General features: G+C 34.0%; 2 protein-coding genes across 2 annotated transcripts; one reads left to right on the forward strand and one right to left on the reverse strand.

Annotated features, from left to right (window-relative positions):
- The first annotated feature begins 3,924 nt into the window (after positions 1 to 3,924).
- LOC143244906 (uncharacterized) lies at positions 3,925 to 24,170 on the forward strand. Its single transcript, XM_076490414.1, has 3 exons — positions 3,925 to 4,075; positions 14,274 to 14,435; positions 22,702 to 24,170. The coding sequence occupies exons 1-3, from the start codon at positions 3,973 to 3,975 to the stop codon at positions 22,896 to 22,898; spliced, it is 462 nt and encodes a 153-aa protein (XP_076346529.1). The 5' UTR covers positions 3,925 to 3,972; the 3' UTR covers positions 22,899 to 24,170.
- Positions 23,955 to 51,751, reverse strand: LOC143244905 (uncharacterized). The gene is made up of 6 exons (XM_076490413.1): positions 51,608 to 51,751; positions 42,312 to 42,754; positions 38,022 to 38,169; positions 36,796 to 36,856; positions 29,304 to 29,425; positions 23,955 to 26,285 (listed from the first exon to the last, which is right to left on the reverse strand). The coding sequence occupies exons 2-6, from the start codon at positions 42,471 to 42,473 to the stop codon at positions 26,233 to 26,235; spliced, it is 546 nt and encodes a 181-aa protein (XP_076346528.1). The 5' UTR covers positions 42,474 to 42,754; positions 51,608 to 51,751; the 3' UTR covers positions 23,955 to 26,232.
- Between the last annotated feature and the right edge of the window lie 8,151 nt (positions 51,752 to 59,902).

The following is a 59,902-nucleotide window of genomic DNA, read 5'->3' on the forward strand; positions in this document are numbered from 1 at the left end:
ATTATCTCGAACAGAATATAAAGCAAATATAAAAAATATCCAGTATTTAATTTAATTTTTAAAAACATTAAAGTTTATTTTTTACATTTTTTATTCTAATAATGCACTTTCGATAAGACTTACCTAGTTAATATGTTAATCTTAAAAATTAAGTAAGACTTTGATCATCATATTAAAATTATGATTATTTGTCTGTTAAGTTGAAGGCAAAAAGCTAAACAATGAACTATCTGCATTGTTACCACCGTAGATACTAGATTACAGTTTTTAGCGTTATAAGCCCTCAAACATACAGTTCAGTCACATACGATAATAATAATACGGTATTATCAGACTAAAATAACTTTCGTAAAGAGCATTATGTAGGTCTGCTTTATAACGGAACAATTATCAACATAAGTCAAGAAGCAATACGGAATTTAAACGAACTGACTGGGTTTAAGCATAGAAGAAACAAACATACTGATTACGGTTTATATAGTACAGTATGAATATCTATTTCAGTTGTTTTAAGTTGTTTATAGAATTAATATCCTTTTGTGTGAGGTTGTTTTTTAAATTTCTTTTCTGAGAAATTATGTTGATAATTTTGTGTGAAACGTCTTTGAAACAGTTATTTAAGATACTGTTCTAAGGTGTTTCAGGGAAATAGATGTTTTCAGTTCTACCTGGAAAGATAGGTTGTTGCTTAATCGGTGGAATTGTCGAAGTTGTCTTTGTAAGTGGGTTTCTCGTCATGTGAAAACAGTGAATGACAGTATTGATAGGAAAGATGAAATAATTAGATATATTAAAACATATACAATTGGTATGATTATGTATTAAAACAATTTACAATACATCAAAATGAAATGGATTGCCATTCGAATCCACTTTTGTCATTTGACACCAGATTTCGATACGAACTCTTCAGTGTCATCTTGGTATAAGATAAATTTGATTTTCATTGATAGAATATTTATAGAAATCACCTAAGATCACCTGTAAATATGAAAGTACAAAGTTTAAGGAGCATTTGCATACAAGTGTATGAGATATGTACGGTGAGGAAGTTGTGCTTTTATCATAGGCCATTAAAACTTTGAAACCTATAATTTTATCTGATCTTTCGACTTATTCGGGGTTTAATTCATACCTTTCCCTAAGAGAGCATGAAGCTGGGGGGGGGATTAGAATTCAAATTTGACAAAAATAGAAAATATTGTACTTCAGGGAGGGAAGGTTTGGCACAGGGGAAACCTCCTTCCTCCTGTACACCCACTGAATTCAATACTGATACATTTGTTAAGTTTCATGTATAGAAAAACCAATTCTGTCATTGTAGCAACCTTGTATAATGGTTTAGTTACATAATTTCTAGTGATAATTCCCTTGTTGTTTTATGAACTCTTTCTTAAAAAATGTAACCAGAAAACTATTTTGGTTCTGTGTTATATGTTCACTTGTTACTCTGTTAGTGAACTGAGTTAGAAATACTTGGAGGAGGCATCCTCTTATTTTTGCTTATGGGATTATCTAGTGACATGAAGCACATAAATTTTTTATCTTATCCATTCGAGTATCCAGTGTATAATAAACCTTAAATAAACTTAGATTGATTTCTGCATGGTGTCATATATTGTGTCTAGACTCCTTTCTCCAACCCAGATTAGCAGTTTACATTAGCTCTGCAATACATTTTATGTTGTATCTCCAATTATTGAGGTACTTGTACTACTTTCGTCTATAGGAAATCAGTGCACGTGATAATGCTGCAAACGCACACTTAAAAAAGCTATTTTTGATGTTTCATTATTGAGATATATATGGAAGAAATTTTTCTAAGTTGAAGATGGTTGGAAAAAAACTATTCATTTTTTTGGAATATCTTGCAGAAAGTAACGCTTTTCATCTTCTTCAATTGAAACAATTTGTTTGGGAAAAAAAAGTAAATCTGAAGTTGACCAATAATTTATTCATACAAAAACACCAAGTCTTCATTATTTAGATTATTACACATAAAACAGTAGTTTTGATATTCATTATCTTGCTAACCTGTTTGTGAGGATATGGACAAACGTGAATAATCTAATTTAAACAATAAAACAAATAAATGCTTCACTGAATATTATCTTAGGAAGGAACCCCCAATACTTATTAAATTAATTATTCTCTCAAGTAAAGGGGAACAAATGTTCTATTTAAAAACAGTCATGGTAGAGTTTTGTACACAAGTTTTGTTGATTCAGTTTGTTTTGACAATAAATGTTATCTTCATTTATTGTAAACCGTTGTATTTCAGTCAGATCATAACACTGAATTTAAGGGGTGGCTGAGATGGTACCTTATTTTCACTATTATGTAGCATTTTATGCATAAAGTATTATAAACACAAAATAAATGATTGAAGTAAAATTAAAATAAAATAACGATATTGTTTAAAATAATAATTTGATTGTTCTTTCTTTTTTGATATATGGCGACTAATTGCAGTGGCGCCACTGGACATGAGCAAGCTAAACAATTGTTTAAAACTTTTGTCTATTTCTGTACTGTATTCATCTAAAAAAGAAAAGACAAACAAAGAAATGTTTTCAATGAAAGCCATCCAAAACCCCATCACTTTGTAACGATAAGATGTTTGGAAATTAGTCATATGGCACTTCTCAGTCAGGCACAGTTGTGATGCATGCGCCCGATTGGTTTCAAAGTGCATTACGAACACAATGAGCAAAGGTTGAGAAAAATATCCGCATAGTAGTGTTAGTGTGTAAGTAGAAATTACATTTTATCAAGTGTAGTATGTATTACGTTGGTGTATTTTTGGTTTATGTAAATATTACAATTAGTAATTAAAAGTTTGGTGAGGGGATCCAAAAGTATTTCTACTTAGAGTTCCCCAGTAAGTTAGTATTACCCATACACTTAAATGTGTATCAGAGGCACCGATGGAGTTTTGAAAGGCGTTTTAAGTACTTCCTTCTCTGATCCACTTGTAGTGTATTAATTCTCTATCAGTTTTGTGTCAAACCTCTAGTTACGGCAGTTACTTTTACTGGAACGTTAAAGAAATACCAGTTTTTATGAAGAGGGTAATAATTATTGTAAGGCAAACGAGTAGTATTGTATACATATTCGTATAAATATAGATAAAAACAATGATAGCGCATCAGCATAATATTTTGTAAATTATTATGCTAATATGTTCTTACTGTTTTTGGTTGTTTTTTTTATTAATTTGCACAAAGCAATTATTTTTCTTCAAAGCAGAGCATCTTATATTTAATCACAAAAACAAAGGGCCCGGCATGGCCAAGCGTGTTAAGGCGTGAGACTCGTAATCTGAAGGTCGCGGGTTCGCATCCCCGTCGCGTCAAACATGCTCGCCCTCCCAGCCGTGGGGACGTTATAATGTGACGGCCAATCCCACTATTTGTTGGTAAAAGAGTAGCCCAAGAGTTGGCGGTGGGTGGTGATGACTAGCTGCTTATCCTGCTAAATTAGGGACGGCTAGCACAGATAGCCCTCGAGTAGCTTTGTGTGAAATTCAAAAACAAACAAACAGAAACAAAGCGCAGTCTATGATAAAAGAAATTTTCATGTTTGCCTATAGAAGCTCTTTGTTAAGTAATAATCTAAATTATTTCATTTTTGGATGTCCCCCGCCAGTACAGCGGTAAGTCTACGGATTTACAACGCTAAAATCAGGGGTTCGATTCACCTTGGTGGGCTCAGCAGATAGCCCGGTGTGTTTTTGCAATAAAAAAACACACACACACACACATACATTTCTGAATGGACAGTTTGCTTAGTAATCATGAAATGAGCCCGGAAAACACAGGAGAGTTCAGATAGGCAACGCGTTCGGGAAAACGTGGCTTGCAACTCCCCCCCCTCACGCACCATTGTAGTCACGTGCCAGTACTAAACGTTCCGTGCAGAGTCTTTGGGCTGGTGTGTGCTCATTCTGTTTCTGATACTCTGTTATTGCAGATGTTTATCCCATTCTTCTTTCTTTTTACCAAGAAAATGAATTTTTGCTTGGGAAGAATAGTTTTTCTTATCTTACTATTTGTATTGGAACAACCCAACACAGGTAAGTTACTGCCGTCGTAAGTTTTCTAAACCTATAAATTCTAGGTGAAAATAACCTTACTGATTAATGCATAATTCACTATTATCAATAAGTATTTCAGAGCATAAGTGGGGTAAACCTAGTTAAAACTAAAATGATTTAGAGACAAAACATGCATAATACAAACATTATATATGCTATATTTTAATGTGCGTTTTCTTTTTTAGCTATTAATAACGTTTATTATCCCAGTAATTGTACCTTAGAGGAGATATTTTATTGTATTTTTTATTTTGCATGGTTATGTATTGATAGTCAACGTTAAGCTGTTGGGAGAAAATTGCCTCATTGTTATCTAACATTTGTGCACATGAATCTTTCTATCGGACAGTTGTTTTCTAAACGCTGCAAATGTAATTAATGATAACATTTTAATTTTACATCTTATTACGAATCACACTCTCCGTTAACATTTAACTAAGTTTAAGATTTATAAATGACTTAAACAAAACTGTCAATAATTATAATTTATTTAATGAGTTTAGCTCTCTCCATAACAATCGTTATTAATGAAAACTATAAATAACGCTTCGACTACTATTATATCTGTTGATATAATACCTGCTGACATTGTGAATCCTGGTATTTGGCGAAAGGCCACGTCGGTACTGGATATTCTTATTTTATTTCACTGTATTTTAATAAATTTCAACGCTGAATCACATCTTTTAACTACTTTACTACAATACAAGTTAAACCCATTTTTATGTTGAATTACGCTTATAGGCAATATGAATTCATTAAATAGTATAGAAGTAAACGCTACACGTGTTAATCAAATAATACTTATTTAACACATTTTAGCGCTGAACAACTTCTACCATCATCAGAAATTCAGCAAACAACCAGCAATAGTGGTACAGAAGTATGTTCTACATTTACTGATTAGGTAATAAACATTTAATACAAGTTTAGCGCTGAATTCTATGACTATTATGTAATATATTGGTTTCAATGTAAACTCTAATTGTACGAGTTTTTTCTTTCACACAATGTTTAAACTAATTTTTGTGAGTTATTTTAACAAAATAACAGAAGTCTAATCTTTAAATAGTTTAACTTGTTTTACCAAAAAGTGAGAGGCCGCATTTGCGGTTATTATGGATACGGTCACCAAATCGTTTTTATTAAGTTGATATTTGTGCTCTTTTGACTAAACCAAGAATAAGTTATATCGCATTTAACGCAGGTCTCCTTTTTCTCTTATCTGTGCACCATATAAATATTTTGATTTGTGTGGGATTGTCTTACAGTAATGAGTGGTTTTCTATTAAACCACATTATCTGGCTGTGTAGCGTCAAACATACTAGCATCATAATACGAATATTTAAAATAAGCATAATTGTAGGAGTATGATCACAGTATTAGTAAAATATTAGAAACTCTTTCTATCGTATTTCTGATTTCTTTTGTTAAATCTCGGGAGAGGTATTTGTTTTGAGCTTAATAAAGCTTCTACGCCATGTATCATATCTTCCCATTTTGCAATTTGAATGATGTACTTTCGAGTCTTTCACACCGTGTTTGGGTAGAAGGAAGATTAAGTAAAAATAATAAACATCTTACGTAGGTAACGGATGTTGGAAAAAAAACATTTTTCATTTTTTTATATGTTTACATCTACACTTGCCTCAAGGGCGTTCAGACTGAGCAGTTACAATATCTGAAGAGAACAGGTGGTAAGAAGTGTGATTAACTAAGCATATACCTCAGTAGTTGCATGTACGCGAACATGTTGCGTAACAAAAAGTTACGCTAAATCTCTTAAGCATTTATATGACCTTAAGAAAGACGCAGCGTTTTTGTGTGCCAATCTTTGTGCGTAAATAAAACAAGAAAGAGAATTATGTACATTAAGCAATATTTTACTTTTGTCACACGAAGGTATAATTTTAACGTTCTTACTTTCAGGAAGGTAAAACCGTAAAACAAGGCGTTCTTGGAAATGTAAGATTACTTTAGAGATGATAGCAAAGCTGTGTGATTGCTTCAGATATTCATTTAAAGTTCCACAAAGACTAAATGTACGCTAAGCCGTCCATAATTCTGAAGTAATAGACCAGAAAAAAGACAACTGGTCAACAGCACCTATCAATAGCCCTTGGGCTATTCTAATCGAATAGTGAGATTTGACTTTCACTGTTATGACGCACCCACTACTTCACAGGGCGAAGCATGATTTTGAAATAGTAGGAGTCAAACCAAAGACTCCAGGATTTATAATCTGCTACACTAAAATTAAGGCACCACCGACCTATAGCATTAACACGTACATATGCTTTGTTAACTATTTGTGGTGGCCCGGCATGGCCAGGTTGGTTAAGGCATTCGACTTGTAATCTGAGGATCGCAGGTTCGAATCCACGTCGCACCAAACATACACGCCCCTTCAGGCGTGGGGGCGTTATAATGTTACGGTCAATCCCACTATTCGTTGGTAAAAGAGTAGCCCAAGAGTTGGCGGTTGGTGGTGATGACTAGCTGCCTTCCCTCTAGTCTTACACTGCTAAATTAGGGACGGTTAGCGCAGATAGCCCATGAGTAGCTTTGCCCGAAATTCAAAACAAACAAACAATTTGGGGAATATTTACAAATTATCACAAAACATATCAACGCATTTTTATGTGTAGATCGTACAAGCAACTATCAATTAGCCTTCATCACCACTATTTCAGCATAGTATTTAACAGAGGTTGAAAATGTTTAGTACCGTACTGATTTTCTTATTGAAAAGTAGGTATGGGGTTTATACTGCAAGGTGATTTTTTTTTTCCAGTGAACATTCAGACTGATTTAGTCAGTCAAACTTCTTCCTTTTTAGTTTGAAAAGAAAGCTATGTTGTTTTATTCGGTTAGAATTAAATATTACTGACGATTACATCATTCTTATGTATTCAGCTATTATATTGATATTAACATATCATTGTTCGTGGTTTTGAAATACTTGTCTTTAAATGAAATCCAATTTAGGATTTAAATCAGTGGTTATTAACCTTGTTGGAGGTACTCAACCCCGGAAGTTTCGTACTTGTATTCACTGAACCCTTCGTAATTGGAAAAATAAAATGTTTTGTTTAAATTCAAAACATAGGTAGATATTTTATGAGTGCACAAAATAAACCATGCATCAGTTGCACACAATATCACTGTATTCAAAGAACAAAACCAACAAAACACAAATTTCACACAAAAACTAAAACATAATTCAATGAATATTTACTGCAAATCAATGTGGCTTTTGCTGTTGCCTTTCAGAGACAAGTTCAGAAATGCGCAGCTTCACCTTGGCAAGTGCCACTCTCATATAATTTTCGCAACAAAGTGTGTTCCTTTTCGAGGATGGTAGACATAAAAACGAAGAAAGTTTGCAAAGTTATCATTCTCTGTTCGTCGTTTCCATAACAGTAGCTTTTTTTGAAAAGCCTTCAGGTTTTTTTCTGCTTCGATGGTGTTGACTCCACCGCCCTGCATCTGTTGATTGAGATGATTGAGAGCATTGAAGATATCGGCCATGTACGCCAAAATGAGAATGAACTCAGATTTTTCGAAGCAATCTGTAATGACAATGTTGGTGCTCTCGCAAAAACAGGGCTAATTCCACACGCATGGCAAAAACACGATTTAGCACGTTTCCTCGGGATAACCACCGAACGTTAGACTAGTACAGAAGTACCTCGAATTCGGAGCCCATTTCATTACACAGCTCTTTGAAGATGCGGTGCTTGAGGGCACTATTTCGCACAAAGTTCACACATTCCACTACAATTTTTAATACTTCTGTCAGTTTTGAAGGCAAGGTTTTTATTGCCAACGCATGCCTGTGCAGAACACAGTGCGTTACAATGATGTGTGGTGCATCGGCTTTCACCAGCGCACCAAAACCAGAGTTTCGTCCCAGCATGACTGGAGCTCCGTCCGAACAAACTGCAGAAACCATATCCCACGAAAGGTCGTTGTCTCTGAAGAAGTCATCCACAAGTTTCTTCACGTCGGCTGCCTTAGTTGTTGTTGTAAGAGGCTTACAAAATAAAAAAAAATCTTTTATTTCGTCGTTCTTCACAAAGCGCACGAATACAACAAGCTGGCTTAGATTGAAAACGTCGGTGGTCTCGTCGAGTTGAAGGCTGAATTTTGCTGGGCTTGAAATAAGATCTGCAACTACTTGAGCCAAGATGTCATTGCTCATGCCATCTATTCCTGCTGATGGTGTCATTTGAAAGAGGAATTTGGGATAACTAATTTTAAGCAGCTTTTCCCAGCGTGATATTCGCCATCTTCAACGTAGTTGGTTTTACGAGTGCTTCATCAATGGTGTGTGGTTTACCCTGCTTTGCGATCAAGTACGCAACTTCGTACGATGCTGTGAGGATTGGTTTATCGTTGGGTACAAAGCCGAGAGCAGGCAAAGTAGCCTTTTCATCGAACCTGGCTCTCTTTACCTTGAACTTAGCAAGCGTTGTGTTCTTGTATTTCCCATCTCCATGCAGCTTTAGGGAGTGTTCTCTTAGTTTTGTCGGTGCTATACTAGAATTGCTCAACTTGGCATTGCAAATCATACATTGAGGACGCTGACTCCCATCATGTTCCGTTATACACGTGAATTCATATTGTACGTATTCGTCTGACCACTTTCTGTTTTTGCTCGACATAGTTAGTATGAAGGGATTGAAAGATTAGGGAAAAAATCATAAATGACGCACGATTACTACAGTCACAAGTCGACTGCTAAGCGCATGAAGTTCCCTGTAGCACAGATATTAAGGCCAAGTGATGTGACGTGATCAGCCGCAGCCAGTGATAGCCAAGAGGAGCATGACGTCACGAATCATACCAGTGGGGTGAACGGAACGGACACACACACAGTGTGTGTGTCTTGACCTCCGCCGAACCCCTGGGTTTCGATTTAACCCAGGTTAAGAACCACTGATTTAAATTAATTATAAAAAATCGCAAAATTGTGACAGTTTACGTGTCGAGTATTGTTTCCTTTGTATTATTGTAAATTACGAATGTATTATATACAATTATTTATTAGACTATTGTAACAATCGCACAAAAATGAACCCTTTTTTTTTCCCTCGACTGGTTCTTCTTTTAAGACCAATGCGTTAATAGTTTCACATTCTAGATGTTTGTCATGTACAGTAGAAGTTATACAATTGAACTGTTTAATTGCTTTAGTTGCTACAAAGAAAGCTTAAAAGGACGAATCCACGTGAAACATAAGAAACGCTCCTATAAACAACCCCGAAATTGCGTGTGTGTTTTCTTATAGCAAAGTCACATCGGGCTATCTGCTGAGCCCATCGAGAGGAAATGCCTGATTTTAACGTTGTAAATCCGTAGACTTACCGCTGTACTAGCGGGAGCGCAAAATAATGTATTTGTAACTACCTCTTAGGACTATTATTCTTGTTATATTTCGATGTTTAGTTTTCTTCACTCTATCCACGAAAGACAAATTGAAGAAGGTCTACATCTGTCCATTTGCACTACGGTGTAACTGTGTAAATTAAGATATGGCCACGGAGAGTAAACTTTCTAAGAATAATTAACCATATCAAACAAAAGTTCCCTCACAACCCCTGCCTTAGCGATAAGTCTAAAGACTTAACAATGCTAAAATGTGGTCTTTGGTGTCCACGGTGGAAACAGCACAAACAGCCCTTTCGTACAGCTTTCTGTTTAACAACAAACACGGGGTTTAACTATATCTGTTCAGTATAGGAATCATACATAATACATGCTGTTATAAACACCATGTAAGGGTTAATGAAAAATGTGAAGGATGTATATTTTGTTTGACTAGCCATTGAGACTTATCTACGTACTCTCTTGGTATTGCACCGAGCAAACTAATGCTGCATTGACATACTCTTCATTTCAAGTGAATGTTTTCTCGGAGATATCTCTCTACTTAATTTTTTTTTTTTAAATAATAGCATTTACAGTCCAAAGTTTTCCGCAAGGTTTGTGAGTATATAAGCGAATTTCGAGGATTATTTTTATTTGGTTTTCTTTTTATTTAGTGTTCTATGCAGTTTCGCAACAGTTTTTAATCTAAAGCTGTTGTGTTATTCTAGAAAGGAGTCCGAAAAGCCAACTGTATACCGTTTAATAGAAAAATGAAAAACATTAATGTTAGTGCACTTAAGACAGGTTATCGTGATAATGTTGTTCTGAAGAAATTAAGGTCAGTAAATATCAGTTTTCCTAATAGGACATTAACCTTGTTACCTTTCGAAAACAATCTCTCTTTCCAATCGCAAAGTTAACTACGTGACATGAGTTATCTTATTGACAGTGTGTTCCAAAATGAATATACTGAAAATAAAAAGTTGAATAACTTTTTTATTATTTGAGATAACAACAAAATTCAAAAGAAAATACCTTCTGAAGGCTTGTAAGTTTATTTCAATGAATTATCATTTTTATAACTTACATTATTTATCATTATTATTTATGAATGTGTTTTATTTCATATTTCAGAACTTATCATGTTTCTGAGTTTTTGAGTAAAACTACCACTCTTAAAGAGTTCCTCCTATATAATCCATTTGGACTTTAACCTTTGGGACTTTTTGAAACAAAAAGTCTATAATAACAAACCAAGGGATGTTGGAGAACTGGAACTTCGTATCTGTGATGCTGTTTTATCCATCCCTGCAACTGTGTTGAAAATTGTGTTCTCAGAACACGAACACAGAATTTAACATATATAATGGTGGAAGACATATAGAAGTTTATTATTTAAATAAAACAAAACTTACAAGCCTTCAGAAGATAGTTTTATTTGGAATTTTGTTGTCATCTCAAATTATAAAAATGTTATTCAACTTTTTTTTGGTATATGCATTCTGGGACATCTTGTATTTAATCTTATCATTGAGCACTTTTATAGCATTTTTATCCGTCTTATCTGGATTATTGTTGCTCAGTACTAGATACTAATTATCAATGAGGTTTTTTTTAGTATTTGTTGTCTGTTGACATTCCATATCATGCCCATTTATTCTTTCTGTGTGTGTGTGTCTTACAGAGTTGATTTCTAGTAAGTTTGATGTTGAATTTAGTTTAAGGATAGTTTTATAACGTGTATAGAATGTGCTTACAAGTTATAAAAATTTCCTTAAAGAAAATAAATGCAAAGTTTAACTCATTAAAAATCATTTTTGCTGTACACACTCACGCGCACTCTCACACACAAAAAGATAATATACGTAAACATAACATGGAATAATAACGCAGTATTTACTTAAGCTGATACTTGAAAGACTTATAGATAACTAGTTTCTTGTACTCTTAACTGTAACTACGATAGGACAGATAGTGAATGCTATAAAAACGTTTTCACACATGGAAATTTATAAATTACTTTAACATCTAAAGACTTTATGATTTAATTGGGTATTATTCTGTCGTAAATAAATTATGTATATAAAATTGTACGAATATGTAACCCTTATCAACTGGTTAAAGAGTGTTCTACCAGTACAAAAATGACACATTGCATTTGTGGCTGTTTAGGAATATTACCAGAAAACACAAAAACAAAAACAGTTTAAGAGGTAACATGTAGCGTTGATGCTTATTAATTGCTTGGCTTTTTTGTTTTATAGTACACCCTTTGAAGGTTTAGCTGTGTATCAGATAGCGATAGTATCTTTTTGTTTGCTTTACAAGCATTTAAGCTGCAAAATACAGCTTTTTAAGTGTCAAATTTAATTATTTTTTTGAAATATGTAAAATGAATTTCATTCAGAATGTTTAAGCTCCCTTTGTAGCTTTAATATTTTTATTTCAAAATGTTTCTGTTTTTTAATGCAGGCTATTTGTTACGCTACTAATAGATTAATGTGATAGTGTGAAAAAGAAAACAACAACAATTAATACACAAATTAAGATGTAAGAGCAAAACTTTGTTAATTCGACATGACGTATGTTTGGTTTATTCTTTTTCAGTTATATTATTTTTAACAAATATATCATTCAGCCGTTTTACTAGTTACTGTAAATTGTAAGATAGGTTTTCCTACTTCAATTCAGAGTAAACTGCATGAATAGGAATTATTCGTGCTTTTATATTTGACTAGTTTTTGACCAATAATTATTACAATCAGTTATAACCGACGAACCGTCATATGTTTATTTTAAATTCTTATGTATGTTGCACTATAGTTTTTTAATGCGTGTGACTTATATTATTGAATGGTACTGCGCAAGTCTCGCCTATTCTCAAAATTTATAGAATATTATTGAGAGTAAAAATCAAGAATATTTGTTTTATGAAAACGCTTGTGTGTTCGAACAATGTTGAATGTTCTAGAACCTCGCGTGATTCGTATAAAAAAACAGCTAGCCGAGATACAGTAAAAGAATATTATTGATCAGCTACAATCAGTGTGCTTATAAGCCTTGGAAGCTATAAATGTAATTAACGATTATTAATCGGAAATCTACAGAATTTGACAAGGAACGGTCTAGATTTCAAACATTACAAATTGTTTAACTTCAGTGAATTAACATTGGACGTTTGTACTTCCACAAATACATTAAATGTATTCGTCTGTAGAAAGCAAACTTATAAGCGGTGTGAGGCCAATCAAACTAGCTAGCTTAAGCGAAGTGTAACAGTATGAACTGAAAATAAATTTGACCGTGGATAAAATATTCAGTTCTAGACCGGATATAAGACTCAGTATTGTCTGTCTGTAATAACATACGTTATTATAAATTGTATTGTTTGTAAAGTAAAACATATTTGTGTTAAAAAACATTAAATGTATCAATCTTTCTGCCAAATATTATAAATTTAATACATATTGACATATAATTAATTTCTGTCGCACCAAACATGCTCGCCCTTTCAGCAGTGGGGGCGTAAAAATGTGACGGTCAATCCCACTATTCGTTGGTAAAAGAGTAGCCAAGTTGGCGGTGAGTGGTAATGACTAATTGCCTTCCCTCTATTCTTACACTGCTAAATTATGGACGGATAGCTTTGCGCGAAATTCAAAAAGAAACAAAACAAATCATTATCGATCGTTCTGTTGCTCGACATTGCAATTTTCCTTGTAAAAAAGTTTTCATGAGGGACAGCAAGACCTCAGACCATACATTTTGATAAAATTTCCAGTGATTACAAACCATTTACTGGAAGTGAATCTCGGTTTTCAAAACCACGTTTAAGACAGGTGACTTGACAGTTATTTCTTTGAATTAGATTGTTGCGTTTCTTACTTTGAAACCACACCTCTCACAAAAACAATCTTTGATTGAGAAGTGTGGTTGTAGTTTATGAGATTTTAGCTTGTGAGCCTTTGACAACATCTAATCTATTACTTATACCTTTCCTGAATGGTTTGAATGAAAAGTATAACACATACTGATGAAGTGATAAAAGGTATTATTCATCTCGTTTATTTAAATTAAGATAAAACAAAGTTTTGTTATATTTGTTTGACATTTTTGAAATGCTTGTAAAATACACTGCCTACAATGGCGACTTTGGAATTTTGTTACCCTGTTTACGATCGTTTTAAAGGAATTCTTATTGAAAAGAAAATTTGTCATTGTAACTGCAGTGAGTTTCATTCATTTGCTTGAAGAAAAACTTCTGACAGAGGCGGTAGTAGATAAATAAATACTCTGCTAATGTAACTGAGTTGCACTGACGTCATTTTCCATACCCAGAATTAGCCTTGGTTCACTATGACTTTGTTACAAATTTATCAACATACAAACAATAATTATACACTAGAACTTCTACTACGAATATACTCTCATTTCTTGATGTATTGATCGTATTAAAGTTAACTCAATCTACATAAACTTATATAACTAAATATATACATAGAGATATACATGTGTGTATGTATGTTGCTAAGTCATTCTTGTCTGCCCCTTTTCCAACATACTAAACTGTATCTTGTAACTAAACTCTTTTTGAGAGTTATTTTTACCCATGTTTAGCCTTATTTTATTTGTTTCTGAGTGTTTTCCTGACTGCTTGTCTGGGCAAGTATGCTTGAAAATATTTACATTAAATATTTTTTATATGAAATGCATATTAATACTTTGAGTTGATATGAAAGTTACATAAATTGTTGATCATTGGTATTGTAAGAAAAAATTACTAATTGTGTTTACTTCATTCAGGGTTAGCTATCCAATGTTATCTCTGTAATTCTGAGTACCAAGAGAGATGTGAAGAACTAGCAGATGACACGTATCTAAAGAACTGCAGTGAGCTGAAGGAAGGACCTAAGTACGTCGGTTGCAGAAAGATAGATCAATGGATTGATTTTGAAATGTTGGATGGTAAGTATGTCAGTTGTGAAAAGCCAGACCAGTGGGTCCGCTTTGAAATTTTGTGTGCCATTTCATCATTTACAGAAAGACAGGCCTGTAGATCGAGATGTTGGCGGTAAGTGTTTAGTTAGAAAAAGTAGGTAAACGAGTTTCATGTAAAATAATTAATAGTAAGTATATATATATTAACCATGATTTTAAAGCCAAAACAAAACACAATAAAGTTAAAGAAAATACGCTGCATTTTTTAAAAAAGACCCTAGGATACAAGCTACAATGTGTGATTATAACATGTATCCTACGTTTTGGAGGTGACTGAAGAAGTAAGACTCACATTACGGTGGGAATACATCGTCTATCAGTCTTAATCTCCAATTCGCTAGTCTCACATAAGATATAGACACAATTTTAAAAAAATGTAGCGTACTTTGTTTAATTTTAATGTGTTTTATTTTCACTTAAAAATTATGGTTATAATATAATTAATCAGAGATTGGGATTTACTGTTTCTAATGCAGTCCTTTTTCATGATTTCGTTTACTTATTTAATTTCATTTAAAAGTATTTATTTCATTTCACACACAAACATCTACGTATATATCGCTCTCTCTTAAAACACTGAACAGTAACTATGTAAGAACACAAAATGTAATGACCCAAACATTTGAGTATTAAATTCATTCAGTTTTAAAATAAAATGTTAAAGTTTTTATGGTGGATAAAAGATAAATATTAAACATTAAAACGTTTGGTGATAGGTTATGCAGTGTAAAGTATGTATTGGAGGAATATAGATGGACCAATAGATTTTACTCAGACTGTTAAAAATAAGTACCTTCTTGCCCCACCAACCGTTAATAGTTAACCCACTAGCCTGCGCTTCCTAACAAGACAACTTTTAACAATTCAAACCAACCCTCTCACAAACAACACCTGTCCAAAATTATGAGTTGTCTCGATGTTGGGCAACAGTTTTTCATTATAATAATTTCAAATTTACTATTTCTTTGACATGGATTTGCAACTAAGATCTCTCTTATATCAGCGACTGTGTAACCAATTGAGTTAAAGAGCTAATACATTAGCACTTGCTAGTAAAGCGCTTTTTAACAACTCAAACTGCCAGAGTTGTTTTACTACTGCGATCTTTGAAATAATTTTGATTGTTCTTTGTGTAATAAATAAATATTAATGAAATTATCAGTGTCTCTATTCTTTATGTGTTTACGTGTTTAAATTGTATATATAAAATAAACATTATTTCAAATATTTTATTTTAGTCATTAAACAATATGATTTGTTTGTTTGTTTAGAATTAAGTACAAAGCTACACAATAGGCTATCTGTGCTCTGCCCACCACGAATATCGAAACCTGGTCTCTAGCGGTTTGAGTTCGTCGACATGCCGCTGTGTCACTGGGGGACTAAACAGTATGGGAATTACCAGCTGTGTCGAGACTGGCAGCTTACATATTCCCCAGTGTGATACTCATAGGTTCCATATTTTCCCTTCTTTTTTGGCATAGTTTGTCAAAAAGAATCCAAAACCATACAGTTACATATGCTTTTAGATCACCTTGAGGCTTTCAAATATAGGAAATCCATATTCTGTGCAATGCTGACTTTATTTCATGTGTTGATAGAAAATGAAATTTCTTGTTTTCAAAACTATCATACAGTGCCCCATGCTAGGATGTATGAACCACTATATATAATAACCATTTCAATATCAAACAGTTAAGACCAATGAAGTTAGTAGGCATAATGACCACAGCATCGCCAGTTCGTATGATTAGAGATGATTGATAACAGTGCTAGTAGGTCGAAAACCTAGCTGAAAGTAGGTGCAACACTTACTTTTTGAATCACCAAATGCTTTTTGGTGGTGAGTCGTTTGTATAATGTCTTCTGATGAGTCTTCGAACTATCTAGCTGAGTAATAATTTCTCAAGAGCAAACTGAGTAATAGCTGCTAAGGAAACTTACGCTCTTAGATGTAACGCTAAAATATTTTCAGTCAGCGAGTGTGAAAATAAATGCTAAGCATTTTAACGTATCTGTAGTTTTGAGGGACTCTGCAAATCTTACTTTCCGAATACCCATGTGCATAATATTAAGTGACAAAAATTGCAGGATGTACAATAATATTCATCCTCTCCCCCTGCAGAGTTTCCAAATATTGTTGCCATCTGAGCTTTCAGAAGAAACTCTATATTTAAGATCTATGTAATCTATTTCAAACCGAAGAATCTACAAAAAAAGCGCTGATTTTATATAAGTTAGCTTTTCAAAGAAAGTTAGAATATTGTAAATTGCATAACTATTCAACCCCTTTACTAAGGTCACCCAAAATCAGTTCAGGTGCAAAACAGTAGTTTGAAAGGTGTCACAAAATTAATGTGATGGTCTCTGTCTCTTTGCTTTTGAATTTCGTGCAAAACTACATGAGTGATATCTGCACTAGCTAATTTAGCAGTGAAAGACTAGAGGGAAAGCAGCTAACCATCACCACACACCGTCAACTCTTGGACTACTCTTTTACCAACGAACAGTAGGTCTCACCGTCACATTATAACGCCTCAAAACATATTTGATGTTACACGGATTCGAACCTGTGACTCTCAGATTACGAGTCAAGTGCCATAACTTTCTGGCCATGCTGGGCCTCTCTCTATATGTGACCAAAGTGGTTTGACTTAACTTCTGAGTAAATGCTCTGTAGACAAAACTCACATAGTGATACAACAAACCAATCACCAAACATAAAGACAAAGAACCTTTCCAAACAAGTCAGGGATATAATAGCAAAGACGTACAGATCAGTCGCTGATTATCCCTTTGAGTACAGTGAAGTCCATCATTAGGAAGTGGAATTTGCTTCATACTACCAACCAGATTACTACCTAAATCAGTCCACTCTTCCAAACTGAGCAGCTTGGCAAGCAAAAGACTATATAGGAATGCCTCTGTGAAGCCAAAAGTGTCTTTGAAAGATTTGCAAAGTTTACATGTCTGAGTTTACAGCCAGTGTTAATTCATCAAACAATACTTCAGTTCCTCCACAAAGCTGTCCTTGTATGGGCGAGTGGCAAGAAAGAAGCAATTACTGAATTATCTTAAATATTGTATGGAGTTTGTTACAAAGCATGTAAATGGTACTGCAGACATGTGAAAGAAGGTTTTGTGATCAGACGAGACAAACGTTGAGGTTTTAGGTCTAAATTAAAAGTATGATGAAATCTAACAGAGCTTGTCATCCAGTCAATACCACCCCAACTGCCAAGCATGGTGTTGACAGCATCATATTATGGGGATGCTTCTCACCAGCAGGGACTGGGAATTTAGTCAGGATTGAAGGAAAGAAAGATGGTGTAAAGTACAGAAGAATCCTAGAGGAAAATCTGCTTTAGTCAGCCAAGAGTCAAAAACTGGGTTGAAAATTCACATTTCAGTAGAACAATGACTGAGGTATAAGGCTAAAACCACAAAAGTGGTTTCAAAATGAGAAAGTAAATGTCCTGAAGTGGCCCAGTCAAAGCCCTAAACTTGAATCCAATATAAAATTTATAGTGACACTTGGAGAACAGCAGACCATTAGCTATCCTTAACGAACTTGTGAGAATTGGGGCAATATTGGTGAAAAGAATGGGCAAAAATTACACTGTCCCATTGTACAAAGCTGCTAGAGACCTACCCAAAACTACTCACATCAGTAATTGCTACTAAAGGTGCTTCCACTTAGGGGGCTGAATACTTATGTAATCAGGAAATTTCAATTAAAATATTTTCTTTGCATATTTTGCTGACATTCAACTTCCTTCACACACAACAATGTTAAGTTTGATCATTAGTCTTGATAAAAACAAGTTCACTAAAAAATTGTTTGCATTATTTGCATTTCAACAAAATTTGACATTACTAGTGAATAATTTTGCAAGGTACTGTAACTTCTACATAGGTAATTTCAGAATTTAAACAGAATTACTACAGGTGTATGGGGCCTGTGCAAGGCTTCCCCATGTACAGTAAAGGAATGTGTTCTTAATCATCATGAATATAAAGCAGGTGTTTCACTAAATTTTGACGATGGTGGAAAGCTCATTTTCATGAAAGAAATAGCTGTGACTACTGTAGTCTATTAGAAGTTATACAGCAAGAATGATGGCTATACACTGGTCAAGCAGGTATCCCTACACAAAGCCTGGTGGACCCAGACATTCATGGGTGTGCGCAAGATCATTTTCTGCAGATGAAATTACACAAGAGTACAAGTATGTCTGTATAAATACTGCTTTGTTTAAGCAATAGTTTTAAATATTTTCAAAATTCTATTTTGCGTCTTAGTTGTACGTGATAAATTAAAAATCAAGTTAACCAGGTATTTTTAGTCCTGACTTTCTCTGTATAAGAGCTGATTTTTGACCCTTCACGTTTAATTATGTTTTAAGATAGATTTTGGTTCAGTGGTTAACATATCACACTGTGTATTTTAAGTGCTGTGGCTTGTATCACATTACCGTCGTAAAAAAACAAACAAACAAATTTGTGCTTTTAGGTCACAGGTTCCTCGTAAAAGTGACAGTAAAATTCACTATATGATTAAAGTATTGCATGAATTGGTGTGAAGTAGCCTCCTTCTTTTTCATTTATAACTTCAAAATTAGGAACTGATAGTGTAGATAACAACACTCTAGTAGGTTCACAAGAAATACAAGAAAGAACAGCAACAACTTTCGTTTTTTTTTGTCTTCTCTCTCTTTTCCCGTTATAGAAAACTAAAATCTGTTTAGTGACTTTTGAAAGTTGCTTCAAAGTAACTAAACCCATGGGCAAATGATATATGACTTGAGCTGATGGTCAAAAGTCTTTTGTTAGTCAAAATAACTAACATTCAGCTACAAATGGCTCACCCCGAGAATATTAGAGCCAGTGCTGTTCCCAAATACTATAAAAGCATTACCATTCCATCAGGTACCTCTTATCGTTATCTTGGGTCCAAGTCTTTTCACAGATCAACCTCTATGGGCAGCTTCCATTGATCATTTCATGACAATGAAGGGGAGGGACTATCGAATGAGAAAAAAAGATGAACCTCTTCTTAAGTATCTGACTGGTAGTAGGAACAAAAACTGGTATCATTGAAATTATATGTACACATATGGCTGATGGGAACACAACAGTAGGGAGCCTAAGAGCCCTTCCTGGGACTCGTATCCAAGAAGCCATCAAAGTTTATTGGGGACGATATTTCTTTTCTAAGTAAGTTTCATCTATCATCAAAAGAGCTTTGACCCCTTATGCCAGTCTTGTAAGATGGGAGGAATTATCAATATGATTGGCTGAAATATAGAAGATACTAAAATTTCTGATGATACTTTTAATTCTTCTCATTACAGCTTAAAGCAGACTGTGATTCTAAAACAACATCTTGGACCAAGTACCAGCAGGAAGAGAGTCAAGGGAGTAGCAAAGGTTAAAAGGGCTTCTCCAAGCCAGTAAAATATTATTGTTAAGTTTAGGTGGAACTAGCCAAGAGATAATGGGTCTTGGCAAATACAGAAGAAATACTCTGGAAGATGACCTCCATCTATTTCTGTGCCACCACACTGTCTTATAGTCTGCGTTTGCACACGCAAGACTATTTATGGGCTGAGCATGAGAATGCATATAAAGTTTCTCTTATTTTATCACATTTTACCTCCATAACTTTCATTGAGTTTTCTTTATGCTTAAGAGTTTTTAATCTTTTATTAAATACTTGCAATATCCTCTTTTTTTTAGCATTATATGTATGTATACAGTAATTGATGTAGTTGGAAGGTGTTCAATTTGTGAGCTCAGAGATGAATAAATATTCCTTATATATACAATTAACTGTTTTTTGTTTCTGCATTGTGTATATGCTTACGTATTTGATTAACTAAGGGTGTATTGAATTATTGTACGTATATAATAATATTTGATAGACCTCTACAATAATTTTAACTGTATTATGTTCCCAGCTGAAAAGGTCTTCTGTTTTTATATAACGTATGTTCCGAAGGCTAAATGAGATCTCTAGTCATATAAACAATGTTGATCATAGTTACTTTTGGTTATGTATAATGTTGGTTTTCTTAATTTTGACCATTTTTATACATGTACAGAGGCCTGGCATGGCCAAGCGCGTAAGGCGTGCGACTCGTAATCCGCGGGTTCGCGCCCGCGTCGCGCTAAACATGCTCGCCCTCCCAGCCGTGGGGGCGTATAATGTTACGGTCAATCCCACTATTCGTTGGTAAAAGAGTAGCCCAAGAGTTGGCGGTGGGTGGTGATGACTAGCTGCCTTCCCTCTAGTCTTACACTGCTAAATTAGGGACGGCTAGCACAGATAGCCCTCGAGTAGCTTTGTGCGAAATTCCAAAACACATACATGTACATTAATGCTCATAATATATTGAAATGTTTTTGGTCATTTTAAATTATTTCAGTATGATTTAAAGGGTTATTTTGCATTTTAATATAAATTTTTATTTGTTTTTTATTATTATTAAAGGTATTATTCTTATTATCAGATATGTGTCTCATAAGACGTTTTACGTGTTAAAAGATTATTTTCTTTTGTTTTTATTAAAATTGTATTGTTGTATTAACATGTATCTGTGTTGGAATTTTATTATTGTAACGTTGATCCTTCTAAAATGTTTTGTGCTTACCTGGCTCGTCTACAGGTTTTGGCAGCTGTTCCTGTAACTTTTCATTTCTTTTGGTGTGAATTTCATTGTATTTAAAATTTTACTGCAATGAACAACTTGAAAACAGGGAAACGTAGGGTGTGGTACATACAGGTACCTTATTTTCCATTATATTTTTAGTTTAAAAAGATAAACCATACACGACTTTAGCATACCCGATACTTCCAGGTATAAGAAAATCTACGTTGTGGAGTGCTGACCTTATCTGTTTACAAATTACATAGGCCAATGAGAGTGATCGCGTTAAGTATTTCTCATGGCCAATATTAATATAAATCAATTATAGATTTTATTGTAACATTGTCATGTTAAAGTTTAGGAACGCCTGGAGGTTAAACCCTCAAAAGAAAGGTTGCTAGGTGCTTAAAAAATTCTGGGCTCGATTCGGATTTTTCAAGACATCAACTTGGAATTCGGGGCACGAATCCGTGCGTTAGTGTTATTGATGTCTCTGACCCTCCCTGTTTCCACTTGTGACAACAAATGGCATGAGAAATATTATTTTTATGTGTAAATAATGTTATACTCTCTCAATATATAACAAAATTATTGCAGAGTTTCTGTTCAAAATTTCATTAGAATTATTCTAGAGAATTGCTGTCCAACATTTATTGCGTGTGTCCATTATTTTTGTCTTTATGTTGTCATCAAAAACAGATTGGTTTCATTGTGTTGAAACTTCCCTGCAACCAAGCTGAGTCAGAGTTTCAGCTTTAACTTCCTTTTCTTTTCTTCTATTAAACCTCTAGTTATTCTCGACACTACCTTTCATGTTGGAAACAAGTAAACCTGATAAAACCATTACTGTAAAAAGAAAGTAATGACGTCTCTGAGTTCACGTATTAATATGGCATACAGCCCCTAATATTCAATGGAAATAACATATAAAGTTATGTTTCCTCAGTCTGGAACAGTTTTCAGTAGAGCTACACATGCTTTGAAAGTAAACTTCTGTCTTGCATACAAAATACACGCACCCGTGTCCATTCTTTTCCATTCACAAACCTAGGTTAGTGAAAGGAAGGGGGCATTGAATACGTACAAAAGATGAACCTCTTAAGTATTTAACTGGTATTAAGCAGATAATAGCTAAGATCAAGAGGGATTTTCCAAGCCAGTACAAGAAATTTGCTAAGTCCAGCTGGAGCTAGCAAAGAGGAAGGAAGCCTTGGCAAATGTACATGAAGATTAATGAAATGAACTATTTCTAAAATGAAAAAGGATTTTGGTTTCATTTTAACAAAAGTTTAAAAAGTACTTAATTTCACAGCATTCTACATTCCAAAACTCAAGTTCAGAAAATTTGAAACGCTTTGTAACATACTTCTTGGTGTATCATTCTTGGGTAAAATAAGTTTATCTGATATACCACACCAGAACAAATTAAATTTTGATTATTAATGAACAAAACGTAAATAGAAAAAGAAAGAACTCAAATTTTGTTGTGCATAGTTTAGTTGGCTATATAAAATGTAACTTGGTAGATACAAATGTCGCATACTGTGTTTATATTTCACAAAATGAATATATTTTACTTTCAGAAAGTAAGAACAAACGTACCATTCGTCAGTGTGCACTCAACACAGAAGAAAAAGATTGTTACTATAGAGCAGGTTACGGGAGTCGCAGTAACGTCTGTCACTGTTTTGAAGACAAGTGCAATGCAGCTGCAGAACTTTCAGTCACTGCTGGAATATTTATGTTGGGAATTATTTATCTTGTTAGATTGTATGTATGAAGGCAGATACAGAAGGTTTTTTAATGCCTGAGGAAAAGTGAAAAACGTTGTATAGATGGCACGAGGCCAAATGGTAAAATGTTCCCACGCTTAGGCAATAGAACCACAAATATATTTTAATCTGGAAGAGAACTACAAGCCTTTACCCTTCTCACTCATTTCAAAAAAATTTATTAGAAAAATAACAAAAAGAAACGTAACGAACACCTTGTTGGTATGGTTTTATTACCTCTTGTGGCCTTCCTTTAAAAGTCTTAATATGTTGTATGTTGATATTATTATGTAACATAATGTTTTATTACTTCATTGTAAAGTCTAGATTTAAAATGATTACTAGACGTAGGAAGAGGCAAGATTTATTCGATTGCATAGATTTTATTTTCAATGTTTGTGCCTTTGATGATTGTGTAGTTTTTGAACGTTCGTGTTTAGTGGATTCATGGGCACCAAAATATTTTTGCCATGAATGTTTCAGTTTACCAGCACAATTATACCAAATGCTGTTGTAGTCCATAAATTTAGTCAAAATTGGGAAAGTAACTGGAAATGTTTTGTATTAACATATCACTGGTTGGTTTTCTTTATTAATAAGTCAAATATAGATGGATCCATTTAGTAATACTTGTTACTAAAACTATTCAAGTAATAACATTATTTGACATTATTTTTATAACTTTAATGACAAGCAATTTTGTTTCCTAAACAAAAATGTTTATATTTTTATAATATTTAAAAGATTTATAAAGTTTCTTGATAAGTTATCATAACTGGATAGGAAATTTTAATAAGGCTAGGTTTAAACACACTCAAGAAGTTTATCAATATTATACTTAAACTTCACAAAGCCTTTTCTGTGGCTTTGTGCACGTTTCAAAACGTTTCTCTTTTATAATTGTTAATGATACATGTTCCACTTCTATTATCTAATCAAGATATTTCCCTTAAAATATTCAGTTAATCAAAAACAGAGTTACTAAATATTTTTGTGATAGCATGGACAAAAGAACCATTAAATTTAATGTCAGTAATTAAAAAAATACCAAAAAAACAGAAGCCTTTTCTATTATACTTTTTTTAATCAGTGATTGTACAATATGACTACAATAAAATAAACAGAATATGTAAGTAAAAATTACCATGGTACTTCAGTTACAAAAAATGTAGTTTCATCTGTACAACTTGCAATAATAATTTTTGCTCTCTGATGTTTTTACAAGAAAATGTTCATATTTTATGTTTGCATTTGTATCTCAGAATAAATTTTAGCCAAAATACTGATTACTATCTAATACAGTTTACTTAATTACTAAAGACATTTTGATATTAAAATGACACAAAAGTAGTACAAAGAAATAATTTTAGTGGGTAGGCAGATTAATGAGCTATTTCTAAAGTGAAAAATGATTCTGGTATTACATATTTTAACAAAAGCTCAAAAAGTAATTACTTTCACTCCACTTATAATATAGCATTTGTAATTTCCATATCTTGTTCTAGAACTTACTGTATTAAATAAAACATCAAAAGGTACCATCATTTACTTTAATATAAATTTCAAATGTGTCATTTAAAAAGTAAAAGTGTGTACTCTGAAATAAAGGAAAACTTTAGTTTCAAAAGTAAGTTGTTTCCAAATGTGGAATTAGTACATTTATTTTAGATTTTTCATGGTGTTGAATATCAAAAATGGGTATTCTTAAGTACACTATGTTACCCCAATATTCTAGCAACACAGTTGCATTTTGTTACTGAAGTCCCTCACATTTTGAATGGTGAGGGTGTGATTCTACTTGCATTCATCTGTGCCTAGACTCTGTTATTGAAAGTTGTCAACAACTCTTGGTATCCATATGGATATAGTACATGGTATTTTCACTCTTTCACAGTGGCTTCAAGTATAATGGAATTTCTGAGATCCAACACATCCCACAGTAATTTACTTCTATTCATATCAAAGCAAATTCTACATACCAATAATTATATGTGGTCCATTATTATGTTGAAAGAAGTGTGATTCTTCACTAAAGAATTTTGTCAATGTGACTCTAAAAATGTTACAAAACAATATAGCATTCTTAATAATTACGAGTGGATGGAGTTTAAATCAAAGACAGACCTACACTAAAATACTAGCCTACCCTATGGTTGAAACAACATGAGATTCAGACTCATTCATTTGAAGACAAAAATAATTAGTGTAATTCATAGTTGTTTGTCACTCGAATTCTTATACTCATAGCACCATAAGGGCTAACCTTAATATTTACTACTTTTGTTTATGGCTGATGGACCACAACACCTACATTAAATCACATGGTATGAAGCTTCCTGCACTTACTGGGTGCAACTACTTGTAGTTTTAAGTAATAGGTATAATACAAGAAATGCATATTTGTTTCACAATATGCTTATAATCATCTTGAGCAAAGCATTAATTTGGTTTACTGGACCATTATTGCAGCTTCTTACCACATCCAGCTATCTTCCATTTTTAGGATGCATTAGACAGTTTTGTGGGAATGAAATAGGTGGGATTAAATGCTTTGAATACATATCATCCATGCCAATTCCCTTCAAAAGTCTGTTAACTCTTTTCCCACACAGTATGTTGATTTGAACTGGCTGGATGGAGATGGCCTTAAGAAGCTTACAGAACAGGATAATAATAAAGTTCAGTGAGAATGGGGCCATTTCTTGCCACATACAAACAGGGGTGTTTTGTATCAAAATAACTGAATTATTGTTTTCTATAAGTAATAACTTTATCATTTTAACTTGACACATTAAATCAATTTCATCCAGTATCAAGGTTAACATAGGTAAATGAGATAAGTAATGGCATTGAAAACCTATATTTATATCCAAGAACAAAAAATGTTCAATATTAATATTATCAGTGCTTTTTTCCAATATTCTTTTATTTATTTCTGTATCCACAGACAAAAAAAAATACTTGTGCAAGAACTGGTCTTGCAAATTATGATTCAAGTCAATATGAAACATACAGATACTGCATGAAGGACCATTTATCTAACAAGTTTTCTCCACACATGAATATAAGATTATATAAAAATAAAAAAAGCCATAAGTGAGAGAATTATCAGAATGTGTGAAAAGTGTTTCAATGGCTTGATTTTCATGCTGGTTTTTGATGTAGCAAAGGCAACTTGTGATGAAAATAAAATCTACACAATCTCTTGGATCAAGTTTATTTTCTATAAAACACATGAAATTTTATCCTGATAGTTTTGAAGCATCAAGCTTTGCATACACTTTTATATCCTGAATACAATCACATTTTCACTTGTACATCCAATAAACAGCCTCATGACAATTAACATTTTCCACCAGCTGCTTGTTTTTCTTTCTTTGCCAAGAATGAGTGAACTGTGGAGAAATTTATATACTGTATCACTTTACATTTTAAGTACAAGTTCAGGAAATAATAGTTACTGAAACAATATTTTAAAATTAGAAGTTGCTGAAACAGTAATTAAAGAAATCGGTTTGTCACAAAAAATGATACCTTATAACCCAGACACTTTCAAAATTTCTCGGTTATAGATATTGTATTTTTGTACTTAAAAACAATGTAAGCCATTTAGAGTTTTCAGATTTTACAAATGGTTATTTCTATTTAAAACAATCTGGTTTTTACATAACAAACATTATACTTATGATGAAGCTACTAAGGCTATCTACATCCATCCCAGATTTTGAACTAGTGACCAGTGAGAAGGCAGCCAGTTAGCAGCACCCAACTACCTCCCATCATTTGTGCTAAAGAATTGTCTGTCACTTTATAAACACATCTATATTCAGTTTAAATTGCAGGGAATATTTTGAAGTATTATAGGGATTAAAACAACTTGTTGGGTCAAAACTCCATAGCTCTTCCACAGGACCAACACTTATTCCTATAAAATGCATCGTTCGTGTAACTGATACATTTTGGGAAATAAAATTAAGTTTAGTATGTGAATGAATAAAAGACCACTGAGATCACCAAAAGGAAATTTTAAAAAGTTGTTAAAGTAGCTCATTTTAAAACTGTGCAATACATTATAGGTGCACGAGTACTAAGAATCTATATAAAAACATCAGTCTCATACAATATTCATCTTTTAAATGAAGCAAAGCGACAATAAAGTTAAAAGTTGTGTTCATCATACAGACGTAAACACAACTGCAAGGATTTGAGCTTTGAACAGGATGATTGTTTGGTCATCTTAAGATTCATTTAATTATTATAATACTAAGAATTTTATGTTTTTGTAAAGTATATCACAAAAAGTTATAATTTTCCTAAATGAAAATGTATTTTCAACAGGTAGTTCCCTCCACTCACAAGATTAACTTTTATTTTGTGTTGCCCTCAATTTGCAAACGTTTCTTTGAACACGTGCCACAAGCCTCCAAAATTCCAACATGTCTTTCATTTAAATCACCATACATCTCTTTTTTCACCAATAGGAGAACACTACCATCAAGTAACACATGCAACTCCCTCTATATGCCATCACCAAACTATTACTTGGAAGTCTGACAGAAGACACAAGAACCAGTAGGTAGTGGGGATGAAGTGTGAGAAGAGGGAAGTACCTTTTTAAAATACATTTTTATTTAGTAAAATAATAATTTCCAATATGGTACTTTCCCTATTCTCACAAAGTTAGCTTGAATCTCACATTGAAATGGAGGAGCATAGGCCTATCCCCCAAAAGCTTTCATAGGACACCCCTTAATTGAGAGACACAAATAAGAAGATCTGAGGAGGGGTACTGCACCACATCTGAACCACGTACCTCTTTGCTTTGGAAAGTGATGAGATCAGAAGGACCAGGCATGGTGGAACAAGAAGAGCACATTTGTGTGGAAAAAGATGTTGCAGCAAAGGTACAAAAAAGATGAACAGTCACTCAATCCAATGAGGGTGGAATGAGGACCTATACAGTGTTCATCTCAAGTCCTAAAACCCACAGAAAACCTGTCTGTAGACTACAGGAACACACAGGGTGGCATAATGCCAAGGACTCAGAAATGTTTCATCCAGAATCTGAAAGAAGTCCACTGCGTGCAAATGATCCCTGTGACTATAAACGAGCCAAAATTATCCAGGTCATCAACAATCTGAAACAAGGGAAAACCCAGAACAAAGGCAAAAACATGCCATGAAGACCTTTTGCAATCCACAACACAGAAGAGCAATTGAGAAGGAAAATCCCTGATGGGTCACCTATGCCTGTGGCCAAAAGTGCAGGAACAGGTAAGTGATATGCACCTGAAGTGGTAACAATGACTTCAGAATTAATGACTAATGAAACCAACTAAAAATGTGCAGCAAACACTAGTAAATCATATGCTCTCAAAGAATACTGAAATGAAACAAAAGTTAATTTTAATTAAATTAAAGAAAGTTAAGCCACTTCTAGGATAATAATTGTACCAATGAAAAACTCCAGCACTGCCTAATTAAAAGTGATAGTTTGGTGGTGGTACATAAAGGGAGTCACATGTGTAACCTGATAGCATTACTCTCCTACTGGTAGAGAGATGAAGCACAATGGTTTACATGAAAGTTGGTTGGTTGATTTAGTGTTTTATGGTACAAAGCAGCTAGGTTATCTGTGCTAAACATCTGGTAAAAAGTTAAAAGTAAATTTAGTAAAATTCATAAAAGGAAATTAAGGTAAAACAAAACAAAGTTGAAAACACATAATTCAAGTTGTAAAGGACTTTCTGTAGTGTAACTGTAATTATCACAACTTGCTAGGAAGACTAACAGGTAAGTACAAAAACCACCGACAGTCACCTGAAGTTGGCCTTTCCAGTCCTGGTTCTGAGTTATTTGAAGTTATGGCCATTTTCAAAAAGGAAAGTAATAAAAAGGTTTTAAAAGACGTGTAGCAAAATTATAATAACTTGCCAGGATGACTAGTGGGTAGTTTAAACAGTTATAATAAAGACTTGATGGAACTCTGGATTTAGAGGAAGAGAGCTGAAGGCTGGTGGAATGCATGAATAAAAATTTTGCAAATAGAGGGCAGCACAAAATGAGAAAAAGTAATCTTGTGAGAAGAAGAAGTGTAACATATCAGAAAGTATTTTTCATACTTTTTTGTGTTACACAAATATTTAAGATTTAAAAAAATCTCTAAATGCTTGAATATCAAAAGTAGTAGCAGAACTATACAATTGGTAAATACAGATTTGTCTCTAATAGTAAACTAATTTGCTATAGTTCCCTAGAATTGCTTAGCAGTGAAAGTATACTGCAGATTTGAACTATCAGTAACCATTAAGAAAGAAAGTTGGCATTTAGAATTATTTTGTGACTTGAAAATATTACACTGCCTCTCTTAAAAACTCTTTTTTTCTCACAAACTACTCTTTATCAACTCCTACCTGATTCTCTTTTATATTTTTTTCCATACAGCATATTTTGCCTGAAATTCATTGCATTCTCTGCAACTGATTTGGGTCTTTTGAGCTCTTTAGGTAATATCTTCACTTGAAACTCTGTTGAACTATTGAAAAGAAATGTGAAATTATTAAAATAATACTTTAAAGAATTTAGAAATAGTTCTTGTGGTTTTAATAATAATAAAATATATAAACAAAATAAAATAGTAGTTCATTAATCAGAACACACAAAATTTACCCAAGCATAAAATTAATAAAAAAGCATAAATAAAAAGTTTCTAAATAAATGGTATGTCAACAACATTGGTTCAAGACAGGACCAGAACCTATTGTTTGGCAGTTCCCTAAGTAAGGTAGACTATATTTATTGCTCCTCTATTAATATTTTTTTATATACTAGTTACTTTAATTTTATTTTCACATGCCATTCATTATTATACATTTATTGTAAAAACTGATTTGCATTGTTAGCTTAGAATATGTATTTAGAACTGACTTAAATTTCCTCAGCTGGCTCAACTTTGTGAGACAATATTGAGTTTACTACCAAAAATATTGTTAACATTGAGAGTATTCAACTGATGAAACAATGCATTATAATTTAAGTACACATGTAAGAAAAATATATTTAATTATATATACAGATGGTGAAGTTGATTTTGTTTCACTCTATGCACTTAGCTTATTCTGATTGGAAGTAATTATTATTACTGTTATCAGAAAAGCTTTGGTCCCTTTATACATGAAAATATTAAATTGTTAAAGTTGTAAATATATTTGTATCTGTATATGCAATATTCAAATAGCTACATATATTAATCTTACATTGCAAAAGCATGTGGTTAATTAAAATAACTGCAGCTGTTTTACCAAACTTTGTGGGATGATAGTTTAGAACAAGGGCATGTTAGTGTGTATTCACAATCTCCTCTACTCCCTGTTACTGTTGTTAGTAAGCACTTATTATCTTTGACAAGTTATCACTAACAACATTCATAGTTTGCACCCACACACACAAAAAAAACTTATTATTATTTTTTTTTAATAAAACAATATACACATAATGTGGGGAGAAGAGCACATAAATATCTTGTATATCTCACAGACTGTATTACCACTCTATGGAGAAATGAAGTAATAAAATTACCACCAATATCAAAATACAACACAAACTAAGTTCATGTTCCTACTCAAACAGCCACCATAAGGCTGATATGAAGAGTATTTTTTCTTTTACCCATGACTTTTCCACTGTGATCCATAAGACACTTCTGCAGATAATGACTGTCTATTAATCACATTTATCCACTGTGGAAGGACATTAAGAGCTGGATGTTGAAAGCAAGTAACAGAAAGTAACCCTACTATCACTACTTTTGTCACTACCTCTTCCTACATAAGTGATTCTCAACCTGTGTGCCACAAGAGATTGGCAGGTGTGCTGCAGTGGTTTTGAAACACATTCAATTTTCTTGGGACTTTACAAGCAAGTTAAACACATCAGTTAATAAAAGCTACAATAGAGACACTCTGAAACCTTCCAAAACGTTCAATGGTTTTCATTGAACTCGAGCACCGAGAAGTTCATACTTAAATTTCATTCTCAACTGCAACAGTTCGACTATTAGTTTAATTGTGGCACAACAAGCGCTTCGCATGCCATAAATGATGTATCAAACAATCAAACTACTTTCTGGAACATGTTCATATTCTGTGGTAAGCTACAGCTACTACGCTGTAGGTAGGAATTTTATGTCAACTGCAGAACTTCATGTTTATCGTGTATGAATTAGCTTTGTCATTTATCCATGGAAAAATATTTAAATAAGTCTGGTGCTGCAAAGGAGAATGTGTTGAATCAAAAGCAAGGAATCAAATGAATACATCGAATATGGTTTTATCGCTTTAGAATCGGAACATTCTCAATTACCATTCTGCCTACTCTGGAATGCAGCTTCATCAAATGAGGTGCTTGTTCCTAGCAAACTGAAGAAACACTTGGAAACAAAACATTCAGTTGTGAAAGATAAACCAAACGAATACTTCAAGAATCTCACGGCTCAACAACATGAACAATCAAGGAACCTTGTGAACTACATTAAGCTGCCCAAAAAAGGATTGATTGCAAGTTATAAATTTGCTCAATTGTTGGCAAAACACAAGAAAGTGCATACGAAGGCAGAATCAGTCATTGCGCCAGTGTTAGCAATCATTGTTGAAACTGTGCTTGGAATGGATGCTGCCAAAAAGGTTAAGCAAGTCCCACTGTCTAATGACACAATTTCGAGCAGAATTGTAGACTTGTTGTCGGGTTTGAAGGATCAAGTTTGCAAACACTTCAAAGCACCTGAAGATGAATTGTCTCTGATATGGTCTCTTCAAGCTGATGAATCTACTGATGTTAGTGGAAAAGCTCAAGTTCTGGCTTTTGTTCGATTCATAAAAGATGGAAAAACTGTAAACAAATACTTATTTTGCAAAGATTTAAAAAGTACAGTGAAAGGCCAAGACATATGAGTTTGTGAATGAAAACATTTTGCTCTTCAAATTACATTGGAATAACTGTGTCAGTGTTTGCACCGATGGCTGTCCTTCAATGCAAGGAAAAAAGAAGGGATTCGTCACTCTGGTGCGCCAACAAAATACAAACATTAGGATTGTTCACTGCATGATTCACAGAGAGGTGCTCATCTCCAAATCTTTGCCAAAAGATTTGCATTCTGTTATGAATCAAGTTTTTCAAGTGAGAGTTTCATCAAGTTTTGGCCACTTCCGTCTTGATTTTACTCTCTTCTCTGTGAGGCGATGGATTCAGACTACAAAAAGCTACTGCATCACACTGAAGTTCAATGGCTTTCGAAAGGAAAGGTGTTAAAGCGTCTTGTCCAACTAAAAAGTGAAGTAATTTCTTACTTGGAGGTTGAGGAAGCAGGTTTTGAATTTTCTTTTCATGATGAGATCTCGTGGCTGAAGGTTTAATTTCTCTCCGACTTGTTTGACAAATTAAATTCTCTGAACTTAAGTCTCCAAGGACCATCTGAAAACATTATTACTGCAATGTCCAAACTGAAGGCCTTCGATGAAAAGGTGACGCTGTGGAAGAATAAGATCTCGAAAGGAGTCCTTGATTGTTTTTTCTGATTGTGTTAATTGTTGATTAAGACATTTATGACATAAATATAAAATGTTAACACTCTTGACAAACATTTTATAAATTTAAGGCTGATAAATATAAAGATATAGATTTTAACATTCGTGTTGATTGTGTTAACGAATGTCTGTTAAAGAAGAAAATTGTCCCTCAAATTTTGAACACATTAAGCAACTTACAATCCACACGTTACTTCCCGTCATTTGCTGTTGACGAATATAACTGGGTGACCTATCCATTCAGAGTGAACGAGACAATAAATCTTACAACTGAAAAGGAAAAACAGCTCATTGATTTACAAAACGACAAATTTTATCAGCCATTGTTTCCTGAAAAGAGCTTGGATGAGTTTTGGATCTTCATTAAAAATTCATATCCTGCAATCAGTTCAAAAGCAGTTGAAGTTCTGCTTTCATTTGCATCTTCATGGTTTTGCAGAATTGGATTTTCAGCATTGACTGAAATTAAAGCCAGAAAGAGAGAGAGGCTTCTTACAGTCGATGATGAAATGCAAGCTTCTTTGTCTAAGTTAGAGCCTCGCTTCAGTTTGATTTGCTCTCAGAAGCAGGCACAAGCGTCACATTGAAAACATGTAAAAATAAAATGTTTTGATTTTTCTGCTATACCACAAAATCGTTAAAAAGCCTTAGAATGACACTCGTGGCCAAAGCAAGTGATAGTATTGTCAATATGCAGATGACATTAATATTGCTTGCTTTGGCCGTGATTTTCATTCTAAGGCTTTTAATGCTTGCCGTATAACATGTACCTAAAAAAATTGTTAAGGCTTTTCAGGTGTGGCGAAAAAATTTTCAGATTGTCATAGTGTGCTGCAAGTCAGAAAAGGTTGAGAACCACTGTCCTACATAGTCACTTCGACCATTGCACAGTGTAGTGTATATCATGTTTTAAGTACATATATAGTGATTTTTTGTATTTTATACAAAATATTTGGTGAAGTACTAATAAATACTATATTAATACATTATAAATAAGTTATGTGAATGTTCAGATTTTTGTGTTATTTATCATAATAACTCATAACATGGACAAAAGATGGAAACTTCAGCTTGTAATAAATAAACAGCAAAACAGAAAAAATAACACTAAGTTTCATTATAAAATAAATACATACCTTCAAATATAATGAAAGTTACAAGAGAGTGTTATTATAAATCAGATTTTTTTAAACAACATTGCAAATTAATTAACCTTGGGATAAGGGAGGGGTGATTTAGATAGGTTTTCTTTTCTCGATATTCAGATCATTAATCTTAGCATGCATTTTAGCATTAAGTACATTGTAGTAGAGGAATCCAGTTCCAAAAGCTGTTGACATTTTTTAAACAAGAATACAAATTTTTGATACCCATTGCTTGAAAGAGTATTGTAACTAAATATAAAATGTTAACACTCTTGACAAACATTTTATAAATTTAAGGCTGATAAATATAAAGATATAGATTTTAACATTTTCTTTTATGAATAGGATTTATTGCAGTTAAAACAACAATCATATCACCCAATGGTTTTAGAAAACCTGTTATGTTTACTACATATGTATGGTATATTTTGTACTGAGAATTAGAGAAGACATGCACAATATCACATAAAATGACATATTTCTTTATGTTCAATTTAAAAATACTTTTCAGTAAAAGTGAAAATTATACCAACATGCTTTTTGGTGCTGTTACTTTCCATGTGAATGAAACTTGATGTATAACACCTAAAATTATGATTTCAAAATTAATAGGTTTGTTTTGCATTCACATATTATTCTCTTTTATGAATAATCAATATTGCACTATTATTCTGAACTCCAATGCTGTTTTGTACATTATCTCATGTAAGCAAGTTCAAGGAAAGGTCACAACAGATTGTTTTTATATAAAGGGTGTTCAGAAAGTCACTGTGCAGTTTTGTATGTTACTAAATATATAAGTGCACAGTGACTTTCCAAACACCCTGAATAAACAACTGCAAGGAATTGTATTCAGTTATCTCTGCAAGGCATCTATTAACAGCACATGGCCATTTACAACTTGCATTTCCTCTGAATGTTGGATACTCAGCCAGAATCTCTAGCTGTTGTTTACACTTTTTAATGTAGCACTTATTTGTTGACCAATCCACTTTAAAGTGAAATAACAGGTTGCTGTTTAATGCATGTTAGTTAAAACACAAAGATGAGTAAAACCATCCATGTACAATAGTAAAAGTGTTCTCTTTGTTTCAGTTTTTTTAGCTGGATCGACTTCAATAATTCCAAATCATGAATACATTTCCTGCGAACCTCCTATTAATGTAGGAATTTACTTACTTACCTGGTGGCCATGTTTATTTTGGAGTATCATACACAATACATTATAATAGCACAAGCCTGTGATGGCTTTATTGTGTACATTAATTCCTGTATGCTGAATCCATTTTTCTCCACATCTAGATTTCACACAGAATATCACATATACTTTTTCAATGAAATTAGGTAACATTTTATCCCTAAAATGTTGACAGCCATTGGTTATAGACTTCTCTAGACCAATCACGATGCGAGTCTTATCAATTGTTCTAGAATCCAAATATAATAAATAAAAATGTTCAAATGTAAAAAAAAAAATCTTCACATGAAAAAAAAAAAGACAAACAAATGTTACTTTTGAAATCTATATAGTTGAATTATGGAACAATATGTTATTAAAACCAAAACAATTTTTATGAAGTTTTAATTTGCAGGCCTGTGTAATTACCTTTAGAACCAAGATGGTACTTAATTTACTTACCTGTTGCTCAACTTGGAATACCACACACACACACACATAATACATTAATAACTGCTATTACAGACAAGCTAAGATGGTACTAAATTTACTTATCCATTGCTTACTTTGGAATACAACACACATTATACACTAATAACATCTATACAGGCAAGGTGATATTTAATTTATTTATTGTTGCTTACTTTGGACTACAAAACACACAATACACTAATCATTCATACTGAAGTCATGAAGATGTTGAAAAACTAACAAATGCAGTAAAAAGCAGTTATAATTATGAGAAGATTATAAATAGATGAATTTCAACTTATTAAAGTGTGACAAGTTTTTAAAAAAAACCTTTCCCTGAACTCTCAGGCAAAAATTCATATTTTTCAGACCTGAAAGTACAACACACCAATATTTCAACATTATGGTAGACTATAAAATGTATTTTTATTCATAAGAATATTTTGTCATGAAAGACTTTAGATGAATAAAAAAATGACAAAACTGTAAAAAGTGACTGACGAAAATGTACATTAAAATATACCAATAATGGCTGAAGGGTACAATTTTCTCTCACTCTTTGGGTTTTGGGATTATTTTCAATTATTTTTCACTCTGTTTTTCTAAGTTCTTAAGTTTTACAGGTTTATTACAAACATCATAAATTATAATTCAGTATGGTTTGATAGAGGAAAATACTTTAATTTACACAGCTTGAACTTGTCATGGGTAAATGGCATGGCTCAGTGAAACTTTCCTTAAATTACTCTTACAGGCACTTTAAAACTTGAAGTTTCTAATATACAATGAAAAATATAAAATAACTAATTTTCAAAGAGAAAAAAACTTCCAAATTTGAAGTTAAGTAATTGTTTGTGTGTTTCATTTACATATTCATAGACACAGAAAACTATAGCATGAAGATATTTATGAATGTCAAAAACAATTACATATTTCTTTAGAGAAAAAAAAAATATATTTATGTCTCACACCCTTTTTTTTAATCGATTTTATAGATAAAAGCCATGTCTATCATGTAAATACATTATAAAGTGAAAAAAAAACCTGTAACATGAACACTTTTGAAAGTGACCATAGATATTTAGATATTTTAGTGACCAACATGTCTTTCCATATTACCATACACAGAAACAGAATTCCCAACAATGTCACATAAATATCTTACCATGGCCGTATCATACCTACAAAAGCCAAGAGCAAGCTATCTTCATAAGTATAGCTAATACACAGCTCATAAGCAACTTTTAGTTTTGTGACAAAGTGAAAATGTTTATTATTTTGAGTCTACATCTGCACAAAAGAAGTGCAGTGTTAGCCTGTTTTTTGTAACATTGGATATGTTAATTATTTTTTAATGTACACATTCATAGAGTAATAAATTATTACTTAGAGTAAACTGATTCTAATTTGACTATAAAGCATGACAGTCTCTTATTAGAGGAAGAGGCAATTCAAGTGGGAAGTTTCAAATAGTTCTCATTATTGTAAAGATACAGGTAAGAACAATTCAATTACAAGTTGTTTAACTTACCCATGTAGACTAATAAACTCTTCCGAATACATTGTTTTCTCAACTGGATTTAGTTCATCATCTATAAAATCAAGTCTAGTTAATAAAAGGCTAACATGTTATGGAAATAACTCTACAAGCTTTATTTATAAAATATTGCCAGTGGAAAACAATTTGACACAACATGTATTTCACTTAAAGTTTTCAAACAATTTTATAATCTAAAAAGGTATATGAAATTACCAGAAGTTAAAATAAATCTGTTGTAAAATTAAGAAAATAAAGAATTTTTCATTTTACAGAATGAAATAAAAAGTATTCAATTTAACAAACAGATAGCTATTATTAGTGCTATAAATGTATTATATATGAAAGTTTCGTTTGTTTTGAATTTTGTGCAAAGCTACACAAGGGGTATCTGCGCTAGCCATCCCTAATTTAGCAGTGTAAGACTAGAGGGAAGGCAGCGTGTCATCACCACCCACCGCCAGCTTTTGGGATACTCTTACCAACGAATAGTGAGATTGATTGTCACATTATAATGCCCCCATGGTTAAAAGGGCAAGCATGTTTGGTGTGATGGGGATTTGAACCCACAACCTTCAGATTATGAGTTAAGTGCCTTAACCACCTGGCTATGCTGGGCCCTGACACAAAAGTAGCAATGAATAAAATATACAAATTTGGAAAATGATGGCATAAACAAATTTCAACATTTTCTAAGTTATATAAAAATGTAGTAAATACATTTAAATCACAGTTATGAGCTGTTTACATAATCACAAGTAACCAATTACAAAATTTGACACTTATGACAGCCTTAAAGGCTATTGGCATATAAACCTCTTTGGCAGATGTAGTGAGAAAGACAATCTGTTTGCCGAGGTGAGTTATTGTCTCAGAAGTGCATTATTAATTTATTGACAAATTTATTTTTCTGGACATTATTATTTTACATCTTCACTTGTTAATAAAGGTTTTTTTAAGCAAAATAGCAATGACATTTAAAACTTAAAGCACATGCAAGACACTGTAATTTACGAAAAATAATCCTTCTCACTCAAAGAAACCAAAGACCAGAATGTGATTTTATATACATATAGACACACACACACATTCATATATACACTTTGAACTATATGTGGGCATAACAATAACAAAAGTAAAATGTATAATCAATTATAACATCACTGGAGTTCATTTTATTTTTATAAAACTACACCAGCTGAAGATTATAGGAAACATACCTTCCTCAAATTTTTTCTTTTTTGGCTTTCCTACAGTATGCAATTTATTTTGAGGTACAGTTATGCTTAGTTTTGCAGGTAAATTATCTAGATTCTCAATCAGATCACACGGAAATCTTTTGTGTTCTAATGCCTCTATCCTTTGTCTCTAGAAAATAAATGTTACTTTACAGTAATTTCATATGCATTAAGAAATACACAAATTAAAAATGTAAAATATACACAAAAACACCTTGTTCCCAAATACACAACACTGATTGATATCCCATAAAAATTGCATCCACTTGAATAGACAGAAGTATGTCTTACAATAATGCTAAAACTCAATTATTAATGTGGTATAGCATCAAATTCGTGCCTGAGAAAATGAGAACACTAAATGATCTTGAATTCATTGTGAAATTATAACATTAGTTAGGTATTATATGTGACTAGTTACTGACACTTCTTTGGTAATGTAACCTATTTTTGATGTCCTCTGTGCTAAAATCTAAACAGAGCAATTGTGGTGCAACTATACTGTGCAAATTTTGTACACATATTTACACCATAGCATGCTATCATCATCTCAGTTTTAACATTTGTTTATTTGCAACTGGTGCCAATTATTATAAACAATTCCTTTACCCCAAAAAAGTAAATAAAACAAAAAACCTAATATTTTTGGGGCAAATATAATCAAAATCAAACATGTTCCAACAATCAAACTTAACACAATTATAATCTATATTTAAAATTCTCATTTAGAACACACAACTTATTAAATTATTATTATTTTCTAAACAAAAATGTGGATAGAAATAAATCATTCAGCAAGAAATTATATTTTAGTGGATCACTAAAACAATAATGATAATATCTCCATGGAGAACATGCTATAGCATAAATATTTCTGAAGAACACACAATAGTAGCACCAAAAATTTTGTGGAAATATGGCAGTAAAAGCAACAGGAATATGAAAACCTAAGTCAGAGATCACATTTCCACAAACTGAGTGATAATTTCTAAAACAAGAAAAATTAAGTGATAAGTTGTATTGGCAACCTAATTAGAAGACTTGACAATTTGATTGCAATAAGAATTTTACAAGCTGCACCTTATCTTTACACAAGATATCACTTCTATGCTCTGTTTTTGAAATGATAATGGAATATTGGATATATATAAGCAAAGTGCAAGAAAAATAATAATACAATTTACATAAGTGTATGATCTCATATCTTAATACCCTTCACTCACATGATATGTCCATAAGCTTTCAAGAATATATTACTGACTATCTCATTTCAAGCACTGAAATTCATTAAATGAATGTACAAAGTCCTATAATTCCATGACTCTGGAATAAAATGGCAATAAATATGAAAGCTTAAATAATGAACATGCTGAAAAATAACTCAATAAACATTTACTTGTTTCACACTTATTAGAATGATCTAATTGAACCATTTTCAGTTGACAAAATTATCATGTTACATTCTTTTTTTAAAGTATGGTTGTTAGGAACAAATACATACATATTCAAATTGGTCAATTCATAGTTTCTTACATGTTGTAAATTTCAGTACATATGTATCAATAAAAACTTCTCATTTCTTAAACAATTCAAAATATATATGATGCAATACTCAGAGAGAAAAAAAAGAAAAAGAAGAGGGATCTAACTTGAGATGTTCTAAAACCAGTGCCTTCTTATCATGGATTTTTGATGTTGTAAGCTAGATATCAGTTGCTGTTACACATGTTCCATTACTTAATATCACAACTGCTAACATTTCCCTTGACTGAAAATGTATTTCTGTCACTCATTTCTCTGCACAACAAAGAGCTATTTCATCACATCACTGCTGTGAAGATTTTTGAGCACTTCACAAGTGCTTGACCAAAGGTTCCATCCATACACATACTTGTATGCATTGTGCCAGCCTATGATGCAATCATAATCACACTATAGCCCTTTAGCAATGAGAGGGTGACAAATCCTCCACACAGTAATTCTAATGAACACTAGACTTTAAACAGACTAATTCTCAATAAGGCATAAGAAATACACTGGAAGTGGGGAGGAAGAATGGGAGATTGTGCAGAGGTATGATTAAACTTTCTGAAATACATTTCAGGTCAGTAAAATGTTAACTTCAGAACCTTTTATTTACTTCTCTGTGCAAGAAAGGGCTAGAATAGTACATTAAGAAGCTGCTAGCTGGGGTATTGGAGATAAATAACAGAGATGAGTTTCTTTCTGAAAACATAGCACCAGTAAGATAAAGCTGATGGAGTGAGTTACCTAATGGAGGGAAATACTCGGAGCACAGAAAGCCAATTGTGTTGTTTTGTGTTTATAAAAGTAAACATAATAACAGTGTTTAGATTACCTGGATGAATAATTTAAATAACTAAATATAGAGATAATCAGAAACATTAATTTCCATTAGTTACTTTCATGAGTTGTGACTATAATAAAAACTGAACAGACTTCAATTAATTAAAATTAGTAAGGAAATTTTATATTAGTAGTACTTAAATTACTGGGTAGTTGGAATCACTAATTTTGATTAAAATTCAATTAATAGACAATTGGAATAATTGTATAGAGCAAAAACCAAAAACATTAATTTCAATTAGTTGGTTATTTTTATGACATTTAAAGATTTAATCACAATTTCCATTACTGGATGGTTAGAATAATTCAAAATTGTGATAATCAGAAACCCTAACTGGTTATTTTTATGACCTTAACAAATTTTATTATGATTTTGATCATAATCAATGCTCATAGATAATTAATTAATGAAGTAAATCACCCACCTTTATTCCAAAGTGATATGAAAATAGCTTCATGACTGAATTTTGGTTGCTATTAGGGATCACACAAATATTTGTTTTCATTGAATGTTTTACACCTGATATCCAATAAATTCTTATTATATAACAGATGTAGCCATACATACTGAAAACTATCTTTACATATGAGCTGCACTGCACTATAGTACAGTAGTAAACCAGTTTTGAAAATTTAATAAGGATGTAAATGGAAATGCACTATTCTGTATGAATGGTTATTTTAAATTCTCCCGTGACACGTGGTTGCATGACACAGTGCTGGCACTCCCAGTCTGCTGAAGAAACTGTTGTTTATATTATTCATATTATTACAGTATCTGCCACTACTGTGATTGCGTATGGCATACAATAGAAAATCAATGTGTAGACATAATATTTCTTTAAATAATAACTACCAAGGCTCCCACTCTCAAATATTGGATAAAATGCTACTATACTCAAAAACTCTTAGAAAGCATAAGGAGGCATGATAATGCAATACTTGTTATGTGCAACACATATGCAAGTAATATTACATCTACATAATACTGTTAGATAATTAATTGATAAAAATTTTATTTGATTATCCAATGTGTTGAAAAACTAATATGCAATCAGTTTTCATCTGTGGTGGTGCAATATTAAAGTGGAAAGGATATTTGATCAAATATTTGTCTCATCTCTAGTTTCAATTTACTACTATGGATCTAATTACATTTAAATTTTGCTACCTGCTACAAACGTCTAACATGATGCAGCACACCCACTGACATATTACTCTGAGTGACGGGTAACACAAATAGAATTTTGTACATATAGTTTGTTTGTGAAACTTAAAAAAAGCTACCTAACTGTTTGTAAACATAATATTTACATGATAGGTACTAACAGCCTCTGATGTTACACACACTTATAAAACTTCAACTTGAAAACAGGTAATTGATCTTCCTTAGTTAATTGTTCTAAAACACTTGAAAATAAATTTTTTACAATGTACTGAATTTCCAAATATAATAAGATATTTTGTTAACAGCTAAGAAAACAATCCTGAGTAAAAACAAATACAAAAAAAAAACTTAATTTGTGTAGTATGAAATAATATGAGTTATAGATTGTTAGGAGTGATTCAACTATTATTTTCCTGTTCTCTGTGACCCAAAGAAAAACAAAATATAATAAACCATGCATTTTTGACTGAAATGAATGCTACAGATGTAGCCTAGTTACCATAACACAACATATAGACAAAAATCAGGTTGAACAAAATAGCAAACGATAGTTACAATGTGAATTATACATTAGAACCCAATACACATGAACTGGACATAGAAGCATTACGAGTTTAAAAAAACACTCCAAAAAACATAGATCCACTATAATCGATCTCCTTTATTATTTTCTTGTTTAGCTCTCAATTAATGCAAAATATTTTCATTAACTGCAATGTTGTAGCACATGTACTTACTTTCTGTTCTTTTTGGGCAATATTTCGAGAATGAACATCTCTTCTCTTTTGTTTTGTTTTATTTATAACCTCTTTTGCTAATCTTGATGCTTCTTTAGCAGAGGTTAAAGCTGCCTCTTTGCCCGATGAAAATGTTACTTCATCAGGGGGCAGAATCTTCATCAGTATAAACAATGCTTTCTGTTTGCTGACTACCTTCTGTTATAAGCTGACTGTTGAGCCTGTCCTTGTTTGAATCTGTTTTATCTTCTAAAATTTCTTTTTCTTTAGTTTTTTTCTCTAACTGCAACTTTTTCAAAGAAATATCTGCTGCTTCGAAGTCACATTCACTGTCCTTGTGCGACTCCACACTTTCTGGGATATTACTAACTTCTGCCGATTTTAATTTCTTCACTGGCAAATCATTTGTTTTGCTTCCTTTCCTTGTTTTCACCATTCTAACACTAGAGAAAATAAATATATAATGTTAATATGAATAACGTTTCACACGTACTTTTGTAGTATTTTCTTTATTTTTATCAATGAGGTCTGTATGGAGCTATTACATTTTTATACAAACTAAGTTGCTTGTAGGTATTGCTAATAACAAAAAAGTGACAATAAAACTTAAAACAAAAATGCTGCCAATATTTAAATTACTCCCATTAATTATGCTTGGGTTTTCTATGCTTTTGTTTAGAAAAGGAGTGATTTCATCAAAATGTTTTGATCAGTTCATTACAGTGAGTGATGCAATAGGAAAAAAAACCAAAAAACATAAAATTACTCAGTAAGAATCACTGTTGATTCTACTAATAATAAACAGCTTGCCAATTTAAAGGTTAATGGTTTGTTTCATGACTTAGGTTGAGTTTTAAGTTTTAATGTTAAATAAAAAATTTGCATGAGGAAAATATAACAGTTTAAAACCACTGGAAAGTCTTCAAAATTATCATATCCTTATTTCAAAAGTGTATTCCTAATAATACTAAACCACTTTTCACACAACAAAGATATTACTCAATTGTTAGTTTCTTTCTTTGCTTATCTGAGCACTGGTTTGATTTTTTTCTTTCTTGCTCCAGCCGTTTAATACCCACTTAACTGCTCTTGGCAATACGTTTTGTAACACTCTCTACTCACATCAATGCACCCTCGATCCTGGTACTGTGTATAAGCACCTCAAGATAATATTGTCATTTTTCCAAGACCAATCCAATTTGAAGTTTAATACTAGTTCTTAATAGAAAGGCAGGATGGAAGAGTGTGAACAGAGATATTATTAGAAATACTTTTTTATTTAAGAAATGCTAACTTACAATACATACCTCACACAACAGCTAGAATTTCACACTGATAAGGTAAAGGGGCCAGTAAGGATATCTATCCATACAAATTATATCTGTATAAATTGTAAGTGTGCAAAAATAAATAGAAGATTAGCATCTTAGTGGAGGAACTGCACCACATTTAAAACAGTTATGCTTTTCACCATGAACTTACATGCACAGCTGGTGAAATTTGATATAATCTGTCATCACCATTGGCCAGTCCCACTGCTGAGGAATTTGAAATTATAGGGCCAAGGCCCCTGAATCTCACATTGATGATGAGAGCATTTGTACCACAATATATACATTTCTGAGAGGACTCCAACTTACAACTGTTGAGTGATTCATTCCAAACCAGCAGAATCATGACAAGAACGTAAGCAATACCAAAATGAACAAACCCTCTCATCAACCTGAAGAAGTCCAAAAATCAACACCCCATACTTGGAATGATGCCATGCTGTATGCAATACTCAACCTGAAAAACAAGGAACTCATTCAATATAGAATTGTGGACACTCATCCTCACTCCTCAACTATGAAGGTAAAGTAAATTATGCTTACCCATGGAAGTATGTGGAACAAATAGTGTTCTACCAAGGACTCAGGATGAGATCATTCTGCATTTGGAATTATGTGAATACAAAGGACGCTCTTTCATGAACAATGAACTGAACCAATATTAATAAAAAAAATAACTATATTCAACCTAAAGGGATAGCTGAGTATCAAACCTGGTCCAGTATTACAAGTAGGCTCCTGTAGAGGCTGGTGCCATTCCTAATAATATCTAGATTGATTGACTGATTTAGTGTTTTATGGCACAAAGCAGTTAGGCTATCTGTGCCAAACATCCAGTAAAAAGGTAAAAACAAATTAAATGTAGTAAAATACAGAAAAAGAAATGAAGGTAAAACAAAACATCATTGAAAAACAGAAAAAGCATAAAACCAATGTTGACACCTAGTTTACAATGTTAAGAGTGAAAGCAGAGTAAAAGAAGTTGTAAAATACTTTCTCTAGCAGAATGATAATGAATATAACCCACCAGGAAGACTAACAGGTAAGTACCAGAACCCCCGTCAGTCACCTGAAGTTGGCCTTTCCAGTCCTGGTTCTGGGTTATGTGTCATTATGGCCAGTACCAAAGGGTAAAGTAATAAAGGTTTAAAAGACATGCAGCAAAATTGGAATAACAACTCGCCAGGACGACTAACAAGTAGTTCAAACGGATAGTTCAAACAGCAGCGTTAGTCACCTGAAGTTAGCCTTTCCAGTCCTGGTGTTGAGTTATATAATGTTCTGGCCATTTTCCAATTTCAAATTGAACTAGAGAGATTAAAACTTTGAACCACAATTAAAAAGGTGTGATGAATAAATATCCAACATTTAAATGAGATTAAAAAGATTAATGGCCATTAAAAAACTAAAAACTTTATCAAGGTGGACAGTGTCACCATCACCAATAACACTGTCCAATGTCACAGATAAGCCCTGGGAAAAAACATGTTTAAAATAGTGCCATCGTTGAAAGTCGTAACGATGGCAAGAAAGTAAAATGTGGCTTACAGTGATTTGAGTGTTTCACAAACTACACACTGGTGCAACAGTTCCAGATAAAAGAAAATGATGAGTTAAAAAACTGTGACCAATGCGTAGTCTAGTTAGAACAACTTCCTCCTTCCGAACCTTACGGAAGCAAGATGGCTAAAGCCCAATATAGGGTTTTATTTGAAAAAGCTTGTTGTTGCGTTGCTCACTCCAAATGGACTCCCCGCTGGCATGGAGCCGAGCCTTAAATACAGGACCATAGTCCATGTACGGAATAGGCACAGTGGTGATAGTGCCTGAGCAGATAGATTTAGCTGCCGTGTCTGCAAGCTTGTTCTCGTGAATACCAACATGGCCTGGTATCCAGAAAAACTGGATAGAAGTAGCAGTTAATGAGAAATGGGCCAGTCGGTTTTGAATATCAGTGAGAACAGGGTGTGAGCCAACGTGTAGTGATTCCAGGGCCAGTAGAGAACTAAGCGAGTCAGTATAAATAGTGCAGTTAGAGTACTGCTCAGCTTCAATAAGATCCAGGGCAAGAGATATGGCATACAGTTCAGCAGTGAACACAGAAGCTGTAGAGGGAATTCTGTGCGCAACCACAGAACCGCAGCAAACCATAGCAGAGCCCACTGAATTACCTGATTTGAAACCATCTGTATAAATTGGAACGTAATGATTGTTTGAAAGATGTTCATTAAATAAAAGACAGTACTTCCAATCTGGAGTATCTGCCTTTTTCAGATGACTGAAAAAAAAGTCACATTTGAGGGCTGTAATAAGACATTGTGGGATAGGCTGACCTGTGGATTCTGCAATGTTATCCAAGGACAGATCCAATTCATCCAATTGCACCTGGATGCAAAGGCCAAAAGGAGCAATGACAGATCGTCTGTTCTGAAAAAGTACGGCCCACTGAGGAAGGAAAACACATCCCAGGTGGGATGCTTTGGTAAGGAATGAAGTTTCAAAGAATATAGTAAAGATAGTTGCAAATGGCGAAGGTGCAGAGAAGGTTCGTGACATTTCACATATAGGCTCTGAACTGGGGAGGTGCGGAAAGCTCCAGTGCAGAGTTGAAGTCCTTGGTGATGAATGGAGTCCAGCATCTTTAAGGCCGAGGGTCTGGCAGAGCCATAGACCATTGATCCATAGTCGAGTTTTGATCAAATAAGAGCACAATATACCTTTAACACAGAACATCGATCTGCTCCCCAACTGGCAGTAGAGAGGACACGAAGGATGTTCAGTGCTCTTGTGCATTTGACCAGTAGCTGCTTTAAGTGTGGTACAAAGGTCAGCTTATGGTCAAAGATAAGCCCCAAAAACTTGGTCTCAGGGACCACTGGCAGCGAAACTTCACCAATATGAAGTTCAGGATCAGGGTGAATACCCCGTTGGTGGCAAAAGTGCATGCAAACGGTTTTAGAACAAGAAAAATTAAAGCCGTTCACCATAGTCCACTTCAGTACACAATTGAGGGCAGTTTGTAGTTGCCGCTCAATATATCTCATGTTTGACGACTGACACGAGCTGTAAAAGTCGTCGACATACAGCCCAAATGCAACAGTGAGAGGGAGTTGTTCAGTTATGGCATTTATCTTTATACTGAAAAGTGTGACACTCAAAACACAGCCTTGAGGGACTCCAAGTTCCTATACAAAAGAACAGGAAAGTGTCAAACCCACACGAACTTGGAATCTCCTGTCCATTAAAAAAATTTTAATAAACATGGGTAAATGGCCACGTAACCCATATGTATGGAGGTCTCGCAAAACGCCACACCTCCATGTTGTGTCATAAGCCTTTTCAATGTCAAAGAATATTGATACAAGATGTTGGTGTTTGAGAAAGGCTTCTCTGATTGATGTTTCAAGTCGAATTAGGTGGTCTGTGGTGGAGTGATGTCATCAGAACCCACACTGGGTGGGCGAGAGAAGGTTGTTTGATTCAAGGAACCAAACAAGACGAGCATTAACCATCCTTTCTAAGGTCTTACAGAGACAGCTAATCAAAGCATTTGGATGGTAGTTTGAAGGAATCTTGGGATCTTTCTCTGGCTTAGAGAAAGGCAAAATAACAGCCTGGCACCAGGCATCAGAAAAAACATTCTCCTGCCAGATCTGGTTAAAGACAATTAGAAGGACATCAAGAGAAGCATGAGATAGATGGTGCAGCATGTCACAGTGTACATCATCAAGTCCAACAGATGTACTGCCAAACCAATGAAGGGCCATTTTCAGTTCCACCAGTGTAAAGAGACAATTATAATAAAAGAGACAGTCAGTTCGAAAGGAAAGAGGTGAACGCTCTGCCCGAATCTTGATGGCCAAGAAGGTGGAGAAACAAGCAGAAGTGCTAGATACCCGGCAAAAGCTTTCACCTAGAGTATCAGCGACGCTCCGGACATCAGCCACCTCCTGACCATCAGAGAGTAAGGTCGAGAGGGGGACAAAATTGTAGTGCCCACTGACCTTCTGAATCCTGTCCCATATGACCTTGGAACTGGTGGTAGAAAATATGCTAGTTGTGAACTTAATCCAAGATTCCTTCTGGCTTTGACGTCTTATCCACCTAGCATGTGCACAGGCCCGTTGGAAAACGACGCGGTTCGAAAGTGTGAGATATCTACGAAAAGTATCCCTGGCCTGTTTTTGAGCCTTCCGTGCTAAGTGGCAAGCAGGATTCCACCATGGACGAGGATATCATGGAAAACATGTCGAGGTTTTAGGAATACACTGAGCAGCTGCTTGTACAATACAGCCAGTTACAGCTGCCACACAGTCGTCTATTGATGGCTAATTCATGATGACAGGATCAAGTTCTGTGAGAGCAGAGAAAGTGGACCAGTCTTCCTGATCCAGCTTCCACTGGAGCACGTGGGTAGGGTGGCATGACCATGGCCAGTCTCTCTCAAAAGTATAGGAAAATGATCACTGCCTAGTGGATTATTGTCAACCCTCCATGAAAAATGGGAGAATAATGAAGGGGAGCAAACTGAGAAATCAATAGCAGTAAAGGACTGACTAGGTGCATAAAAATAAGTGGAAGAACCAGTACTGAAAAGAGAAAGGTTGTGATCAGAGAGCATATGCTCTACAGAGCGACACCTCCCATCAATAACAGCACTTCCCCAGAGGGGGTGATGTCCATTAAAGTCCCCCAGGAGCAAAAAGGGAGGCAGCAACTGTTCAACAAGAGCATCAAGGTCTGATTGATCATATGTTTCTCCAGAGGACAGGTAGAGAGAACAAACAGTGATGGTATGACCCAAGGAAACATGGATGGCAATGACCTCCAAGGGTGTGTTGAGTGACAAAGACAGGCTGGGCACATGCTGATCAACCAATAGTGTCACCCCTCCATGTACTCGTCCATCACACAGCCTGTCATTTCTGTACAGAGAAAGCTGCTGAATGGTGACTGTATCAGCAGGTTTTAGAAATGTTTCTTTTAAGGAAAGACATACAGGATGGAAGGAAGCAATCAGTGTTTTAATATCATCCAGATTAGAACGTAAACCTCGATAGTTCCATTGTATCAAGGTGGCCATTTTTAATGACGGGTAGGTGAAGTGGCTGGAGAACCCTTCTGTTTATAACCACGTCTTTTTTCCTTACTGTCCTTAGTCGGAGGAGGTCTATCAACCTCCATGGATCCTGCCCTGGGTCGATTGGGCAGGTCTGTGTTATTGAAAGGGGAATCCAATGTACTGAGGACGCGAACGAATGATTGTTTTGCCTCTTGGGGTAAGAGAAAAAGATGTATCAGAAGAAATGCCTGTATTTGAAACTGAAGGATATGGATCTTTAGGTTTGTTGGAATGTATGGGAGGAACAGAGATGGGTGTGGAAGTCGATTCATCAACCTTTTTAACCATGGAGGTCAAAAGGCTTTTTATTTGTTTTGAAAACAATTCTCTTGGAAGCACAGAGAGATCTGACTGCACTCCCACTGTAGTTGTAGAAAGAAGTGCAGCAGCATATGTCCGAGATGGAGTGGCGGGCAGCAATATACAAGCCTCAGGATAACTAATGTTATGAGTTTATTTATATGCAAAAACGGCTCGTTTGGGCTGGGAAAACACTTTACATAGAAGAGCTAACAACGTTTCGACCTTCTTCGGTCATCGTCAGGTTCACAGCCCAAACGAGCCGTTTTTGCATATAAATTTCTCAACAAGTGGGTTTCTCGTCATCACTGAATGTTATGAGTTGTTTTCAAACACTGCACCTCTTTTTCCTCCAACCATTTTGGGCAAGAACAAAAATAAGAAGGGTGAAAACCATTGCAGTTGATGCAATGTGGGTCCATGTCACATTCATAGACATCGTGGTCTTGCCACCACAACAAGCACATGTCAGGGAACTGCGACATGATGTTTATATGCAAAAACGGCTCGTTTGGGTTGAGAAAATATTTTACATAGAAGAGCGAACAACGTTTCGACCTTCTTCGGTGACCGAAGAAATATAAATTTCTCAACAAGTGGGTTTCTCGACATCACTGATCATGACATGATGTCTTTGAGTGGCCAAACCTCTGACATTGGAAACATCGGAGAGAGTTTGGAATGTATGGCTGTACCCTGCAAATTAGATAACCTGCCTTGATGGTGGCAGGTGCACGTGATGATGTAAATGTCAAAATGAGGGTATCTGTTGGCAGTGTAACTTCATCTTTGCGAGTGGAGGTGCGCCTCACTGCAGAAACTCCTTGAGTGAAGAGACCAGTGAGAATCTCTGACTCGGGTACATTCTTCAAATCCCTCTCAACAATAACTCCTCGTGATAAATTCAAGGTAGCATGAGGGGTAACCTCAATAGGTATATCTGTAATTGCTGTTAATTAAAGAGGAGTTCACTATGGTGGGTTGTGGATGTTTCAACTAATATATCTCCAGATCGAAGCTTCTTTACTGACTTTGGAGAGCCAGCAAGACCTTCTAGTCCCTTCTGAATAAAAAAGGGGGGCAATTGCCCTAAAGGTATTTCTGAAAGAGAATGTAATATAAAAAAATGAGGTACATGTGTTACAGATGTTGTAGATTGCTGCTCAGAGTCTTCAAGACATGGTCGCTTACATATTGACTCGTTTTTTCACTATTTTATTTAAATTTTTTGAAGGAGGATCCATAGGAAAAAGAAAAAAATTTTGTACAAACTGACCCCACCCACCATGGAGCTCTACGAGGGGACGGACTACAGTGTCATGCAAGGACAATGCAGCAACGCCAGGGTTTCGTGAGTACTATAACCAAACACCAGCATCAGGCACAATGTCCACAACACCCGTTGAGAACTTCCAACACTGGTGCTTGATTGACTCTAGCCCAAGTGGACCAGCCAATTGACCCAAGGGGGGCCACCCAAAAGCTGTCTGTCTACAGGAATTCAAGGCCAAAGTGGTGTGTTAGGGTTGGACCCCTCAACCACCAGGATCCTCTCCTCCCCTTCACAGATCACCATGGGTTCACGCGTGGTCAAACTGCGGCCTGAAGTAGGACTATTTTTAGCTAAATCATAAAAGGTTGCATGCAACTAAATTTTTTTACAGGAGATCTAATAGACTTTTAATTACAATTGCTGATTTATCAACTGATATGTTATAGGAAATTTGAAAACAAAATTCAGCTTTGTATCATATTAAGTCTTAGAGCTATGGCTTATTAAATAAACCAATGTTTTTTAAGATTTTGGGTTTTCAGGTGATTTTACTGCCTCACTATGAAAATCCTGAGAAAGATCATTTTTGAATTCTGTGATATTAATTCAGTCAGTGTAGCAAATTTCAGCCTTCTACCACCATTACTCTTGCAGCTTTAAGGAGCCAAAGTTGCCCAAAAATGAATTTGCCAAAAAAAACTAATTAAATTTTACAGGGCTGTAAATCAGAAACTATTAAAGATATTGATCTAATTTTTGTCAATTTTTCATAATATGGGTAGATGAGTACATGTGAATTTTTTCAAGGCGTTCTGAGGGGGTCACCTGGAAAATTGTCCAAAATCTGGATGCTTTGACATGGAATGACCCTATTCTACAAAAATTTCGTGTGAAATATACCATGCTGTTTTTATGGACTGTAAAAAAAAAATATGAAATACAAACGGAAACTTTTGCCCGTATTTTCTTTCCTTGTAAATCTAACACGTGTGCAAACTTAGCAATCAGTAGTAAATGTTTTAATGTTGTTTGAACTGAATTTTGTGATCTCTATTATTACGAACCACACGTGGTTCAAGACATTGATAGGGGCTATAAACAATACAAGTCACATAGGATGTGTTAAAAAATGAAATCTAATCTCTTTATAAAACTTGAATTAAAACTGAGATAAGACCCAAACTAAAAGTATCAGTGATAGTGTTATTGTTGCAAAGTAATGCTACTTAATAATAATTTCAGATAATAACATTATAATGTCTAATACTACCTTCAACTTTCTCCACATGGGATAGATAGTGACATCTAGTGGATTTTTATATTTTATCTTCACAAAGTGTTCTCCAAATCTAATTGCCAAACTAGAATACAATTTTAGAGTTTGAAGTATTTTTTGATAGATAAATAAAAAATTACTGAATGTCAGAAGCAGTGGTGGCCAGCACTTCACAAATGCTCAAAAGTTTAACTATTTGTCTATTTTTGAATATATGTCTAAACCTATATAAGTAATTAAAGTATTGTTCACTGGACGACAAGAAGAAAATAAAAATTTATCTGCTATCAGAAAAAAATTCAACTGCTTTTGATTAATTTGACGATGCTGATTCTAAAGATCATGTTGAAAATAACTGGTCACCTCTAGTCTTCGAATCATGGTAGATTTATTCAAAATATTAATATATATCGTGAAAATAACAAACTTTTATTTAATAACTTTATTTAGTCATTGAAAATTGCATTTAATAATGGATAACCTGCATACTTTGACAAGTTTTTTCATGTGCAGAGAAAAACAACAGGAAAAAATGTTTTCGTGTTTCCATTGTGCAAAAGCACAACTTTCAGATAAACTTCAATTCTTGCGTGATCATATAAGACAGTTTATATAAGGGTGTCACAGGAATAGAATTACTAAAAGAAAAAGATGAAGATGATTCCTTCTTTACCTTATACTTCCTTTTATAACTTTTATGTTGTCTCTTAGAACGATTCATTTATTCTACATCACCAACGTCTTCTGTTTATTTTCCTAAAAAATTACCATCAGTTCTTCCATCAAAGTATATAAATTAAGCTCCTGGATTCTTTTCATCGGCTTGCATCTGATCACAATTTTTTCAATACTTCTCTATTTATCTATATACTTTATGATGATCTGTGAACTTTGACTTATCATCAGAAGTGGCCCGGCATGGTCAAGCATGTTAAGGTGTGCGACTCGTAATCTGAGGGTCGCGGGTTCGCATCCCCGTCGCGCCAAACATGCTCGCCCTTTCAGCCGTGGGAGCGTTATAATTTTACGGTCAATCTCACTATTCGTTGATAAAAGAGTAGCCCAAGTGTTGGCGGTGGGTGGTGATGACTAGCTGCCTTCCCTCTAGTCTTACACTGCTAAATTAGGGACGGCTAGCACATATAGCCCTCGTGTAGCTTTGCTCGAAATCCAAAAACAATCTTGAAATGTAATTTTCCTCTTATCACACACAACAAACGTTTTGTTGCTGTTTTAATTCACTAACAATTTTCTAGATTGATAAGATTCCTGATTTAATTTGAAGAAAAAATCATTCCCTTATATTCTCGAGTAGCTTTGTGCGAAATTCGAAAAACAAACAAACAAAACATCATCAGAAGTTATAATTCCAAAATCTAAAAAGAAAAAGGAGTGGGTAGAGAAGCAGCTATTGTATAATAAATAACTTACCGTACAACTACATGAACAATACAAGCAAGAGTAAATCAAAATATGATTTTACATTATTTTCAGAATCATTTCCATCATATTCGTTAAAACATCAGAAGATTAAAGTTATAAATCCAAGTCTGCAAATGCAGCTCCTGTCTTTGTTAACCTAAAGATTACCTAAGAAGGTCGAAATGTTGTTCTGTATTTTATTTTAATTAAAGTTTTGAGACTCATACCAGCCGTTTTGAAAATACAATTCCTGTCTTTGTTACTAGTCGGGCTCTCCTTTATCCTTTCATTTTCCTCTTCTTTTTTTTTTTTTTGGCACAATTGAGTCAATCTCTTCTGTCAAGGCTACTAGTCTCTAGACTTATTGAGCCTCTTAAATCTAAAAAATAAATTCATTGTAACATCCTTTTGTTTGCAGAACACTTTAAAATTTCTGACAAGAAGAGCTGATATCAAACAATTGTCAAGCCATGCTATTGTTGTGCTAACACAATAGTCTGTCAAAACTTTAGTTTTGTTTTATTTATTTCTTTTATTAAAACATCCATTGACTTTATTTATAATAGCTAATTCTATAATAGTCTTCGTGGAAGCTGTTACCCGGATTAATTTGGCATTTTTATATTGTTTATATAGGAACTCAAATCCGTTATTCGGTTTGCCAGTGTCAATCATTAACTGATTTTTAAATGTTCTTTGCATTTCTGATCAGAACTGTGAAACTTTCAGGTAACCATCTATGAATGCCATGGAGAAGTTAAAGCCATTTTTGTATAATATTAAAATATGAGTTAGGGGTTTATCACTTCAGGCATTTCAAGAAGAGCAACAGAAGAATCCACAACTGGTATTGAAACTTCCTGTTGTGCAACAATGTAAAACACATCTGATTCAAACTGAGGATACATAAAACAGGGCTAATCAATTATAAGTGCAGGAAGGTGTGCTGTATAATTTTCACTAACTGCTAAGCAGTAGTTTTCAGCTATGTTACAGTTAGTGTTCACAAGAGTTTGGAGGCACGACATTTTCCAGATTTTTAATAAGAGTGGGGCATCAAATTTTAACTCGCACTTGTGTTATTGTTCAACAGAATTTCCTTTGGCTGCATTTGAGTTTGTACATTCATTACTGGAGTGAATACTACGTGATGTGGGTCATCCAATGGGAAAGGTATCTTAAAGATAAAAATTTTCTGCAAACAGTTATTGGTTTTCCTCTCTATAGAATAGCTTCAGACATTTCTGGTTATTTAAACATATACAATAGTTCTAGACTATTTCAGGAAAGGGCTACGACATATCCACAGGTTGATACATCTGATGCACTGGCAGCACATTGGAAGCCTTGTTCGGAGAATCTGAAGAGACCCATTTGGATCAATGAACATAATTCAACAGCCTATTGTTCTCAGTATTATGTAAAGTGTTTAGCGTGGTGAAGACAAGAAAATGGTTGGTGGGTTAGTGGGAAAAGGTGAGGCAGACTGTCAAACACGTGCCTGCTAAGTTTATTATCCCAGACAAAACAGATCGGAATGGTCATTTGCTGTATTTCATTATGACATATTATGCAACAGAACGAAGTTCAACACGTTATTTTCCGAATATGCTAATGTCTGGTCAAGTACCTTTCACTTCTGTAGACCTGGTGTATGATCCTTAGCCTAGAATAAACATACCACTGTGTTCTCATGAATATAAGGAGTGGTTGAGGTCTGCATGAGTGGAAATGTAGAAATTTGTGTTTCAACAGCTCGGAAAAGTGGTTATATGTCAGAAAAGATACTGCGACAAAGAGGTAAAGGAGAAAATGTACTATAGTGGACTATAGTATAGTGTGGATTTTATTTGTGCCAGTAGCATAGAAGCTTCTTGGCTTTTGCTTGAACAGACTTCATATTGTGATCTGACGAGTTGGTCCTTTGATGTATGAGATACACTTTACACATTGGTCCGTTTTATCCATATGACGAATAAACCTCTGGTGAACTTCCTTGATTAAGAGTCAGAAGAGGATGTATTTGAGTCAGAAGACGATAAAAGCTCTTCCTTATCACAATATAACCATAAAGATGTAGATAAAAGAAATAAGAGTATATATATGGCTGTCTTGAATAAATCAGATAAAGAATCGTCAGAGTTGAGGTAATAATCGGTTCTGGAGTTCCACGGAACCACTAACTATTAACTCCAAACCATGCTAGCTGTGATTTAATTTAGATCAGAGAGATAGGCTAATCATTAGTTCAAGCATCTAACCAATGAAAGGAATATGCAATCTTTGCTTTCCAATCTATCATTTGACGTTCACCATATAATGTTTACATTACACTGTTTGATTTTCTCTGGATCAACAAAAAACTAGGACAGCTGGTGCCAGTAGACATAATTGGAGCTTCTAGCTAAAATTTCGAAAACATAACCCAAAAGCTGTTTCAGTCTTTGCTTCCTGAGGTACTAGGTAATATTTTATCGTGTAATGTATTTGCTACATTGTATAATTACCACAACTTTATAACTTTTTGAGCTATTGAGCAGAATTTCATTATAAGAGATATCTATGAGATACTGTATAATAGCTGCTAAATTTGCACAGTTAAGTGTGGCTAGTGATAGTTTGTATAATGCTTAATGCATCTACATTTTGCACAACTGAAGATGATAGTTAAGAGCTCAAAAATGCAGTAGAAAGGACGTTTTTACCTTTGGTTTCCAAGTCATACAGCGAGTTTTCTGAGGCGATATGCACACACACACACATACACACTGTAATCGGACAGCCATCTTATTATATTGTGTCTTGTAGTCAAATTGATGAGCCTCCTGGATCGTTTCCTGTTCTTATTCACTTTCCTTAGCGTTCCCCAGTGACACAACGGAATGACTGCAGAAGTACAACGTTAGAAACCGAGTTTCTAACAGAAACAGAACACAGAGATCCCATTATGTAACTTTGTGCTTAATTACAAACAAACTCTTTTCTTAGCATAATCATTGTAAAGACATAAATTTTTATCCATGATTTTTTACGAAAAGTTTGGCACAAGTTAACCATACGTTAAAGTTCTGGATTTTAGAGCTGGCGTGCCACATTTGAATCCGCGTGACACTACAAAATGTTTTTATATTTTAAGCTTGAGAATGAAATTTGACTCACAGTCATCGATTATTAGTGGTAGGGCGCTACTGACTGCCTTTCTTCCTTCTGGTCAGTAGTTTAAAAGTATAATTGGTAGCAGGTAGCCTTAGTAGTTTTGTAATAAATAATAAGTACAAATTAAATCACTTTATCTTCTTCTGTTTTGAGAGTATAGAAAATATGGATTCACTAATTAGTAACTAGCTGACTTTCTTCCACGGAAGATATAATGTGGTGTCCAGAAATAAAAAGCTATTTTTCATGTCATTGAATCAAATAAGAATCATGGGCTATCACACTCTATAAAGCTTAACTACAAGAAGACTCAGATCTTGAGCGAGAGGTACAATTTATATGCAAACTTAGCTCTGTTAGTGCTTTTGTTTTTATGTTCCTGTATGTTAAATTCTGAGAATCTTTTGTTCTTGTAAGAGTGACCTTTCATTGCAGCAGCTTTTAAAGTTAACTTTAGCTCGAGAGTTTTTCTTAAAGTTATTTGGATTAGATTAAACTTGAAGAAGTTTAGTTATTAATTTAACTTTTTCTGAAATTTATGCTTAACTTTGAATTTATCTTTCTACAATTCTTTTATCAACATTTTCTTTCTTTTTTTTGATATTTTAATTTTAAACCTCGAAAAACAATTTCCAAAACGGCATTTAACTTATCATGCATATTAAGTATATTCTTTATTTTAAGTAATGTTTTTATTGTTGATTGGTTTGTTTTGAATTTCGCGCAAAGTTACTCGAAGGCTACGTGCTCTAGCCGTCCCTAATTTAGCAATGTAAGACGAAAGGGAAGGCAACTAGTCATCACCACTCGCCGCCAGCTCTTCGGCTACTCTTTTACCAACGAATAGTGGAATTGACCCTCATATTATAACGCCCACATGGCTGAAAGGGCGAACATATTCGGTGTGACTGAGATTCGAGCCCGCGACCCTCAGATTAGATTACGAGTCGAGTGCCTTAACCACCCGGCCATGCCGGGCCTTTTATTGTTGATATATTGTTTGTTTGCGTTTCTTAAGTCTTTTCATTTTTACAGAGCTACTTACCAGAGAATACCCACTGAACGCCTTGGAAAATCTAATAAATATTTTGTCACACATCGTTAATTTCACACCCATCACAGTAACACTTACCTTTGTTTTTATAATTATATGATATTATTGTTATCTTGCTTATTTGTTTTGTTTTTTCCTGTTTGTTCTGAATCTATTGGTGTCTTGTATTTTTTTAGGTGATCCCATTTTGCAGATGAGAGAGATTAATAAGCTTTCTCTCTTTATATATATACAGTCCGGGAATCTAAGTAACTACTCTGTGGGAAAATCATTTAGAGTGGGAAATACCACACAATGTGTTGTGAATCACTGTAGCTGTTTAAATACAAATATGGTAGTAACACGTGGTATTCTGGTAGTGCAGCTGTATTCGTACCTATGTTCATGTAATTTTTTTTATCTCGCAGGGTATGTCATGTCTCATTAAGTTCTCCAGTAGGTCAGTGATATGTCTATGGAATTATGATGTTAAAATCTGGTGTTTGATTTACTGTCGTGGATAGATCACAGATAACCCACTGTACATCTTTGCATTGAAATAAAATACAAACTCATAGAAATTAGCTAAAATGTATCATTGGGTTTGAATTATTATACCGCTATTATTTTTCCAATTGTAATGAAATATTATTTAAGAATGTGCTATGCTAAGTCTGAAGCGTCGATCCGGCAGAATTTGATATTATTTAATACATTTATGTAATGTTGTCTTATCTCTTCATAATATATTTCATATGTTTCACAGGGAGTTTAATAAACGCTACTGGTTTCGTTCCCCAGTAGCCCAACAGAATGTCTACAGACTTATAACACTAGAAACGGGGTTTCAAAACCCGTCCTGGGCAGAGTACACCTAGCCCAATGTGCAGCTTTGTGCTTAACTACAAACAAGTACTACTAATTTTTTTTTCCTGGTTAGATGGGGTCTTTTGGATGAAGATATTACTTCAAGTTCTCTGACAGCGATTAACAACAACTTTAACATCAATTTTATTTAAGTGTCTTTTAACTTTTTCAGACAATAATTTAATATAAGGGCTTGTTATAGTTGTAATATATTTTAAGTCATTTGTTTTTTGTTTAATAAAATAGTTAGAGTATATGTTATATTTCAAAACTTTTAAAATATGACTGCTTTTCTCTGAAACGATCTGATTAACATGAACAAAGGTTTTCAGGTCTTTGCATTTTGATGTTTTGGACATAGAGTTATAGCTAAAGTTCCATTTTCTTGTCTATGAACCAAAATATATATCAAAGGTAGTTTTTTAAAGATATTGCTATAAATTTAGTGTGATTATTAATACTGTTGAGGTTACCTATAATCTCTCTACAAGTATTTTTCTGATCCAAAATTGTAAGAGTGTCGTCCGTATACCTTTATAACTTTTAGTTTTGTAGGGGAAGTTCTCCAAGACTTGTAATTCTAAATCTTCCAAAATTAAGTCTACTGCATTCGTTGAAATTGGCGATCCCACAGTTATACTTTGGGTTTGTTGGTAATACTGTTCACTGTATTGGAACTGTGTGGCATAAGGGATTGTTGTTTTAAAAGTGTACACCTTTCGTATGTTGAAAGGTATCCATTGAGTTAAAAAGCATCGAAGCAAATTTTGCACAAGGAAACCAGCGTAACACGATTTTAATTTGACAATAGGTTAGAACAGTGTTGCCCAAAAGTATTTCACCCTCACTTTCTTTAATAAATGTTTTCTTGTATCCTCCCCTCTTTTAGATGAGTGAAAGAGTGAGTTAAACACAAACACACATTAAAATGCTACATGTATTATTATCTTTTTGTTTCTTTGAGTTAAGCACAAAGCTACACTGTGTTTTGCCAACTACTGTATGTGTTTCAAAATTAGGTTTATAGCAGGTAAGACTGCAGACAATAAGTAGTAATTACGTTTTTCACCAGAAAAAAAAATATTGAAATGCTTAAATTTGAACTGTTGACTCTACCCTAGTAGATCGCTCTCACTCTAAGAGATCATTATGCTCTCTTAGGATAGCCGCACGGTTTAAAAAACCCTGGGTTAGAAGTTTCACGCTACAAAATGTTGGTATGTGGGCTAGGTATGGCTAGGTGGTCAGGGCGCTCGACTCGTAATCTGAGAGGTGGGGGTTCAAATCCCCGTCACACCAAACATGCTCGCTCTTTTAGCCGTGGGGTTGTTATAATTTACGATCGATCCCACTATTCGTTGATAAAAGAGTAGCCCAAGCGTTGGTGGTAAGTGTTGATGACTACCTGGCTGTCTTCCCTCTAGTCTTACAGTACTTAATTGGGACGGCTATCGTTGATTGCCCTCGTGTAACTTTGCACGCAATTTAAACTAAACAAACAAACAATCAAATGTTGGTGTGATTTGACGAACTCATATGTGCAACGATGAAAGAAGAGATAAGGCATACGATGGTCAATACAATAAAAATTTACATTAAGTTTTGAAACATTGCAATAAATTTATTCAGTTGTTATTTTTATATTATTAGTTGTTGTTTTTCTTATTTTTGGACCTCGGAAAACAATTTCTTAAGCTGTATTGAATTAACGTGGTGTGCATACGAACCATCTTTCGCTATTTTAAATACTGCTCTTGTTGCTGATATATGGTCTCTTTACATTTGTCTAATGGTTGTGTTTTACATTATAA

Source organism: Tachypleus tridentatus, chromosome 2 (genome assembly GCF_004210375.1).
Source record: "Tachypleus tridentatus isolate NWPU-2018 chromosome 2, ASM421037v1, whole genome shotgun sequence".
NCBI lineage: Eukaryota > Metazoa > Arthropoda > Merostomata > Xiphosura > Limulidae > Tachypleus > Tachypleus tridentatus.

Coding starts and splice junctions, on each gene's coding strand:
- LOC143244905 (XM_076490413.1), bottom strand. CDS start 42,473: ATGAAGATTCTGCCCCCTGATGAAGTAACATTTTCATCGGGCAAAGAG. Junction 38,170..42,311: donor TTGCCCAAAAAGAACAGAAA/GTAAGTACATGT, acceptor TTTATTTTCTAG/AGACAAAGGATAGAGGCATT. Junction 36,857..38,021: donor AAAGAAAAAATTTGAGGAAG/GTATGTTTCCTA, acceptor TTGATTTTATAG/ATGATGAACTAAATCCAGTT.
- LOC143244906 (XM_076490414.1), top strand. CDS start 3,973: ATGTTTATCCCATTCTTCTTTCTTTTTACCAAGAAAATGAATTTTTGC. Junction 4,076..14,273: donor ATTGGAACAACCCAACACAG/GTAAGTTACTGC, acceptor TACTTCATTCAG/GGTTAGCTATCCAATGTTAT. Junction 14,436..22,701: donor TGATTTTGAAATGTTGGATG/GTAAGTATGTCA, acceptor TTTTACTTTCAG/AAAGTAAGAACAAACGTACC.